Below are 57,954 nucleotides of genomic sequence, written 5' to 3' on the forward strand. Positions count from 1 at the left end.
ATGAGGAACCTGCAGCAGCGTTGGCTCTCAGCACCCCAAAAACCCACTCTCTATCCCCCCGCATACACACAACACATTCCCTGTCACACTCCACCCCCGCCATTTGAAAAGCACGTTGCAGTCACTTGCATGCTGGGATAGCTGCCCATAATGCACCGCTCCCAATGCCGCTGCAAATGTGGCCACGCCAGTGCGCTGTCCGCTGTCAATGTGGACAGACTGCAGCGCTTTCCCTACTGTGCTCTGCGAAGGTGGATTTAACTCTCAGCGCTCTACATCTGCAAATGTAGCCATGCCCTGAGTGTCTTTGAACCTTTTATTCCTGAGGAATTTGACACTTCTGTGATATTTGAAAGTAAGTCCCCAAGGTCTGCTAGAGGAAACAAAAGGCCTCTATTTGCCTGTTAGTTACTTTGATTTGTAACGATACCTTTGCACCTATCCTCCAAGGATCTCAGTGTTTTCAAACATGAGTGAATTGAGCCTCACAACTTCAGCAGGAGAGGTACATAATTTATTAGCCACATGTTTCATTAGCTAAACAGAAATAGAGAGAGGTTAAAATGACTTTCCCTCTTCCTTTAGTCCCTGAAATTTCAAAAAATGCCTTCAAACAATGGCCTTTGTGTTTACCAGCAAGGTGGTCAGTGTAATAACTGTACAATTCAAACTTTTCAGCAGGCAGCCAGAGAATGGAGCTTTCCCTGGCTCAGCTGATTTTGAAACCCAAACCTTGGCTTTCCCTCACTGGCTGAGCTCAGACTGTGTCTGATTTTTGGACCTTTGACCCTGCTGCAGCTGCCCTGTTGTCCCAACTAATCTGAAGCTGCTCTACAGTTTTCCCCCAGATCTTTGCTGTCTGCCTTTTTTTGTGGGGGGAGAGAAGTGGGGGTGGTGGAGATTCCTCTCTGTTCTTGAGGGGAAATAGCATCTAACAAAGTCTGCTCCAGTGCCAGAGGCCCCATCTTGGCCTGTAATTTAAAAAAAAAAAGATCCCTGAAGCAGATTTAAATGCCATTGGAAGCTACTTGAGCCAAGGTGGTTTTCTGATCACAGTTTAACTGGCCACTGTGTTGAAGGTTCCTTTGTCTATTCATTCATTTGCCCAAATGAAATCCATACATGTGAATGGTGAGTTTCAGACCAGATCTGGATGTGAACTCTGTGACTAGCTGCTCTCTTTATCATGAGCTGAATCTAGATCCTGGGTCCGAACCGGTCCAGGCAGCCGTCTGACTGTGTGTGCCAGCCATGTGGCCCCTAGGACATGCTGGAGGTCACAGCATAAATTATTGCAACTCCCAGCTGCTTCAGCTTAAAACGAGGGCCAGGCAAGTCCCTGGCTACCCTAAGGAGATGGGGAACGATTTGCCCCCACTCCATTACTGCACCAAATGCAGGACTAGAGCTACAGAGAACTTGGCCCGTTCTCACCACTGTTGGCCAAGGGATGGGCCTGTTCTGTCCCCTTCCTCTGGCCCTATGTGTGCGCAGCAAGTCGTTACAATTCCGAGAAGCAGAGCCGGAGTTCTGTTCCCGAAGCACAAACGTCACAGAGCAGCAGAACGTCAACATTTCTCAGTCTCGCCTGCAGTGTCCCTGGGGATGATTCTCTTCCATTTGTCACAATGCTGTGGGTGCGTCTACCACCGGTGCTGAGTCAGCACTCCCCACAGGAGCAGGGCAGAACAGAAGCAGCTAGAGAACTTTATCAGCTTTTGGGAAAACAAAAGGAGGAACATACATGGTGACCTTGATTCACCTCAGATAGCTGTCCACGTGGTTTCTTGCAACAGGTTCAGAGCTGGGCGTTTATTGGCGATAAACTTCGGAATTTCCACAGGACATCTTACACAGCTTTCTTGTTTGAAAAATTCTCTGAGTGGGGTTTGTCAGGTCAGTAGATGTTGTTATTAAAAAGTCACCAAGTATCCACAACTGCCACACAAGGCTATTTGAGAGAGTGCAGTATTTCCTATTGGATGGGTATATTGGACCAGGAAGAGAATCATCACTCCGCCAGATTCTAAACTCAGATACATGCACCAGCATAAATCTAGTGCAACTCTGTTGATTCCAGTGGTGCTATTCCAGACATAAACTTGTGCAAAAGAGATCTGAATCCGTCCCCCCCAATATATAATATCACACAAACACGCGCGCACACACATTCCTTGTGTGGCCACATCTGGAATATTGTGTTCACTTCTGGAGGGAATTCAGAGAAGAGCAACAAATATGATTAAGGGGAGTGGGAGGGATTGATGCAGGAGGAAAAAGATCAAGTGAGCTAAACATGCACATTGTGGCTAAGCAACAACGAAGCCATGATAGCAATCCATGGGTATTTGAAGGGCATCCAGTGGGAGAAGAGTTTATACAGCAGAAATGAGTGGGGAGAATATAGCGAGGCATAATGGAATGAACTGAAGAAAGGGAAAATGTAGGTTGAATAAGTAATTCAAATACTCATGAAGCTGCCTGCCAGCAAGGTCCATTAGGCTGTGGAGTAGTGTCCCAAGGGAAAGGGTTGGAACTCCCTTTGCTGGGGACAACTGAAGCTAGACAGGATAAGGCATTTATCAACATGAATCAGGGAACAATCCTTAATTGGCTGGGGGATGCACCAGGCCGTTCAACAGAGTCTTTTTTCCATTTCCAACTCTGATGATTCTATTAAATAAGTCTGGGAGCCTCCCCCAGCTCATGTGGGCTTTGGGGTGTAGTTATCTCTGTGATGACTTATATTTTGTGCTGCTCTGGCTCCAGTCATTGCTGACTCATTTCCTCCATCCTGAGTGTATATTGCTGGCTAATGAATTCCTATTTTGTGTCTTGTTTCAGGACCTTAGGTCAAGTGGCTTCTTGCTGACACACACTAGAAAGCTGCTTGTAGAGACCATCACACTTTCTGTAGCAGCAGAGAGCTGGTGGCATGTTTGCAATGTAGTCCGGTGTGGTGAACGAAGACTGGTGCTTTTGTGCTCGTCCAAGCTATTGCACTATTTGAAGGGGGCCTGCTGTTTGGTTAGCACAATTCTTCAGTAATCTCATTAGACATCAAAACGATCACCTCTGCCAGGCAGAGTAAGCTCTGCACTAGTCTGCTGTTGACTCAGCTGTGGGAACTGGAAACATTCCCTGTATTGTTGTCAGGGTCCCCCCCCCGTGAACTCTGGGGTACAGATGTGGGCACCCTCATGAAAGACTCCCTAAGCTTATATTGCACCAGCTTAGTTCAAAACTTCCCCAAGGCACAAATTCCTTTCCTTGTCCTTGGACGGTATTGCTGCCACCACCAAGTGATTTACACAAAAATTCAGGGAAGGGTGACTTGAAATCCCTATTCCCCCAAAATATCCCCCCAAGGCCTTCACCTCCTTTCCTGGGAAGGCTTGAGAATAACATACCAACTAATTGCCTTAGCAATGTGAGCACAGACCAGACCCTTTGTCTTCAGGACACTAAAATCAATCAGGTTCTTAAAAGAAGAACTTTATTATAAAGAAAGTAAAAGAATTAGAATTGCAAAATCAGGATGGAAGGTAACTTTACACGGTAATAAAAAGATTTAAAACACAGAGGATTTTCCTCTGGGCTCAGTTTCACAGTTACAAAAACAGGAATAAAACTACCTTTGTAGCATAGGTTATCTTTTGTTTTAACTTTTGAATTTTTCCTAACGCATTTTCTTGCAATTTCTGTTTTGGATGGATTATTCCAGGTATATTTTCAGGAGATGTTGTACCTGCTTGAAAAACAAACAAATCCTTCCCTCTCCACCCCATCCCCTGCCAGATTTGAAAGTATCTTCTTTCCTCATTGGTCCTTCTCGTCAGGTGCCAACTAGGTTATTTGAGCTATTTAACCCCTTACTGGTAAGATGATCCAGTACAGCTGCCAAGGAGGGATTTTATGCTACTGTGTACATAAAGGTTGTTACTCTTTCCTCTATATTTATGACAATTGTGCTTCATTCCCTGTAGCCGGTTTGGAACCATCCCCAAGATTGTGGCTTCTTTTCTATAACTATAGAGCTAAGTAGCCCACCTGGTGTCTCCACTTCAGCAAAGCACATGTGGTCCTTGCATCCACTGCCTCTTCGCTTTGTGTAGCAATTTTCTAAGCTTCCACCCTTCTGCAGTGTGGCTTGATGAGAAATTCACCTCCATGGCCATTTCACTGCTGTGGGCTTGCCCTAATTCCCTGGACAGATTCCCACCAAGAAGACTTTAAAAGAACTGAACTGCAGGCACTTCCCAGATAATCCATCTCAGGCTTTCACAAGTGCGTGTGTTACACTGCTCAGCTTTCAAAGGAGAACCTTTATTCTGGGAATCCCAACCTTTTTCTTTAAGACCGTCTTGCAGCCAGAGATCTCCTCCGTGCCTAGCTACAGTCCAGCTTTCACTTGTGGCAGCCTGCCGGCCACACAAGTCTCTAACGCCTGGTGCCCACACCCTGTTCTTAGAGAGGCAGCTCCCGTTTCTGTTGTAATATAATTCATATCACTATTACCAAAACAACAAATACAGTGATGAATAGGCACTCAAGATGATGACTAAATATAAACAATATGAGTCTGTCTAAAACATCTCTTCCAGGGTCCATGTGCATATGGGGTGGGGAACGTGGAGAGTGTTCGCTTGGGAGGGCAATGTAGACTCTCTGCAGTGAGAGTTGTTGCTGGACCTGGTAATTGAAGGCTCTCAGTCACGTGGGTGGACCTTGGCAGCCCCAGAACAGCACTTAAATTTTGGACAGTGCCTCATGCTGGTTTAAGCTAATGTCAGACATCTCTCTACTGTCATCCAAGTGTGGGCTGGCCTGTGTTACATCAAAGGTACTGACTGTGTAGCGATGAATGAGGCACTGTGTTGGTAGTGGAATGGTGAGTGCTGGAGATGCAGTGCTAACAGACACTCCCCGAGGAAAGTGGAGGAATGAGCTAAGATCTTTTCCAGTTATCTACATAGCCAGGGTTAGTCCATGGTTCTTTACAACACCTATGGAGACTGGAACCTACTGAACTAATACATTGGTATTTTATTTACATGCAGTGAATTTTGTTCAGTCTAAAGCAACTCCTTACTGGAGACAATGATGGGCTCTCTCTCTCCCATGGAAAGAGCCTTGGGGGTGTGGGGAGGAGAAGACACTCCCTCCACCCGCCAGATTGTCCTATAAAGGAGAAGCGCAGGCTTTGCCCACCATGGGATAAGGAGGGAATTCCATGGCCAGAACCTGCATAACCTCCAAGATCTGCTACGCAAAGTAGGTCATCAGCACTGCACTGGCTCTGGGCCACCTGACCTCACCTCAGCTCCTGGGCAGCACCGTCCTGCAGTGCCAGGGATGTGCCCATGGTATCTATCCATTGAGAGCGTTGTTGAAGGGAGAGGGAGTCTGGAAAATGGGGCAGGTGAGAGGCTGTACAAAAGTGAATACAGATTCCCTTCTGGGGGAACAACATAGCTCTCCACTAGCTTCATCCCTTCACTTCCCACCTGTCTCTCCTGCTTCAATCGCTGATATTAGAGAGAGCTCTCCACAGAGCCTGGATGTTGTTGCTGTGGAAGCAACGGACGCTTCCCCTTTCCCTAGAGATCAGGTGAGATGCAGGCACAATGGACACAAGCTGGGTTACTTAGCTCTGTTATAGAAAAGAAGACACAATCTTAGAGATTGTTTCAAACAATACCTGGATCTTGCCGGGGAATGAGGACCCTGCTAATGCTTGTAAATTGTGACCACAGTTTTGTTTCTTAGTTTCAGTGGGTCAGTTTCTGTCTGTTGCTCCTTCTCTCTTCTCTTTTACATCTAAGATTGATTAGCTTTTCCCTTGGAAAGAGAATCATTTTCTCAAAGCCTCTGGGGGCCACCAGTCTTTGGACTGCAACCCCTCCCCCCCCATCTCAGCCTTAAAATAATTGTTCACTTGAAATACTTCAAGCCCAACTCGCCTCACACTTCCAGGACTCTCTGCAGAGCTGTTGGAGATCTCTTGACAAAGATTTTGCCATTTCAGGGATGGGGAAGAAACATTCATTAACTCCTGCACTTGGCTTCCAGAAAGGTTGCAGCTTAATTGGTCAGACTGTCAGCTATAAATCAAGTACTGAAAGGGAAGGAGACACAGGAAAGGTTTTACAAGAGGATGCAAAGGCTTTTCTTTGGAGCATCCATCCAAATGAGTGCAGAAAACCGAAGGCAGGCAGGAAAGCTGAGACTCTGAGAGCATGGAGCTCTTCTTAGAACAATATTGTACCTTCCCTGGCTTGCCGGCGGCTCTCCAGTCTGGTCTCAGTTACTGGCTGGGCAGCAAGACGAACATTTTTGAAAGAAAAGAAAATCAGTAATTTTATCCAAAATTTTCCATGAGTTTTTTAAATAAAAATGATAACATGAGAATTGTTTGAGAAAATATTCATGTCGGTTGAGTGGAGGAAACCCCCACCGTTCCTCTGTGTTTTTTTCATCTATAAAGACAGCAGCATAAAATCCAGATGCCTTTTCATGGCGTAGATGCCACCCATAAAGCATTCCCAGGCAGATGTACCTTAAACACTAATGGGCCCAATTCTCCTTTGCACAGAAGCCCCTGACACAGTGCTGGCCGTGCAAAGGAGCCTTGAAGTGGGTCTGAGACTGCTGAGTTCAGAGTTTCTGGACTCACTGACATTCCCATTGGTGGAGCTTCAGCTGGTGCATTTGTGGGAAAAGGGAGAAGCGAAGTGATTTCCAGGAACATGCAGGTTTCCCTAGAGATCCCAGCTGGTTGTGCATTCTCATTGCTCTGATGCTTGAGTGCGCATTCCCACAGAACACAGGAACTGGGATTAGGGAAACCCCCTGCTTCCCCAGATGTGGCTGTCTCTTGCCAGGGTTCCATGACACCCCTCTTCCCACCCAAAGGTCAGGACTGGTCAGATTTCAGGGTTTGTGTCTGATTAGAAGCTGGGTGTGGTGAGTGATTCAGCAATAGATTTAAACAAAGTGAAAGGAGGCTGTGGATGGCCCAAGGGATAGGTAAGGGACAGGGTGGGTCTCTCTAGGTCTCTGGCTCAAATGCCAGCCAAGCTGCAGGTACTACACAGAATGGCACCTTCTTGGCGTGAGACTCCCATCACAGCCAGCTTCTTTGTTTGTGATTTCGGCAAAGGACTAAGTCGACCACGCAGCCTGACTGTTGCTTCACCCTAGACCAGGCTGTGGCGGGCCATTGTCAGGGGACAAGGAAAGGCAGATTGCCCTGCCAGTGACCTGTAGATAAATCAAGGCTGTCCCTGCCTAGCCCTGCCAATCAAGCACCTTTCACGAACACAGAGTTCACCAGGAACAAATAACCTCCCCACAAACGCTGTTCTCCAAGAAGGTTTTCTGCCAAAGTCTATTGTCAGACTAGTGCAGATGTCAGCTCATATATTTTGCCAACTGGCATATGCTAAACTGTGAACAATTAGCTTCTGGATGACATTGAGCAGGCAATGGCTGATTGGGCTGGGAGGCCTCTTTGCTACTCAAGTGTGTTGGAAATATTCATAACCCCCAACAAGGCAAAAACAACAGGCATTGTCCTTTGAAGGACACCGCAGCACCCTCACTGCCATTAGCCTGATCCATCGGGGAACAGGCCATTGAGAATGAAGGATAAGAGGGTTTACAAAACATTCCTAGGTAGAAATTGCACAGCACCTGTGCTTAGCGCCAGCCTCAGTGACTCTGACTATCCTCCTACTGAGGCTGGTATCACTAATACTGCCTACCTGATAGAGAAGCAGTACAGCACAGAGAGTGTCCTGCCCAGTGGCTGACATTCAGAGCCGTGATCAAGTGATACCTGTGCAGTCTGGTAGCCGGCAGGTCGATTGGTATTAGAGGGAGTCCAGGCAGCAGTCAGAGTTCTTGCAGCGGGTCGGTAGCCAGGAGATTCGGTCGAGGGGGCCAGGTTGGCAGAATAGGCAGGTGAGGTCAGGCCAGGTGGCAAGGCAGAATCAGGAGAGTCAGCAGTTCAGCAAGGCGGAGGCAGATGAGAGAGGTTACTGATTGCTTCTTAAATTGGGGAGGGTTGTGTGTCTTTCCCTCTCACATGCATTTTGTCAGTTCTGTTTAAATCGGTGGAGTGTTAGATATATTCTGTCTCTGAATCTTCACTCAGACATCCCTCCCACTTAAATACAGGCAATGAAAGCATGACACCAAGCCAGAGGCTTCCCTCTTGACCACAGGCTGATAGTGGTCTGATCTGAATCGGCTCATCTGTATTCACAATGTCCTGGTTCCAGAGGCTCCTCCAGACATCTGGTGTGCAGCCCTTTTTTGTTTCCTGGAGCATGTAGGTTTCCTCTGAGACACTCTTTGCTGCAACCAGGTCTCAGCACAGCCCCTTACCTGGCAAAGTTTGGATCATGCCAATCTGTGAGAACTGCACAGCAAAGGTGCATCCCTCAAAACCTAGAGATGGCAAACGCCTTCTGGAGCATCTGTTCCATTCCCTGCCAATCAGGTCATTGTGTAGCCAGAGCATGAGGGACTGCTGCAGTGGGGGAGACCAATGCTTCCCTGAAAGCCCCTTTTGCTGCCTTTGCCTTTCCTGATATCCAGTCTGACTTTTCTCACGTATCATCATCATCATCATCCATAATCGTTAGCCCTCTACCCTGACCAGCCCTAAGTAATTCTTCTCCTCCTTAATTTTGATGCTCTAGCTCTTCATGCATTTGCAGATAGTTCCTACTCATCTCTGAGCCAAACTGTTGTTCTTTCTGGCTTTCTGGGTGCTAACATTTAGAGATGAGCCAAAGTCATAAAGCTCTGATCCATTATTTTAATCTGCAAAATTCAGTGATGGGCGAGAGTTGGGGGCAGGGAGTGGTTTGCCTGCAAAATTTGGATGCAGATTCCAAACTTCCATCCCAACGTTTAGGGATGGTTAGAGACAGACACTTTGATCCATTCCAGATCATGATAAATAATACATTTGTATAGCCGCCTTTCAAAGGATTCCCAGGATATTGTACACAGTTAAAATCAATGAAAGATAAAGGGCTCCTTTTTCAAATTTTGTTTAGAAATTAAAAGAGACTCAGTTTGCCCAGGTAAGTAAGGGGAGAGGACAGAATATCCAAGGCTCTATCTCCCAAATTCTGCCAGATCCTGTATCAAGGGCACTTCAGTAAACAACACATCCAGACCTCCATATAACAACAGTGAACATAAGAAAATAGCAAAGCATAAAAGTCTTCTGGGGCGTTGTTGTTGTCCTTTTAAACAAGTAAAGCACTTTTAAAATCAGTATGAAATTTTATTTATGGCCACTAGAGAGATTTCATCTTCTGAATTATCTGATTGGATAAACTAGATCCCGATCGGGCCGGCACCTTCCCTAACAGCTGTTGTCTTTTAGCAGCCTGGCTGAGAAACCCAGAGAATTAATTAGAATAATCAATCCTAAAAATGACAAAAATATTGATTAGCATCTCTGTCTCCTCACTGTTGAGCAGTGCTCCGAGTCTAACAGGATTGCAAAGGTAATCAAAAGCAGCCCTGGCTATGGATAGAAGATGCTTATCAAATGACATGCTGTGAAAATGTAACATTCAGTGGTTTTATATCCAAAGGTGGCATCCTTCTAACACTGCTATACCATCACAATACTTTCAGCAATAATCATATTTTTCCTCTTTGAGGCACTTGGGGTTGGTGTGTAATTGTCCCAGGTCACTGGTTGGGGGCTTGAGCCAATTTTGTGTTGTGTTGTATGGTTGAAAAGGAACCCCTAAATACTGAACCCAGCCCTTGTTGCTACCAACTCTGATTGGCAGAAGGGTTACACAAGAAAGTCATTGTGTGCATTCCTAGAAAGAATAAATCACGCTTATTCCTTCCTTGGCCTTAGCACGGGTCAGGAACTGCTGTGCAACACAAGCCTTCAGTTGGTATTGGGGATTTAGCACATGGAGGTGGAGGTCAGTGGCTGCATCTTGAATTTAATGGCTTCGGAAATGCTCTTTTGTGGCCTCCTTCATTTTCCTTTGTCAGAAAGCTGTGCAGAGGACATGGCAGATGACTACGATGGTCTGGGAGACTGCCCCACCTAGTCTTCGCTAAGAGCCAGGGTACTGCTGCTAAGGTGTCCAGCTCCTTCAGAAAGACCCATAGGAAGAAAGTTTCCTCACTTCATGCACACCCACAACCACATTCCCCTTCCCAGGACACCCACGTGCCTAAGGAAGCAGAATTCTGGACAGATGCTGCTCCAGTGCTCGTCTGACTCCCATAAGAAACGGGGTCTAAGAAACCAGGGCAGTTTCTCTAAGTTTCCAAACGTATATGCTCCAGCTCAACCAGACATGATGGGCTTGATGCAGGAATCCCTGAATGAAATTATGTGGCCTGCGGTGGTTTGTGATGTTATTTTGGATCTCATTATGACTGATAAAGAGGATTTAATCACTAGACTGCAAGTTGGTGGTTGCCTAGGGACTAGTGATCATGACCTGATTACATTCAATCTGGAAAAAAAGAGGGCAGTCCCAACCAGTAATAAAAAGGTTTGGTGCTTCAAAGCAGTCAATGTCCCAAACCTGAGGAAAACTATGAAAGAAATTGATTAGGAGGAAAATTTTACATAAAAAAATGCAAATGAAAATAGGGAGTTGTTTAAGCAGAGTTTATTAGGAGTCCCAAAAGCCAGGATTCTACCTCAAGGAAGAAAATATTTGGCTAAAAACCTTCCTCGTCCAGTGGAGTAGTGAACGCAGCAATTAGAAATAAAAAAGCCACATATAACAGGTGGGGGCGGGAATGGATAGCTCATGATATAAATTAGAAGTTGTGAAGTATAGAAAATTGATAAAGGAAGCTAAAGATATTACAGAAAAATCAACATCTGGGAGAGCTAAGGACAATACTAAGGAGTTTATTAAAGTATATTAGGAACAAAAGAAATCCTAGCAATGATATAGGCCAATTACTAGAAGGAAATGGTAAAACAATTAATAGTGCAGAAAAGGTAGAAATAAATGTTCAATAAATATTTCTGTTCTGTATTTGGAAAGAAGCAGGGTGATATTTTTGTATCACATGATGAATGGAGTACTTTCCAGTCTATTAGTAACCAAGGAGTATGTTACACAACATGTACTAGGGATAAACATTTTTATATCAGCAGCCTGGATAACTTGCACACAAGAGTCAGAAAAGAGGTGGCTGAGACTATCTCTGTCTCACTGATTTTCATTTTTAATAAAACGTGGGATATCGGGGAAATTCCAGAAGACTGGAAGAGTGCTAATTTTGTCACAATGTTCAAAAAGGGCAAGCAGGATGACTGGCCAGTTAGCCTGACATCAATCCTGGGCAAAATAATAGAAAATCTGATATAGGATTCAATTAATAAAGAATTAAAGGAATATAATTAATGCCAGGCAGCAAGTGTTACAGAAAATAAGTCTTGTCCAACAAACCTGATTTCATTCTTTGATGAGGTTACAAGTTTGGTTGCTAAAGATAACTGTATGGATGTAATATACTTGGACTTTTGTAAGGAATTTGATTTAGTACTGCATGACATTCGGATTAAAAATTAGTGCTATACAATATCAATAAAGCGCCCATTAAATGGATTACAAATTGGCAAACTGACAGATCTCAAGTAGTTGTCAATGGGGAATCACCATCAAATGGGGGTATTTCTAGTGGGGTTCCGCAGGGATCAGTGCTGGTCCCAATGCTATTTGACATTTTCATCAGTTACCTGGAAGCAAATATAAAATCACTGCTGATAAAATTTGCGGATGACACAAAGATTCGCTGAGTGGTAGAAAATGATGAGGACAGGACTGTCAGACAGAGCAGTCCGGGTTACTTGGTATTCTGGGGCCATTTGAATAAAATATGTTTTAATACAGTCAAATGCACCGTTATACGTCTCGGGACGGGAGTGAAGAGCATCCCTACAGCCTGGGGGACTGTCCTGGAAAGCAGGGACTCTGAAAAGGATCTAGTGGTCACAGCACACCAGCAACTCACCAGGAGCTCCCAGAGTTACAGACTGCATGTGCAGTCTCTGTAACAGTGCATGCAAGTTATGGACATCCCTGCATGAGTTTTGTACACACAACTGTGGGTCCCACGTGCTTGAAAGTCTGTCCAGGAGCCAACTGAAATTTCCACCGTTGGATTAAGGAGAATAAATGGCTGTCCGCTGGGGATGGATTATGGGAACAGCCTCAGAGGAGTAGAATCTGACATTTCTTTTTTGGCCCACTTAGAGTATACTGAGCACAGCTGCTAGGAGAAGATGAATCAGGACTGGATTTTGGTGCTCACCTTGAATTTATTCCTCTAGCTTCTCCTGCAGGAGTAGTAGCACCCGAGAAGAATTTCTGTTCGTAGTTGGAACATACTCTGGGCGCTGTCTGACTGCAGGCTGGAATGTAGTTTCCTCTGCACTGCTCTACACTGAGAGCTCTGCATTTGGGGTTTATTATTGTTAATAAAATTAGCCTTGTTTTAACAGGGACAAAATATTGCAAAACAAGCTGCAGTAGCCCCATAGATGAGGAGGAAAAGGAGACAGTAATAACATGTGGGCAGGAGGGAAATTCCACTGGGAAGACAGGGGAGTTGGGAGGAGGAAGGAGGGATTTGGTGATAACTCTGTTGTGGTAACAATTTACACATCGAGGCCTGGCAGCTCTGGACAGGGGAAGATTCAGCAGTGAGGAACATCCTATAGTGAGATGCATGATCAGTGCAGCAGTTTGCTCCTGCAGAGGATCAGGGGATGACTGGTATGCCTGAGGGAATACTTGCGTTGCTAGAAGAGAAGTGACCAAAGTGTCTCCATTTACCCTAGGTTTTTCTTCTGTAGTTACTGAGTGTGAATAATACCAGGAGAACATTATTGTTAACTCGACCAGTACCCTTCACTTACCCAGCTGGATGCCTTTCATAGGAGGACCACAAAGCACTTCATGATTATTAACTGAGCCTCACAACCCCCCATGAGGTAGGTAAGTATTGTTATCCCCATTTTGCAGATGGGTAGAAGTTAGGCACAGAGGAGTGAAGTAACCTGCCTAAGGCCAATAAATGATTCAATGGCAGGGTAAGGAGTAGAGCCCAGTAGGTCTGATGCCCAGTCGTGTGCTCTAACCACTAGACAGCACATCCACTCCATGGCCAAAGTTGCCAGGACTGGAAAGACAAAGCCAACTTAGTTTCGAAAGAGCTGGTTTTACTCGGCATTTGTTTTTGAATGGCTATTTGTGTGGTGGTTTTCCAGATATATGATTCCCAGGGGCTTTCCCAAAGGCCCTGGCAGTCTAGGACTCACGAGTTCCATGGGCAAAAGGAGACTGGTTGTTGAAGGGTCTTGGGCCGAGTTCTGTGCCTCTGTATCTTCAGACGAAAAGCTGCCGTGCCTGGATATCTGGAAGTATTGGGCTGCTTCCGGCACCTTACCCCAGTGCTGCTGAGCACCTGTGCTGGGGGCTGAGCAAGGTGGATCACCCAGGGACTCGCTCGCACTGTCCTGAGGAAACTGGCCACTGTCTGGGCAGCAGGCTTGGGACGGAAGAGTCAGAGGTGGCTTCTGAGAGGGTGCCACTTGGAGGCTTTCTAAAGCCTCCTTGCTGGGATTCTGAGCCAGGGCTCCTCTCTGTTCAAGATCAGCTCCACATGCAGCACTCAGGGGAGACTCTTCAGCTGCTATCAAGCCTTGATAAGTACATCTGCCCTCCTGAACAGCCTTGCAGTCCAAGGATTCCTGCTGAGAACACCTGGGGTCCCTGGGATCTATGTCTAGGTCAGAGTCTGTGGACAGATGTGGTTTTAATTCTTTCTCACTCCTTGCTCTGCATCCTGATTCTTGAACTTGTGTCTTGCTTTCTGCTGATGCTTGGGCAGGGTTGGAAGCTGCTTTGCAAACATGAGAAACTTTACCTTGGACTTTGGGGCCTGATTTAGTAGCAGCTGAGCTGAAAGAATCTTCCTCCCCGCTACAGTCTGGCTCAACACTTTGGGCCTCCTTGAATTTTTCCAGTATCTCCTCAAGGATCTGCCTCGTTTCTTGACACTTCTGCCATGCCTTGTTCCATACCTCTAGTCCTCTGCAGCTGTGCATGGTGTAGGCTTGTACCTTCATCTCCTGGAACCTCTCTGCTGAAAACTCCACAGATAGCTTCTGTAATGATTTCTCTAGGCATTGTAGGGCCTCCCGACTTGCTGGCTGTCCCTCTCCAAGCTTCACACAAGCCACGTGAATTTTGCAGTCAAGGTTAAGCAATGTTATCTAGAAAACAGAGCAATAGTTTTTTGTTTTTCTTTGTCGCTCATCTAGTACCTGCTGTCTCTCTTCCCCCAGAATCCCGCTTGCTGCTGGTGCAAGAACCTTCTCTTATACCTTCAGCCAACTGCAACATCCTTCCCATGCTCTCCATCTAGTGAACTTTTCTCTCTCTCTCCAAACCTCATTTCCCACTTGTTTATTTATTCCTCTGTAACATCTCTCATCCCCTGTTCTGCTGCAACCCCTCCACACCGATTTCCTTCAGGAGTCCTACAGAAACTCCATCATAATCACCAGCCTTGAGTTTCTTCACTAGTTTGTCTCTACCAGTGTCAGGAGAGCACATCCTCTAGGGAGAGCCGAGGCTGGGGGGGCGCTCCATTTCCTTGCTATGCAATCAGCACTGGGGGTCTCAAACTATTTCACTGCTCATACATTTCACACTCTGCCCTACAGATTCCCATCTCCTGGCTGAGAGCAATGTTGTCTAGTTCCAGTTTGCTGCAGTGAAACTATATGGAACAGTTAGCTTAGCACAATCACCTTGTCATAGAACCTGCAGAGGTTGAGCAGAGTTTCCAGCTCAGCCTGCTGCCTCTCCAAGTTCGTGTAGAAATGCCTCAGTTTGGCCTGCACAGTACCTCTGGCTACCTCGAAGGCTTGTGCCTCTGGGAACATGGAGCCTTGGAACTCAGCAGCTTCCTTACACAACACAAGTCCATTGTTGTAGTGAGCCTAAAGGAGGATACAAGGAAAACTATATATTCCTAAACAGGCTCGGCTGTCTTTATCCTGGGGGCCTTGTTTGCTGAGGGCCAGGAGCTCTGCAGCTGGAAGATTTCAGCATCAAAGTCAGAGGAATGGTCTCCATTTGGGCACAAACCATGTCTGGGTGTGCAAGGAAGCAGAAGAGAATCATTCTGTCTTGGGAGGAAATAAGAGTGGACGGTCTCATTCTACACTCCCCATGCTTTGACATCATTTAATTCAGTGCATTGCATGGAGCTTCTTGTCTGGGTTGATTAAACAGAAGCCTCAGTCTCCACAGAACCCTCTCCTGGACTTCCCCAGAGCACTGGACCCCCCCTAGGAACAGAATGACTGTCCTCCGGAGCTGGAGGCTGGGAGAGGGATGAGGAGGCAGGAGTGTTAGGTGTCGGAGCCCATACATGGTCCAGAAGTATGAGGATTGTCTCACATTTGGGACTAGGGCTGTGCAACAGTGGGAACCTCCTTGCAAAAATTTGACCTGACAATTAAATGTTGATCATACCCGCCCTTTAGATGGGCCCATTATTGCTCAAACAAGCAAAAATGGCATTTTCTGCAGATCTGTAACAATATTGGGCCATTTGTAACGAAATTGCAATGAAATGTGAGAAGCTCTAAGTCTGGGGTTTTCGTGTTTCATTCTGAATATCTGGCAAAGAGCCCTAGCAAGGACCATGTTCCAGACACAGACAATATAGCTATAGCCAGGACACAGGTTACAGAAAAGCATCCGCAAACGTACTGTAGCCTGAATAAAGAATTCCTTAAACTGCTGGTAGGATCTCTCTGGGCTGTCTGGGCTCCATTCCTCAGTGCTCAGCTCGTGGAGGCGAGAATCTCCTTCATCAATCCAGCAAGTGAGCTATGAGAAGAAATAAATAGGGTTCCCATGAGATCTCAGTTATTTAACAGCTGCCACTTCCCTGGGAATTTCCCCTCCTTCCCTTGGATCATCCAGATTTCACAGAGTTTGTGAACATATTTTTCCCAGTAACCTAGTAATTAAAATCAGGGCTTCAAGAAAATCTTGTTGTTCTCCATGTTCCCTTGGTATCAGTAGCCCAGACTATGGGCAGAGAAGTTTATTTGCTTCACTCAACTCAGAGCTGAAGCAAAGAAATCTTTTGCTCTGTCACATAGTGACTGGGTCCTGGATTTGATGAATGAGATTCAGCAAATGTTGCCATGGTATCCAAGGTGCAAGCTGTCTTTTCCGGCAGCATGTCTTGGGGAGAACACTCACCTTGCTGAATTCTGCCTCAAATTCCTGGATCTTTTGGAGAAACTCCAGGCGCTCCAGGCAGCTGTTGGATTTTGTCACCAAAGTGTGAACTTCTTCTTCCACTTGGTTGTAGAGGCCCATGGCTGAGTCCATGCTGTTCCTTAAGAATAAAAAGGGTGATAAGTATATCTGGCCCGTCTCTGTTCACCTACAACATATCAGCCGCTGGTGTGCAAGAAGACCATCCACCCCTCCTAGAATTAGAGCTGAACGCACAATTCAGATTTTTCCCTTCTGATTCCTGGTAAAGAAACCAACAGAGGGAGTCCTCTGAGCAACACAATCCCTTTAATGGGCACATGGGAGCCCTAGCCTTTGTCCGTACGCTCCCTGGAGCTGGGTTCTAGTTATGACCCTGATGCACACTTTTGGGACTGAGAAAGACCATGTGCAAAGATTGCTCTGCTTATTAGCACAGTGGCACTGTAGGATGGCATATGCAGAGTGGAAGAGCAGCAGTTCTGTTCCTCCGCACCATAGGCCAGCTTGGGAGCCAGAGCGGAGGTCACAGAGGGGCTGTAACTTGTAGGTGATGCTTTGCCACAAGTTGAGCCATGCTGCAAATGTTTCCAATCCCATTAACACACCAGGGGACTCACTGGATTTGTACCTGTCCAGAAAACCTCATTGTATTGCTCTGTGTGGGACCAGTTTGTGCCCACAGACTGGCCAGCTCTGGGGCAAGGTACATGTTACTCTCCAGGTGTTTGGAGCCTGAATAGCTGCAGGTGTAATGTCAGGTGATTGCACATGTCCAGCAATCTCCCAGTTACACTGAGCAGGTTGGAGTTGGATGCTGGATACCAGAGGGATGGCGCTTGCTAACTCTGCTCTCTATCACCTTGGAAATATCCTCCACCCCACCTGACACTGTCACACCTTGTGCACGAAAGCGAGGCAGAGGAGCTCAGGCAAAGGAGTGGGGGAAGAGTGGAGTGAACTGAGGGAAAAGGAAACCGGCAGGTTTTGTGGCGGGCGGCTGACTGGAATCAATGTGATATTATTGGGAAGCAGTGCCATCTAGCAGCCACACTAGAAAATAAAATGAAGTAACATTGGATGACATCTGTTTATAGTTGCATCGAATTGAGCTCTGCAGGGGACACGAGCTCCTCTTCTTCCTAGTGACACGTGCACACGTTCTCCAGCAAAGCCCAGAGAGAAAATCCTCACCCTGCTCAAGCAAACAGTCCATGGCCACCTTCCAGACCTGGGCTGAAAGGGGCGGTGGAACCACTCTCTGGAGCTTGGGCCTGAAGGCTTAGTGGGAGCTGGCAGAGCTAGGCCTGGAGAAGCGGGTGGTGGGGGGAACACCTTGAAGGGCTGGCGAGAAGCCTGTGCTGGTGGGTAATGGGCTGCATTGTCCCCAGAGAATGGAAGAGGAGCAGGGGATCTGTAAGTGCAGCCAATGCCAAAGGCACAAGCATCCTGAAGCCAGAAGGGTGACAGCTCGGTGCACAGTGTCCCTCTTCTGGGGCAGGGATGGCTCCAGTCCTCCATACCTGATGTCCGGTGAGAAGCTAAGCCGGGATGCCTCCTTCCTCAGCCTGGCCAGCGTGGCCCCACCCTCTCTCTGCAAGCTGACCAGCTGCACATTGCTGAGCACTGCCTTCATCAGCTCCCTGTATCTCTCCGTGCGCTCGGCTGCCTCCTGCCCAAGGATCAGAGACACACACGCTTGTCACTGGGATTGCCCTGCCCTTTGCCCCATCATCCTCTGAATCAACAGCACCAAGTCGGTGGTCAGGGGCGAAGGTAAGAGAGGGGACAGAGCCTGAGGTCAGAAAAGGCCAAGGGCACTTGATTTTACCCTGGGACAAAATGGAGTTAAATGCCACGTGCCATGGCAAACACACATTGTCCTGCAAATAGAGCCCTGGAGGAGCTATCTGAGTCACCGACTGCCTAGATCAGTTGTGGAAGCGCCTTCACTGGAGGGTTTCAAAAGGAGGCTGGAGCCGTTTGTCTTGGAGGGTTTAGACACAAGTCCTGCATCATGGCAGGGGGTTAGACTAGATGACCCTTGAGGTTCCTTCTAACCCTACGGTTCTGTGGTCCCTTGGCCAGGGGATCCCAACGTGCATTCTGGGCATGAGACAGGAACAAAATCTATGCAGAGATCACCTCATCCACCACTGACTGCAGCCACCTTTGGGGTGCAACATGGCAGCTGTCTGTGTCCAATGGGACCTAAATAGGGGCTTCAGGCAGACACTTGGGAATGATATGGACTGGAATTTGACAGGGCACTAGAGTTGACGCTCCTCCTCTTGCAGACCTTCCCAGGGAATCTGCAGTGACCACAAGTAATCAGGGTATTGGTGTTAAGTCTTAGCCAATAAACAGCATCTTCAGCAGAACAGAGCATCACACCTTTCCAGGTCTCCAGTTCCAGTACAGATTCACTGTGACTGCTGCATGCAGTTCCTTGCAGGTCTCCTGTCCGAGCAGTGACACAGCCTGGCCTGACGCAGCTTGTGGGCTGTGCCAGCAGAACAGCACAAGTCTGGCTTAAAAATTGTTTTGCAATATAATAATTGCCTCTGTGCTCTTAAATACTGATTATGTAGCAAGCAAAGGCTGGGGGAGAGATTCACTGCTGCTTTTGATCAAATGCACCTAGAGAGTTCCTCTGGCTCTCCCAGTAGGCAGGAATTGCCCAGGGCTGGATTGCCATTGGGTAGCAGGAGATGATGGGCCTCTGTGCCATGGCAGCACAGTGCATATACTGATGTTTGGGGGGATAACTGCACCCAGAGCTGGTTGCAGGCTGTCCTATTTGGAACTCGGCACCATGGCTGTTACCTGCATATCCTCTGGGAAGTTGCCCTTCTCCAGTTCCTGGATGGAGCTCTGCAGTAGCTTGGAGGCTTGCTTGAGATCAGCCACAAAGGGATGCAGCTTCTGCAGGGAAGGAAACACAAGTGGGTTGGCCTGTCCTGGGCCAGGAAGGCTGGTGGATGGATGGCAAAATAGGCTTAGGGTAGAGAAGGGGAAAAGGTTTAGACTGGATGGATGTATAAACAGCTGGACAGTAGTTTAATGGCTGATAGGGAAACAATCAGGTGGAAATATGGATGAATAGCAGTGCAGCCAATAAGCAGGGTGGGAAGGTTAATTGCAGAGAGACATCGTAGATAATAAATTTCTAAGCAGAACTGAGGTAGCTATTGATATTTAGCTAAAGTTCTGGGCCTTCTTGTTCATTTTTTGAACTTGTGTGTAATACACGTGAAAACCGCTGCTTGCTTCAGGGCATCCCATGGGAATTCTCTCTCTCTCTCTCACACACACACACACACACACACACACACACACACACACAAACAATTTTTGTGATACATTGAAACATGGATGTACTTATTGTGCTGCAACCAGTTGGCATAACCTGCAACCAAATTCACTCTCCCCGCAGTCGGGTGTTATGCTGTTATTGCAGTACCAGTAGCCTGTGCATTCTTGTACATTGTCTTCCTGCATTACCAAGGTACCAGAGATTTGCCAGTGATCTTCACTTTCAGTTTTATGCCCCATGAGAATCAAGTCCCTTGCTGAGGGACAAGGGCTGCAGCAAACACAAGGAGAAAGCTATAGGCCATGATAATAGACACCTGGAAGAACTGAACCCACTCGCCGTGGCTGTAAGGGAAAGTACCATCCAAGTCTGGCGTCAGCTGGGTGCTGTCGACATATCGGCCCAGAGCTCTGAGGGAAGTCAGCACCTCCACCTGCAGGAGGGAGGGACACCGCTTGTAAATATTATGGTGAGCTCTTACAGGGGCATGTAAGCAGTGATGAGCTGCCAGAAGCTCAAGAACCGGTTCCTTCACTCGCTCCGAGTCTTCGGCGGCACTGAAGGACCTGCTGCCGAAATGCCACCGAAGACCTGGAGCGAGTGAAGGACGCGCTGCCGAAGTGCTGCTGAAGGCTCGGAGTGCCGCCGGGTCAGTAAAAATTCACATCGGAGCCTCCCCAGCCGAGAGCTCAGGCGGGATGGACAGGACGGTCCCACGGGCCACATCCTCTCCGTCCTGCCTGAGCTTCCCCACCCCTTTAACAACCGGTTCTAAACCGGCTTCAAAATTTAACAACCGGTTCGCGCGAAGCGGCTCCAGCTCACCACTGCATGTGAGAGTGATGGGTAAGAGTTTGGTTTGGCAAGGCTTCCCCAAGGGGATCCTGAAGCCTTTGTTCATGAAAATCCCTCTCTCCTTCTCCAAATGATCCCTGCTGCCTGAATCTGCAAAATGTGGCTGGAAGAGTCAGAAGGAGAGGCTGCTGGTTGAGATTCCCAGCTGTCCGCTCCTGCCTGGCTATGCTGTAAATCCTGAATCCCACATGCAATATGCTGGCTCAGTGCGTGCAGCTGTGTCTCCCTCTAGCGAGCAGAACTGCCTGCTAGTTACTGACAGCAAATGAGTCAGTTCCTCTGTTGGCTCAAGAGGTAGAGGGGCTTGTTTCATCCGCATGCAAGACCTTGGGGTCTGTGTGCAGCTGCGGTTTCTTACACTCAGTCTTTATTCAGGCAAACGCCCGCTGAGTACAGACCTCAGGGTGTTGCCCACTGGGGACTCGACCCAAAGCCCATTGAAGCGGCTTCAACAGGCTTTGCATGGGGCCTGGTAAGAAAAGGTGTTGGCCCTGGCATTTTAGCAGTTCTGGTTGCTTCCCGAGACCCTGACCCCAGCGCTGGCTCAGAAGAAGTCACTATCTCTAGCTGGAGCTCCCTGAGGCTCTGTGGTTTTCGAATGCACAGCAGAACGCTGGCATTTTACTAAATCTGCCAGGACAGCCAAGCTGGGTAATCGAACTCATTAATATTTCACATTATATTAATTAAACAGAGCAGCATTAAAAGAACAATAAACTCTTTCAAGTTCTGAGTTATTATGCTAATGCCCGTGTCCAGCATGTGGAAGTAATTGGGAAAGTACTCGGCTTCCCCTGGGTGACTGCAGTCCATTACTGCCGTCAGACAATGCGAGGGTGGCAAGAATTACCTGCCTGGGAGACAAACAATAGGATAAAGGCCCCACAGACAGAGAGAAGGGCACCTCTCCCTGCTCCTCATCCGAGACAGGGTCCAGGTATTTCATAACTAGGGAGAGGACTGTGCACATGGGCAGGCTCTACTGATGATGTCATGGGAATAGTGGAACCTGAGCTCTAGCAACACGACCAAGGCAGACACACAGACAGAGAGAATCCATCTAGTCACTGCTCTTGCTGGCACAGATGGAGCCCTGGTGAGCTAGGCCAAGGTGGAGATGAGGTGGGGGAGCACATCAGTCCAGCTCCATCCCCCTGTTTGCAGAGACGAGGGAGGAAAGAAAGGGACCATCCATCAATACCTTGCAGGAGAAGGTGCAAATAGTATAGAGACGAGGCCAGGGAGCAGCTGCAGAAGACGCTGCTCCAGCCCTCACCTGCATTCCAGGTAACTTCTCCAGGTGTGCAGCCACCTCCTTCTCTGCCAACAGCAACACACCATGGATGGAGGCAGGTGAAGATCTCTGCAGGGGAGGGCAGAGTAAATGTCACTCCTTGCAATACGCAGGACATCCTCTGCTTACTCTGCATGCAATGAGAATTGTCGTGGCAACTTTGAGACCCCACAACCAGGAAAGTGCTAGAGTGTAGCAGCACAGCATTGATCTCGCAGACGGCTGGGGCCAGATGCACTGACGGTCCCCGGGAGATCGGTAACTGGGACTGTGGAGGAGGAGCTTGGGCAGGTGTCCCAGGGAGAGCAGGGGCTACGCAGTGTTTCCTAGATAAATATATTCCACTCCAACAGAGGGCAACTGAGACCTGCCTGAATAAATGATCTTGGGGATGCTTAGGGCAAAGAGTGTGGATGAGATCAAAATCTTGGCCTCAGAGCATTGTAAACAAAGGGACTGTCAAAGGATCAGCTCTAGGCCAGCAGGGACCTGCTCACAGGTCTTCACCCAACGCAATACGCTCCAGAGGAAATTCAAGAGGTGCTTTAGGGACAACACTGCCGAGCTTTACTGATTAGCAGGACAGAAGATCTCGCACACCCAAGCCTGTGTGCCGACTGTGCTTACCTGGGCCCCCTTATCCCTCTAAGCTCACTACTGAACAGAGACCAGCGTGTACCTGGACTGATCTGAATGCTGTGTGCAGGATCGGGGAGGGAGGCAGTCTCCTGGCATCCACCACAATGGTCAGCCCTCTGTCCCTTGCTTCCCTCCTAGAGAACGAAATAAACCACAGTGAGCTCTGACTGGAGGAAGAAAACGGCATTAATTAAGAGTGGCAGACCCTCAGCAGCTGATTTGGGGTTTCCCCATCCGCGCTGGAGAGGAAATGCCCCCCCTTTTCTGAAGGCACCGTCCTGGGGTCTGTGTGCTTGCACTGCAGTGGGGATTGAATCTTCCAGCTCGGGCAGACAGACTCGTGCTAGCAGAGCTCGCGCTAGAGCACCAACAATAGCAATGCGGGCAGTGGAGGCAGCAGCCTGGGCGCTCAGCCCATCTCAGAGCCATCAGAGCCTGAGCTTCAGCCCACACCGGAACCTCTGTATTTCTGGTTTTACTGCGCTCACTTGAGCCCGCTGGCATGAGTCTGTCTGCCAGGCTGGGAGCTCGTTTGTCACTTCCGGCCTCAGTGCGGACGTGCGCCTGCTGATGTCTGGTGAGGGAAACTCTAAGGGCCTCTTTTCCCCTGAGAGCTTCTGTCCCACTTCCTTCTCCTCCACACTTCAAGTTGGCACCTCTGTCCTCGCCCTCCCAGCCATGCAATAAGTCAGCACCCGTGTGAGAGCCCAGACTGAGGCCAAAAGGTAACGTGATTTCTTCAAAGCTGCAGCACTACTTTAAACCAACCAACAGGAGGTGCTGTGGCCCATCTCCCTACCCTTCTTCATTCCAGACCAAAGCTGAGGGAGATACCTGCTGGATTTAATGGTACTGAACCCTTGAATACATGGCTTGGATTACCCCAGGCCTTCTCCTGCATGGAGACAGTGAACAGTTCATCACTTCACACCTACCCCTCTAGGGGTTATTCTACCATCAGTAGCGTAGGTGGCTTTGGGAGTGGTGGGGGTATGCATGTTTTTCTCGCAAACAGGGAAGGACTGAAGCAATCCGAAGACCCCAGAAGCAGAGCCTGATTTACCAGTTAAGTCAAGGTTTCAGTGGACTGTAGAACTCTAATTTTCTCTTCTGTGAAGAGTAGGTGGCCTTGCCTATGGCTGGCCCTGGTTTCTAGCCTTGATTACTTCACTCTCATGCACAATGGCTAATGACATTGACAAAGAGGCACGTAGTGTGTACATTATCCTCTGAATTAGTTACATATTTCAGTGACTCTTCCTGGGATTGTCTCTCAGGCTGAAACCCTGGGACATGAACATAAACTGTTCCCTTTCCTCCGGAAGATCTTCTGGGCTTTTGGCCCTGGCCAGCCTTCTCCCCCATGGCAAGAGCCCCACCTCTGCTCCTTCTCTGCCTGCTCCCCTCAGAAATGCCTGCACACCCCCAACATCAGACATCCTATTTATCTTCACATCGAACAGCTGCCATAGGATTTTGAAGGATGGGTGGAAAGAACGTCTGAACTACCAATGCAATGTCCAACGTGCTCCAGTAGGGGACAGTGGAACACATTCCAGCACGTGGCGGGTGGAATCCATGCAGCTACACACAGAGGGTTAAAAGCCCCAAACCACCACAGTGAGCAGTTCCAGAAATAATGCCTTTCACAATAATTGACTGGGCTCCCGGAGAGTTGCCAGCAGCCTAGAGCCATCTGACTCCCTTTTGCCAGGCAGCAGGATGGGGACACAAAGCAGGCAAAGGAGAGAGTATAGATGTCCAGCTCCCAGGCAGAACCCGTCCCCCTAAACTCCATATTCCCCAAATTCCATTAACCCGTGTTTACCCTCGACTATGCTGCTGCCTGAAAGGAATTGGAATGGGGTATGCAAGCCTCCATATATGGCAGGAAGGAGTTAATGGGCTGCTGGAGGCCTAGTCAGCCAAACTGAGATACTTGGAACAGAAGTCTGGCTTCCAGGGAAAAAGGCAGAGCCCTGCTCAGTTGCAGGGAGCAGGCAGAGAGAGAGCCGAGGTTGGAGAAGGCTGGTCAGGGCCCCGGGCCTAGCAGATCTTCCCGAGGAAAAGGAAGAATTTAAATTCATGTTGTTTCCTCCTTGTTTTGGAATTGGAGTGCCCTGCAAGGGGTAGAACTGTAAGAGACCTGCTGCAACCCAGAAGGTGTTGGAGGCTGGGCAGAGCAGTGGAAGACTGCTGGGAAACTGAGGCTGAGTGGCTGCTGCACCGGGCAATGCTGCATGGAGGTGCTCTGCTAGGGTCATGCTATAACATGGATGTTGTGGGAAGGGTGCTGTGTTCTCCCCTTACCTGGGGATGGAGCAGAGGTAAAGGAGGAGCTGGGCTACCTCTCTGGTGGAGCACCAGGTGGCTTCCCATGCTCTGCTGCTTGTGGTCACCTGGATCAGGGCCCTGCCAAGCTTATCTGTGCTCCCTGCAGCCAGGAAAAATCAAACATTGCGTTACCAGTTCACAGTATTGCCAAGCCCCTGTGTTCAGGAGACCCCCAAAGACATCAGATTGACTTAAAAATGATGAGATTGTTCAAAAAACAAAGATTGGGCTCTTTTATTTGTCTTCTCTTTTTGAGCCTTTAAGAGTCACATTTTCAAGCTGTTTTCTCTCTGCAACCATGAAGGCTAGAGACATGCTTTTTCTTAAAAACAAAACAAAGAAAAAAAAAAGCAGCATTTCAACCTATTCCATGATTCCAGGAATTGAGGCTTCAAGGAAAACACCAAGTATCAGGAGACTGGGCAATGTTATGTTTGCTGTGGAGTGGGAGACCACAGACAATCCAAATGTCATCCACTGCATGCTCCCTTGAACTGCTCTGTCCCATGGCCGCATGGCTTCCCTGAAAGCCCTTAGGGACTGCTGCTTGCATGGTATAGCACCTCCAGTATGTCTCCTGGGGGACTTCATGGAACAGCTACAGCAAATACTATTGGCCTAAACTCCCGCATGACCTCACTTTCTCCTTGATGACTGCTAACGCCTCAGGTTCCCACCTGCTCTGAGTAACTGGGGTGGAGGCTCTTGTCAGAGGGTCTGGAGTCTGGAGGAATGAGTGCAGTGTCGGGATCTCTAATTCTGGCTCTGGGGGGCTTTCATCTGTGTCTCAGAGTTCACAGGAGAACTCAGGGGAGAATGTTTCCCTGCCTTCCTGGGGGGGCTGTGCGTACTCGTAAGTTAATGGCTGTGCTGTGCCTTAAGAAGAAAAGAACTGGTTGGGAAAAGTCTGGGTTTTCCCTACAGCATTTTTTATTTCTGTCAAAAATGTTCAGGTTTTCATTGTAAATCCCCCCACACACACTCTCCCCCTCCAAATATTCAGTTAAAAATTAGTTCTCAGCCACTTCAAAAAAAATTTCAGCTGACCCGGCAAATAATTTTAGTTTTATTGAAATGAACAGCTGAAATTTGTGCCATTTTGATGCTTTTCATTTTGCAACAAACCCCCTAAAAAACATAGGCCATTGGACATTCCCTGCAGAAATTTTCATTTTGACCACAAAAGCTTTCATTGAAAAAAACATTTTGAATGAAGAAATGTGAGTAGGTCTAATCATGATCCTATCACTGAGTTCAGTACCTGGCAAACAAGCTATGCCCGAGTGCAAGAGCTCAACGCAGAGATCCTGCCATTGGGGTGGCCGTTGAGGGCTGGACTCTGCAGACAGCGGTTCCTGGGCAGGAGAGCTCAGGGTTGCGGCACAAAGACCATTCTTACAGTTGGTGTCTTGGAGAGAGTTGATGTCGAAGAGAGACGCATCCATCTGATCGGTACCTGGCCAGGAAAACAAATCAAAGATGTGGCAGACTTTTTAGTTGAAAGGAGGCAAAGCTGCACAACTTACTACCATGATTGCTTTATACCAGTATTGTACAACCCTTTATTGGCTATTACCTTTCCCAGCCAGCTTAGCTCTGTTCATCCTGGGAGAGTAAATAGCCGACATCCTTTTCCGAGGCCCTTCATATTGGCTGGTACCAGACAAACTGTCCCCTGGGGATGCTGGTTGTCGTTGGCCTTTGAAGAAGGAGAATTTATGGCTGGCAGGGGGAGACTGTGACCGAGGGAGGTTTCTCATTGCACCAGCAGGAGACTTGAGAAGCTTTAAGTATCCCTGTTTTGTCACCTCCTCGGCTTTCGTTTCCTGAGTCGCTACCTTCTGAAGACAGCCAGAGAGGAGTCTGGGAGCGGCTGCCTGGCCTGGCCTCTGTCTGGGGTGAGCTGGACTCTCTGGAGCTGGGCTTGCTGAAGGGAACTCCGGTTTGGGCACATCAGACTCCTCCAATATGGCTGCCATCAGCCCAGAGCCAAAGCTCACAGGGTTCTGAAGGGCGGCCACGTAGGACTCACGGTATCGACACCTCGGCCCGTGGAATTTTGGGTCTCTGTTCAGTTTTCTCCTCAGACACGGTGTGCAGGGACCCTCCTCTGAGCTCTGCCCTTTCCCACAGGTCCATTTTTCTGCTTCTGACTCTCTGTTCACCCTTGGAAGACGTGATTTACGCTCTGACGGCACCTTTATTTCTCTAGAAGGTCTAGGTTGCTCAGCAGATGGTTCTGACTTGGCCAGAAGATCCAGCTTCATTTCTTCAGAAAACTCCAGCAGGTCAACGTAGTCACCATCCAGATCCTGGCTGATGATATCGCACAGGCTTGGCACAACAAACACACTGGGCTTCTTCCACGATCCTGCTTGATCCACCTTAATGAGTCCTGGATACTTGCCCTGGCTGGCCCTCCAGGGAACATCTTTGCCGTCTTGGACATTACCCATGCTGCTACCATGTGGCACCTGAGCATCAGTCATGCAAAAAGACATTGTGCAGCTCTGTGATGCTGGCTCTACAATCCCTTTAGAGCTGCCCAGGTCCAGTGCATGTGCTGGAAGGGACACTCCGACCTGGGTGGGACTTGGTGCTGCTTTGGGTTTGCTGATGAATTCTGGCGTGGCTATCTTACTCCAAGGCACAGGGGCAATTCCCTTTTCTGTGGCTACCAGGCACGTGTGCAGAGGTGCTCTCTCCAGGTCTCGGTTGATTTCCTCCAGCCACTCCTTGGTGAATAGCAGCGTATAGGAGGATTCAGGAACTGTTCTTTCTTCCACAGTGCGCAAGTCCTGAGAGAGGCACTTTACAGTGATGCAGGCAGATTGCTCTCCGCAGGGCTCTGCTTGGAGGTAGAAGTCTCCTGGGCGTAGTAAGAGGGGGTTGAGTGGTGCAAGGTGAATGACCACTTTCTCGTGAAGACACAAGGGCCAGCCTTCATGGAGAAAGATGCACTTAAAGTAAGGTGCCTAAGAGAAGAAAAAACCACTATGTTAATGAAATGGTATCTGACCAGCTTATTGTGGCCTAGTGGATGGAGTGCCGGACAGGGACTCAGGAGACGGCTCTCCCACAGGCTTGCCAGGTGATCTTGGGCAAGCCACTCCCCTCCCCTGGCCTCAGTTTCCCTATCTGTAAAGTGGGGATAATGAGCCTGTTCTCCTTTGTAAAGTGCTTTGATAAGAGCTGTGTAAGAGCTCAGGATTATTAGGATTATATGGCCTTTGTTCCACTGTATGCGAGAACCTTGCAACCCGTACTGGACAATTTGTCCCAGTCCCGGTGTGCGGCTGGGCCAAGCCATTATTCCCGTTTGGGGTGGGGATAATGATGTACAGACCAAGTCTGCAGTGCCACAAGATGCCTCACAATGATTAATAAACCCAGCAACCTGAGGGGCTTGGGGAAGTGTCACCATCCCATTTTATAGATGAGAAAATGAGACCCCGATAAGGTGATTTGCTGCCCCACAGAGAGAATCCAGGCGTCCTGTTCTGTTCCTTGCTTCACTGCCAGACTGCATTGCCCCTAGGTGGGATCACACAGCTTTTAGCATCTACACGGAAAGCTTAGAATCATAGAATCATAGAATCATAGAATATCAGGGTTGGAAGGGACCCCAGAAGGTCATCTAGTCCAACCCCCTGCTCAAAGCAGGACCAAGTCCCAGTTAAATCATCCCAGCCAGGGCTTTGTCGAGCCTGATCTTAAAAACCTCTAAGGAAGGAGATTCTACCACCTCCCTAGGTAACGCATTCCAGTGTTTCACCACCCTCTTAGTGAAAAAGTTTTTCCTAATATCCAATCTAAACCTCCCCCATTGCAACTTGAGACCATTACTCCTCGTTCTGTCATCTGCTACCATTGAGAACAGTCTAGAGCCATCCTCTTTGAAACCCCCTTTCAGGTAGTTGAAAGCAGCTATCAAATCCCCCCTCATTCTTCTCTTCTGCAGACTAAACAATCCCAGCTCCCTCAGCCTCTCCTCAGTTTGCTTCAGTGGGGGCAGCCTGCCTGCCCCACGCACCCACGGCAGGCCTGGGGCTGAGAGCCGGGCTCTGGGGAAGCTTGGGGGAGGTGGAGGCTGGAGTTGTTATCCATGGACTCACACAGGCCGCCTGCCGCACATGCTCAAAGAGGCGCTTGGCAGGAATCAGGAAATCAAGGAGGCAGCACCACCCGTCACCATGGTAGTTGCTGTCTAGCAGGCGGAAGAGCTGGCTGAGGACAGTTGGGGCTGTGACTTCAAATGGCGGGTAGAGGGCTAGCAGGGCATTCTGCACCGCAGCATCCAGAGACCTGGGATCCTGCCAGGGAAATGCATCATCCATTAGACAGATCAACACTAGCAATGGGCCAGCTTCCACCCCCATTGGGGACCTGTCCCACCTCCCCCAGTTTAATATACCCCATCCATCACTTGCTTTCCCAGCCTTCTCCCAGAGCCTCCAGACCGGCCCTCCAGCTTGGTGGGAGTGTGGAAGTGTCTGTAAAGGAAGAACACTGATTTAAATACACCAGCGTGGCTGGCAGAGCCACGTGCAACAGACGTATTTCCTTGGGAGTAACCGTGCTTTTCTGGGACGCAGTGTACATTAGTTGTGACACTGCTGAAATGAGGAACGGTCTAAAGGTTTGAGCCAACTGGGGAGATGCCACTAGCAACACAAGGACTGTCTTTTGAACAGACCTGTTAAGGGGCTTTTGATTTAAAGGGTCACCAGTATGCCTAGGTTTATACTAGTTTGATTTGTGGTGGGCCTGAGTTTCCAAGTGCAGGCTCCAAATTCTAAACTCCTCAGATTCAGGAGTATTCACACCTGGTGATCTCTCAGCCCATTATAGGGAGATTAGATCCGGTCCCAACTTCCTCCTAGTTCAGAGCTGTTCAGAGCTAAGCTCTTTCCCAGACACTGGCAGGTGTTTTAGAAATACAATTGCGTGGAGGGCTGACAATGCATGAGGCCAGGCACCTTGATCGCTCTGGTTCAGCCTCATCCCTACATTTCACTGATTCCCAACCAATCACTGGAGAATCTGTTAGGAAATATCCTACATATTCTACAGCCCCATTCCTTGCAAAACAAAACCTGCCAGACTAAAACAAGAGCTACCATTTGTGTAAGGCCCATTCAATGATATTTCCAATTTGCTGACCTGACTCTGCAGAAGCAGTTAATTAAACAAACCCTCTTTCCCAGGCTGTGCTAATCTGACCGACATAACTGGTGCACAAAGGGAAGCAATCATGATGAGTTCATGTTAAATTTCAGCTGTAATGGGATGGGGGGAAATAAAAATTGTTGTCAAATAGAAAAACCACATAACTAGTAGGGACAGACATTGGCTTTTCAAGCCTTTAGGATGGGCTTTCAAGCCATTCATGGAGAGTAAATACTAATGCAGCTATAATAGCCTGAGATAGCACTCCCAGCGCTAGTATTTGTGAAGGAAGTGGACAGGTGGACAAATAAAGATTTGACTGGATTTGCATATACAGAGGCCCATAGACACACACAAATGGAGGTTTCTGAGCATGCAAGCCAATGTTTCTGCAAAATCTGGGCTGATGGAAGCTGGTGGAAGAATTAACCCCAATGTACACTTTAACTAGGATGTGTTGAGTTTTTATAGATCTGTAAAATCTCCTGATCTGTCTCTGTTCAATCCCTAGATAACACAGAGAGTGTGTTTATCTCCTGCTGTCAAGCTTGACCTGCTACAGATCTGAGCTTCTTGACCTGGTAGGAAGGTCAGTCTCCAAATTTAACTCTACTTGATATGAAGGAATTCCAAAGCTCTGAGCACACTGTCAAGCCGAGAGGAGCTTTAGTTAGCAACCACCCATTGATCCAGCCAAGAGCTGTATCAGCAATGGCTTTCTGGTACTTGAACGAGCCCAGCCACTTGCCCCGCAGGGTCTGTAGCTGTCACACGGGGACTGAAGGGGTGAGACTGTCACACACATGTCGACATGGGGACACTGGGGGAAGTTAAGTGGAATCATCCCAAGGTGTGAATTTAGAGTGCACTAGTTAAAGCACATTAAACCCCTGTGTGGATATGCTGCTTCAGAAGTAAAGTTGCCTTTGTTCAGCTTAGCTTAATTAGGTTTAATGGGTTTTAGCTAATGCACTTTAACGGCACACCTTTTAGCTAATTCTGAGGAGCTTTCCTGAGTGTCCCCAGATAGACACACCCTGCCATTAAATTCTCACTTCTCAGTGAGGCAGATTTCAGCCTGGTTGCAGAGCTCTCTGTTTACCATTTTAAAGTGAAGGCTGTGTCAGACTTGCCAGCCTTAGGCCTGTAAAAATAAGTTCAACATAGTTGTGGTGTTCAGGGGTGTGAAAAATTCACACCCTCTAAGCACCGTGGTCAAGCCAAGCTCGCCCTGGTGTACACGTGGCTTGCTCGATGGACAAATTATTCTGTCAGCCTGGCTACCGCAATGTGGGGAGGTGGAGTCCCTACAGCTGTGGAAAAACTCCTTCCGTCAATGCAGTAAGCATCTACTACGCTAAGGCCGCACAGCATGGTGCAGGGCTGCGAAGCAAGCTTGTGTCAATCTGCTTCTGCCCTGACCTGCAGGGACCTCCTCTAGAGAGGATGGGGGAGGCAAGGAGCTATGTCCATGTGAGCCCATACAGTGCTGGCCCCCTCACCTCCGCTGAGATCTGGCGTCTCCTGCAAACAGACACTTGCACAATACTGGGTTTTCTCCCCCAGTCAGATTTGTCGCAAGGGGTCTAGTTGGGTGGCTTTGGGGCATGGGGATCCTACTCTTTTGTAGACTGTCTTACAAGTCAGCTTCATCTCTCCGTTCTGTCCTGCTGTCTGGGTACCAGGACACTTCAAACCCCTGTCTGCTGGTTCTCATGCCCTTCCTTGGTCTGTTGACTGGGACAGTGAACGGAGCAGCTGGTGCTGTTACTCCCAAATCTCAAAGGAGAGCTCGGTAATTTAGCCACCTCCCACCAGCTGGTGAGGTACTGAATTCACTGGGTGTCCTGTTGTTGTAATAAACAGAGATGAAGAAGTCCAAATCCCCTCCCCAATCCCCCAATGAACCAGGGTTCAGATTAATGCTGTAATTTGTAAAGCAGCAGGGCCCTCTTAAACCAGAGTTAAAGAAAATTGTCAACTGAATTTGGGGCCCCCATGTAGAGACAGAGAGAGAGAGAGAAGAGGAGAGTGGGATTTTACAAATCCTAATGACCCAACTTTATTCTTGGTGTAATCCCACCAAGGTCAATTCCACCAGGGATGATTTGACCTAAGATGACAAAACGACTTAATGAAATGTTACCAAAAAACCTCCCATCAGTAAATGAGACTGATTTGACTGTGAATAGAGAGCAGCAGCCGCGTGCAAATGCGAGGCAAAAAGGGACACTAACTAGGGAGTGATTAGGAACCAAAGGGAACTGACCAGTCGACTTTCTTCGACCAATTTAAGTGAGGTGCAAAAAGAAAACAAAAGTCACTAAGAGCATAAAGAGACTGAGATTTTATAAGTTATTTCCATTTCAATAACCTAAAGTGTAGTTAAAATGGAGACAATGATGTTTCCCCAAAATCCCCATCTGTTTTTATAAAGCTGTCTGTCTGGATCTCTGGGAAGGGTTAGATCTTCACAATAAATAGAGTTTTGGCACAGTAAGGTTGTTCATTTAACTCTCAAGTCACCAAGCATACCACTCGCTCTCCCTCACACAGAGGTTTGAGAGCACTAACCAGCAGCCAATAACAATTCCACTCCCGCTGCTGCAGCTCTTACATCAGGGGAGTTTAGCTTGAGCAAGGACTACAGGATCCAAATTTTAAAGGTGGGTCAAAGCATCAGGGAAGGCAAGAGACAAGGTCTGTACAGCACATCCCAGCCGCTCAAGGCGGCACAGTGTGCCACTAACAATAATGCAGCTCTTGAGAGCCCTAGCATAGGGACCGACGGAGTAAGGAATATCATCCCTGAATAGCAAAGGGAGAAGGAGTGAAGTTATTAACACACAGTTTCTGGCTCTATTTCCCTGCAGCCATAACAAGGGAGTGCAGGGAGGTTTAAACCACAATGTTTTACAGCCCCACACGCTTCCATCCAAACAGCTGCTAGTGATCTTTGTACCCTTCTTTCTACTTGGTGCCAAACGTCTGCTCAGTCTGCTGGAGACACGGTCACTGCGTGAGAAGGGAATTCTCCCAGGCACAAATGGTTTTAGAAGTGAGCTCTGTCGTCAATCTGTCCCCCCATTCCCACTCGGCAAGGAGCAGCGTTACACCTGAGCGTTAGCATTTCGGGGCTGGCAGCCGCGCCCAGTGTGGCGCAAAGCACACAGGAAGACAGGGCCTTGGAAAGGACGCCACCCACCATGCACTGAGAGCGTTAAAGCAGCAGGCTACTGCTAGAACTTTGCTGCAGGGCCAGGTGTGCGGTCTGTGTTGGCAGCAGAGGACAGAGGAGAGAAGCAGACAGGGAAAGCTAGTGGGAAAAGTCATTAGAAAGGTACAAAAGCAGAAGGCATTACCATGGTTTGCTAGGAAGTGGCAGGGAGGCTGGCGGGAGCAAGGAGGTAACTGTCCCTTCTCCCTGGATGCTAGAAGTTTTCCTAGTGCATCTAGTTGCCCTGCCACTCTCTCCAGTCCATGCAAGCAGCTCTTTTTTCTTCTGGCGGATCCTCAATTAAATCCAGGTGCCCTAGAAAAGTTGCAGTGAAGCCAGACAAGGGGCAGAGGTGGCTCTGCCTGCGTCAGGCCAGCCTCTGCCTCCGTACCTCCATCCCGTTCCCGACCAGAGTAAGGCAGAGAGGATCCCTCCCACCCAGCCACCCACCTCTCATCTCTTGTATAAAAGAGCAAGCCCTGCTTGTGAAGGGGAGGGGGAGGGAGTGGAAAGGGGGAAGGAGGGAGGGGGCTGTCTGGGAAAGACGTCTTAAACTCAGTCTAGCTCACGGCTGTGCTGCTTCATCTGCAAAACATTCACAGAGCAAGCCAGGCCCCAGGAACAGCAGCTCCCATTGTGCACATAGACAGGCTTTTCTCATGCCCACACAGCACAAGAACTGGGGTGCGAGCAAAACTGGCAGGGGAAGCATCTTAGAACCAAGTGGCCAAATCCATCCTTGGTGCATGCCCGTAGAATTCAGTGCAGTTCCCACCAGGGTGAATCTGGCCCATGATGCCTGCCAAGATGAACACAAGACGCCCACACAGGCTTGTTTTTCTAACTGTTCTATTTCCCTCTGAAGTGGTTTTTTTCTCTGTCTCTTCCTGAAAGGGGTGTGCCAGCCAGTGCCTTGAAATCTCCCCTCCTGCCTGTGTGAAATAGCTTTGCTTAACTGGCCACTCATTTCCTTTGTAATGTGGCAAAATCCACTTCCGGGCTCAGGGCTGTCCAAGCTGTGACTCAGATGATAGGGAAGGAAAGCAAGAGTGAAGCAAGGCAATTAAAGGAGACACTCCTGCATACAGGCAGGACACTACCCTGTCTCTGCCCTGCACATTGTCCAGGTCTCCGTCTCTAACTGAGCATTTTCAGAAGAAAAGTTTTTTTGGGAAAAATACATCATAAAACTGTACTAGGAGAAAACCACTGCAGAATCCTAATACAGAATGCTGCTGCAGCTCTGCAATGAGCTGGGTTATAGAGAAATCTGTCTGTCTGTCCATTCTTAGCACTTTCCAGCCACTGATCACAAAGAAGGTGAGTGTCATTATCCCCATTTACTGGTGGGGAAATCCAGGCACAGAGACTTGCCCTAGATTACATGGTGAGTCAGTGGCTGGAATAGAGACCAGGTCTCCTGATTCCCATCCCAGTCCTATTGTCTCTCCATTGGACCATGCTGCCTGTCTGTCTTATCAATCGTCTGTCATGTATATCTGTACAAGAGATGGACTGGCTACAGACCTTACTTGTACACACCAGAGGTGTTCATCATAAGATCCTTCACTGCTCTCCCAGGGCTAGCGGAGGTGAGCTCACAGAAGATATTTTACACACTGTCACCTAGTGGCTGACTAGTGTCACCCAGTGTCCATCACATCTCCCCCTTCAAGTTCGACAATCCTACCCTTTACAGTATTTCACTATCAGGCTGTCATCGAAGTTCAGTATGGATCCGTTTGTGAAGTGTCTCTGAATTGTCCCAGTTTTCTAATTCCACAGTCTGAACCCATAACAACTGGCTCATCTGACTGTCCATTAATTGCAGTGACTGGCTGTGATTGGTTTGGAATCTGTCAGGCGTCGGCGTCTTGTTCTGCATCTGCTGTCTGTTGAGTTTGCTCTGTTGATTGTTCTCTCTGAGGAACAAACTGTAGATGTCAACGGCTTCTGGTGAACTCTCCACTGTCAGTCGCTTATCATATACCATCTGAGCACTGAATTCTTTTTCTTTATGACAGCTGGAGTTGTCCATCTTTTTTCTCCATGTATGTGGTCACCAGGTTCTAGAACTGGCCATTCTCTGACTGAGTGATGTCTATTATATAAGAGTCCATAAGCTCTTTTAAGCCTTTTTAATGGATTGGGCTACTCTCTTCATATCTGGTCATTATGGACATAGGTTCTTTTCCAAAGTTGGAACAGTAGTTCTGAGTTGTCTTCCCCACAGGAGTTGTGCTGGACAGTATCCAGTAGCTGCTATTGATCATGCTCTGTAACTCAGGAGAGCAAGAAGTGGATCTTCCTGCTGTAGAATTTTCCTGGCTGTCTATACAGCTCTCTCAGCCTCTCCATTTGCTTGTGGGTGATGTGGGCTGCTAGTAATATGATCAAAATCCTATTTCATTTAGAGTGATTTAAATTCTGTTGCAGTGAATTGTGGTCCATTGTCCATCACTATTGGTTCTGGAATATCAAAGTGAGCAATGGTGCACTTCAGTTTCTTGGTAACACAGCCACATATTACATCTTTCAGGTACATTACTTCTATATGCCTGGAAAAACAGTCCACAATCACCAGGTAATGATGCCCTCTGAAAGTGCATATAGCTGCAGCTAGTCTCTTCCACCTCTGGTAGAGGTGTTTTACACTGTATGGCTCAGCATTGTCTTATAAGTTGATTTGTACTGGATCTCCTGTCAAAAGTCCAATATAATCAAAAACTCTGTTGAATTCTTCCTGCTTTCTCACTAGCCCAATCATGGCTGCCATTCTGCAGCTGAGAAGTCTGTTGGTCTGTGATCCTTTGGTCATATACACTCTGAATGCAAAGCTTTTGTCTTTGTAAGTTGTTTCAGTGGTGAACTGGCCCATGCAGTTCAGAAAACCTGCAGGGCTAGTCAGAGCGGAGTCAGGTGACTTCAACCCTGGGAGGGGTTGAAGGTGATTGTAAGCCCCTTCTGAGAGGACTGTGATGTCAACTCCTGAGTCAGTTTTAAAATCAATAGTCTTGCCATAAATATTCAGTTTCACTCTCCCGGGGAGGCTGTGTGGCATCATAAGCGATAGATTCCAGAAACAACAGCTCTTGATTGTCTAGAATATGTGTCAACTCCTGACTGCTTTGGTGCAGCAAACAGCTGCAAAATGTCCATATTTCGTGCATGTATTACACTGTGCATCTCCGGCTAGACATGCATCATCTCTTGGGATATGACTTTTTCCATACCTTGTGCATGTAGGCTGGAATTTGTCCCTCTTAGCCTGGGAGTTCTTTCTCCTTGCCTCTGGGGTCTCATGGTAAGTACTTTTAACACTCCTGCTGCATCTGTTAACAGCATCTAGGCTCGTTTTTTGGTTTTCAAGTTTGACAAGTTGCTCTTAGTTTTGCTGTCTCACTAGCACAGACTGCTTTGCTTTCTGTAATATGTGGCTAGGGTTAAATCTCTCATCAATTTTAGCTGGTCTGAAAAGTTTTTATCTGTTAACCCAATAACCAGCCTGTCTCAGATATTTTCATGTTTTGCATTCCCAAAATCACAGTTTTCAGCCAATGTACGCAGAGCTCCTATAAAACACTCAACATTTTCCCCTGTTCTTGAATTCTCTGGTGGAAACATGCTCTTTCATAAACCACATTTCTCTGAGGTATAAAGTATGCAACTTTCCAGTAGTCTTTGTGATTGTATTCAGTAAAGTCAAAGGATTTAAAGATATGCTCTGCCTTCTTCCCCATACTATGTAAATTAAAGAAGATACCTGTATATCTCCAGTTTCTTTGTGGAGTTTGTTTGCAATTCAGAATCTTGCAAAACACAGTCATGTGACCCTCCCCAGCAGTATGCTTCCACTCTGTCCATTGGGAAGGTTTGTCAAAGCTCAAGTTCCCAGGGCCATCAAAGAGTGGCATGTTGATGAGATCCTGCAACCTTTGTCACTGTTCCTTCTGTCTGCAGCCTTTGTCGGCCTTTTGTGTCTGTCCTTAATTTACTCCTGATACCATGTCATGTATTTCTGTACCAGAGATGGACTGGTCACTGAGCTTACTTATACACACTAGATGGTTTTGTCATAAGATCCTTTAATGTTCTGCCAAGCAGGGCCGTCCCTAAGGGGTGCGGAGCCTGGGGCGGAGGTCACATCACTTCCTGGACCGACTGCGGCGGGGACAGTTAGAAGAGGCTGGGGGAGGTCAAACAGCCAGGTGTGGTCCAGCCCACACTCCGCCCCCCACCCCAGGCCCCACTTCGGCAGCACCACTGGGCTAGAGGGGGCTGGGGCTACGCTGCCCACCTCCCCAGGACTGGGGAGTCTGCAGCGGCGTTGCTCTCCCTCGGGTGGAAGGGGCTGCCCATGCGGTGACGGCCAGTCATGTCGGCCTGCTGGGCCCACCAAATCACGGGGCCTGGAGCGGTCGCCCCAATTTTCCATCCCCTAGGGACGGCTCTGCTGCCAGGTATGGCTGAGTTCGCTCAAATAAGGTATTTTACATAAAGTGCGACCTAGTGGATGAACAACATAATACAGTTTTGCATTCCATTATATCTTCTAAGGCAGGGGTGGGCAAACTTTTTGGGCCGAGGGCTACATCTGGGTGCGAAAATTGTATGCAGGGCTGGAGCAGGGGGTTGGGGTGCAGGAGGGAGTGCAGGGTGTGGGAGTGGGTGCGGTGTGCAGGAACGGGCTCAGGGCAAGGGATTGGGGCAGAGGAGAGATGTAGGATGTATGAAGGGGCTCAGGGCGCCATGCGCTGCCCTTGCCATGCCTCCAGGTACCTGCGGTTCCCCGTTCCTGGCCAACGGGAGTTGCAGGGAGCGGTGCCTGGAGATAAGGGCAATGCACGGAGCCCTCTGTCCCCCTCCCACTCCCCCGGGCCCCAGGGACGTGGTGCCGGCCACTTCTGAGAGCGGCGCGGGGCCTGCGGCACCACGGGGGGCAATCCTGTGGGCCGTAGTTTGTCCACCCCTGTTCTAAGGCCAGACTTTCAAAGCTATTTGCCTAAAGATGCAGATAGGCCCTTTTGGAAATCCCATTAAGAGACTAAGTGTCTAGCGCCCTACATCTTAGGTGCCTAGCTATCTTTTAAAAATTGGCCTCTGGTCTCATTCAGCAACCTCATTCCCAGAAGTGTCTCAGGCTCTTTAACAAAGAAAAATAATGATTTCAAAGCTTAAACCATGATCTAAATGTCTAGAATTAAAAACCAAAAGCTGCAGAAGTGTCATGTTCCAAAGTGGAATAGACTCAGCCACTGCAGTGTTGCCAGTTCTTGCAATTTTACAGCTAGTCTCACCATATTTGGAATTTTCCTTAAAGCACCAGCTCCTGGAGTCAGCTGACTATGTGAGACTTTCAGCCTTCATTTTAAAAAAGTAAGTTTCTAGCCCTCATGAACATAAGAACATCAGAACAGCCATACTGGGTCAGAGCAAAGGTCCATCTAACCCAGTGTCCTGTCTGCCGACAGTGGCCAGTGCCAGGTGCCCCAGAGGGAATGAACAGAACAGGTAATCATCAAGTGATCCATCCCCTGTCCTCCATTCCCAGCTTCTGGCAAACAGAGGCTCGGGACACTATCTCTGCCCATCCTGGCTAATAGCCTTTGATAGACCTATCCTCCAGGAACTTATCTAGTTCCTTTTTGAAGAACTAGATAAATGGTCGCAGAGTAAAGCTGGAGAATGTGACCCATGTGTGTCCTAAAGGCTCAGAAACCCAAAAGCAAATGGAAAGAACCTCACATGTATGATTTTTTAAAAAAACTCTTATGATTTCTGAGTCCTCCCTTATGCCTTTTGAATCTGTGGGGCTGGCAGCATTGTAATTGTGGGGCTGGAGATCAAGAGTACAAGCGTGATGCTGACAGCGAGTGTCCAGGCAGCTCTGGGAAAGGGGCTCTAGCGCCAGAGCTCCGGGGATCCTGGAACAGCTGGCTGAGGGGGAGGCAGTTGCAATAACAAACTTTTGTCCAGGGATTAGGCCGGGGATGGACAGAACGCTACAGAAACAAACGGGTGGGAGGAGGGGTAAGGCTGCTCCGCTGGCAAGGGAAGCCTTTTGCAGGGACCGTGGCTTGCTGCGTTCCCCATTCACTTGCCAGTTGGTTAGCAGCTAGAGCCCCTTCTCCACAGCTGCAGCATGATCGTTCAGTGTCTGAGACCCCAGGGCTTCTGGTGCAGTGAGGTTGCCAGCTCCCTTCTCCAAGAGCTGCCTGGATGAGCCATCGGTCCCACTGGATTGGGCTGCATCAGGCTGCTGGATGGGTGCTAAAGGCAACGGGTGATGTGCAGCAATGCAGAGCTGGGCTTTCAAAACGCCTGGCCCAGGAGCATCTGAGCCCTGTGGCCCTGGCTAGGGCAGCTCCCTCCCCAGCAGCCGTTTCTCCCTGAACTGGTTAGTTTCTGTCTCTCCTTTCATCCTCTCCTGCTCGGGGTGAAGTCAGCCGCAGCTTCCCCTGAGCTGCAGTGTGGAGTTTGTCTCGTCAGGGGAGGAAATGAGGGTGGCTTCCCTGCAGAGTAAGCCTGGTGTTGCTCCTATTCCCTGTTCACACCCCAAACTCCTGTCACCTAAGCTTCGTGGTGCTTTCAGCCTGGCTGGGGCTGGGGTTCGAGCCCAGGCTCTGCTTTCACTCAGGCTGGTTTGCAGTGAGGACGCAGGTGAAAGCTCTTGGGTGCTGATGCTGCCATCCCACAATTCCCCCCAGGTGCCCAGGATAGACACATTATCCCACAATTCACTGGGAAAGAATCATAAAGTGGCTCAGCTTATCTCCCGGAGCCCTAGAGACATACACGCGGGCAGACTGACGTATGCAGTATCCACCGCTGCCCACTGGGGAGAGGAGAAACCCCAGATCTCAGTGGCTGGGTGTTGATCCCAGAGGTATTGGCTCTGCAGAATGGCACATCCCAGGAGAGCTGGGGTCACCAGCTGCACGGTGAGTCCAGTGTGAGGAGCACAGGTGCAGCTCCCCAAGGGGCTGCGCAAAACCTCGAGGGGGGATCGAGAGTAGTTACAGTCTTGCACATTGGAATAAGAGGGTCAAACCAGGGGCAGCCCAGGGCAGGAGGGGGCAAAGTGGTCAGCATGAAAGAACTCCCTGGTGAGACCAGGAGCAGCAGGTAGGAGTCCGCCGTAGCTCCCGGAGCCTGCCCAGCCACTCCAGTGCCGCAGCCAGGCTTTGGGCTGAGTGAGCCCCTGGCATGGGCCACTGGCATTGCCCGATTGGCAGTAAGTCTGCAGGTAAGAAGTGAGCAGACGCAGGAGGGAGTGATAGCAAAGCATGGTTCCCTTTCATACAGGCCACTACCAGCTTGGGCCATCTCCCCCCTGAACCCCCAGTGATGGAGTGGAAAGGAGGGATACTCTGCGGAAATCAGATGAGATCCAGCTGGAGACAGGCAGAGCGTCCCAGGAGCATCCAGAGTTTGCCTGCAGGGAGGGCATGGGGTGAGGGTCTCTGTGTGGGTCTCTCTGTTTCTCCCTCACTTTTATCTCACCCTCCCCCCCTTCTCTGTCTGGCTTTGCCCGAGCAGCTGTTGAGGGCCTGTATGTGGCTTTTCTCTCTGTGCTCCTCGCAGGCACAGAGCCGCCATTCAGGGCGAACGGGACGGTTGGAGCCCTCCCGCCAGGGTCTCCCTGAGGTCGTCATTCCTGCATTTTTATTTTTATTTCCGCAAAATCGTCCTTCCCAGCTCTGGGTTGTTATTGTCTCCTGAGTGGGGCCTGGGCATCCTGTCACTGAGTGGAAAGGAGTGTGTGTGTATGGGGCGGGGGGGGGGGGCAGCGCAGGGGCCATGTGCCACGTGGTAACAGAGTATTTTTCGGGGCATTATGTCACCACCGTGGTGTGTCTAGAATACGTCATTCGCTGCCGTGTGCTTGACCAGTGGGGAGCAGGCGTAAGACTCAGACATCGCAGCACTGCGGCCAAGGACTGGGGCGGGGGTGAGCTGGGTGGGGTGGATGTGAACCAACCCTAGAGCCAAGAGCCATGTTCCAGTCCCAGAGCTACAGCTTCTGCCTTTCTCTGTGTTGGACCCGAACTGTGAGACTCCTGAGCCCAGCCTTCCTGTAGCCGCATTGCATGATCCTTGTGGAATCTTCTGGGGTAGGCTGCAGCCCCAGCTCCTGCCCTGCCTGCGTATCTGGGCCCTGCTCCATCAGATCCACGGGACATAAGGCCAGAAGGGGCAGTTCTGATTGTGACACTGTATGGAATATGTGGGACACTTTGTGATACTGTTGATACCAATGTTATAAATTGCAAGGAATCTGACCCGATATGCCGTTTGAGGTATCTGCGAAAATGTTATAAATTGCCAAGTATGACTAGCTTGTTTATATGTTTGTATCACCTGTGTATTGTGAGTTATAGATATGTAGGGTATGTGTGTATTTCCATACTTGTGCTGTGTTTCTGGGTGACACCCCCAGACAGATTGGCATCCGCACTAGGCCTGCTTGATGGCCCATCAAGGGGCATCAGCTGTTCAATGAACCCACTGAAAAGAGCCAGGGGATACACCTTGTGACTCAGCAAGGCATGCTGGTGGACAGAAGGCAAAGGCCTTTCAATGCCATGTGCTGTGAAGCTTGTGTTTGGGACACAGGAAGTACAAACACATGGCAAAAGGAATATAAAGGGCAGCTGCATCATCTCCATTTTGTCTTCATTCCTGCTTCTTATCTCTGGAGTAACTTTTCTACAAACAGAGCTCTGAACAAAGGATTGAAAATGACCCATCCAAGCTGTGGATGTGTTCCAGAGGGACTTTCAAGCCAGCAAGCTCATCAGTACTGCTAAGAACCTGACATATGGACTCTGAGGTCTGTGTGTATGTGACTGCTTTACCATTTCACAGCTCTCTTCTTGTTCTTTTTTCTTTATAATAAACTGGCAGCGTGGTATTTTGGGTAAGATCCAACCTAATATTGATCTGGCAATGTGACTGGCCCTTTGGGGTTCAGAAGAACATTTTGTAGAGTGAGAAGAGTTTTTAAATAACTCCTCACCTTACTGCACCGAGCTGCTGACGGGGAGCCAGAGAACTGGAATGCAATAAGGGGGCTGTGTGATTTCTTTTCTAACGCCTTGATAACCAGCGTGGGGGATCAGGAGCACAGTTTGTGACTGGTTGGGGAGTTTAACTTCAGTATTACCCATCAGCCTTGGGAGTACCTGCTCTCCCTTTTGCAGCCTGCCCTGACCTTGGCATTTCCAGTGAGGGCTACTCCAGCCCCTTGGGTCACACTGAAATCTAGTCCGACCTCCTGCAGCGTACAGGCTCTTGACTCACACCCGACAGAGCTGCACCTGACTACATTCGGAGTAGGTGCTACTAAATCATCTCTAATGGGCCCAAAGCCGTTCCTTTGGTTATTGGCCCCAGAAATGTGCATCCTTAACTCTTGCCAGAAGCCAGGAACTCTGCCACTGATTTACCACGTAGCCTCAGCCAAGTCACGTTGCCTGGCTGTCTGTCTGTTTCCTCTTCTGTGAAATGACACACACTGGCCTGCCACACTCGGGCACAGTGAGGATTAATTGGCTGATGTGTGGCAGATGCCCCCTAACCCGGCCCTGAGAGGATGCCCTCTCCCTAGAGATGCCAGACACATGCAGGGGGAGCTGCAGCCTGGCAGAGCTCCCCAGAGGATGAGCCCAGCATTCTGGGACTATCCCTGCAGTTTGTGTAAGAGATGCAAACCTGCCCTGCCTCCAGTGCATGCTTTGTCCCAGCTGCTCTTTATTTATCATATCCCCAAGTGGTTCCTGATCTCTTGGAGTTCTGATGACCTGGCCAGCTGTTCTCGTCTCACTCTGTAACATCATCCCAACCCAGGGACATCCCCACCAGCTTCCAGGAACAGGCTGAACCCTGGTCATGCTAAGGAGACAGACTGATCCTGCAGCTGGGAAAACAATAGCAGAAAAGGACCCCAAGCCCCCCACCCCATCCTGCTAAGACTGTGTATTTTTAGACATCACCTGAATGGAGCTCAGTGGCTGTACTGGCAGCGACAGCTGATGGTGGCACTGGGGCTGGTAAATCAAACTTGGAAACAGCAGAGAGATAGAGCAAAATCAAGAGCAATGCGGCTACATTCTGACCCCGGGAGATTTTTTACTCCTGGGGGAATTTTGCACCACTGCGCATGCACAGAATTTATGTCCCCCGCAAATTTCTTTGCTTCCCTGCAGAAAAATGACTTTCTGATGGGGAAGCAAAGGGAAGCCACAAGAGTGGTCATGCGACCCTCCCCAGAAGTATGTTTCGGGTGCACAGGGCATCTGGTAGAGAGGTAAATCACTGTGGAGCAGGAGGCGGAACTGGGGAAGACCCTATGCTGGGCTCAGCTTCTAGACCAGGCTGGACTGGGGAGGACGGGACTTCCTCTTCCCTGGCATGGCATCCAGAGCTGGGTCAGACCCACCCCCAGATTTCTCTCCCTGCTGCAGGAAGCTCTGCAACCTCCCCACACCCTGCTTCCTGCACCCATCACTCCTCAGATGCAAGGGAAGGGATACTTGTACAGAGAACTGCTCCCCCATCCACCAACCCCCATGCATCCAGACCCTCTCGTACCCAGACCCTCCCGGCAAGCCTCACCCCCCAACACTCAGAACCCCCTCAATGAGCCACACTGCTCCTGCACCTGGACAACCCCGACAAGCCACCCACACCTAGATCCCCACCCCACCGAGCCCCAACCAGTTGAACCTGGATCCCCACCCCAATGAGCCCCACTCCCCTAGCATCTGGACCCCTCACTGATCCTCCCACACCCAAACCCCTCCCCCCACTGAGCCCCAAGCACCTTCACCTGGACCCCCCTGCAGAGCCCCATTTCCATTGCACCCAGAACACCCCAACAAGCCCCTGTGCATCCAGATCTCCATCGCATTCGGATCCCCCACTGAGCTGCCTGCACCCAGATTGCCGCACACAGAACCCTCTCAACCCACACCTGGTGCCCCCCACACACTAAGCCCCTCCACACTTGGATCTGCCTTGCTGAGCCTGCCTGCCCACACCTGATGCACATGGCATGGAGGGGCAGGGCCCTGGGGTGTTTCTGGGGCAGGACCTGTCCTTGCACTGGATCCAAGTTTGGTGCAGCCTCACTGCTGAGGCCGTGTCCGGGGAAGGGTGGGAGCTGCACAGTGATCTCCCACCTCTGTGTAACCAGTGGCCTGTGCTCCCCAATGCCACACTGGAGCCTCCACATTTATTTGAAAAATAAAATTTGCAGAATTTTAAAACGTGCAGGATTTAAATTTTTTTGGCACAGAATTTTTAATTTTTTGGCACAGAATGTCCTCAGGAGTAGATTTTTAACCAGGGGCCCAAACAGAAGGAGGTATGAGAAGAAGCTGGGCTGCTTCCCCCAGCTGTCGGGGTGCCCTGAGGACACCCGAGCGCTCTGAGCCTTGAGCCCAGGCCAGGGGAGCAGTTGCTGGGATGGATGTGGAGGCAGACCTATCCCCCAGATACTCTTCCCCAGTTCTTCTGGCTATTGGCCTGGGGAATGTAGGTCCCTCAGTCCTGCTGGAGGCCGGGGGACTGTCCCAGAGCTGCCACGTGGGCACAGCAGTTCTTTCCTCTCTTTAAATTCAGCCCCAAATGGCCTCTCCTGGGGTGGGGAGCATGAATGCAGCCTGCTCGGGGGGGTTCCCAATCAGTCAGCATCCTGCTCTCCAGGTAATGGGCAAGGCGTCTCAGTCCAGCTCATGCAGAGGCAGCTTGGCCCAGAAGTTGAATGCACCAGTCTTTCGTCTGCATCCAGCTGTGGTCACACAGGTGCTAGGCATTTGGGGGGCTCCATCTCATCTTGCACTTAGGAACCCCCCCCACCTACATGTGTCACCTCTCTGCATGGGGGACGGTGCCAGCCTGGGAAACACCAGCAAGGGGATGTGGCTGGGCGGGACACGCAGCATAGCAGAGGGGTGTGAGAGGGCAGCACTGGACCAATGCGGGGCCCAGAGGGGAGGACAGAGGTGGCAAGAAGATGCTTGCTGGCACTCTACCTCCCTTTAGCCAGTGGTCTCAGCACCCCTGGGATCCCTGTAACGCCCGCCAGGTGACCTTGGAAGAACGTGGTGGATCGATTCAGAGACTGGGAGGTGACACCCAGGACAATCTGGGCCATTTCCAGGGTCCTTTGTTAGATCAGCCTCTGTTATCAAGGGCTTTCTGCCTTATCTTTGCTAGGAGGTGCTTTGTGAGGCTCTCCTGAACTCCCACTCTGCTTCCCTGAGTCCAGCTGCCTTGTCAGGAGACAGGCCAAGACCTTTCCCTGGGATTTCTTTGTAGTGTGTCAGGGGGAGGGATAAGACATGGAAATCCCACCTCTAAATTGGCTGTGCCCTGACTGGAGGGACCAGATTAGCAGGCTCAGCGCATTGGGGGCTGAACCCTTTGGAAAGGTTCAGCTCTGGGTCTGTGAGCGTCCCAGCGAGGAACTTGTATGTGTCTGTGGCTGGGAGTATAAGAATAGTGTTATCCCTCTGCGAGTACCCCGGGAAAGGGTACCCCATCTCCCTGGAGGTTGGCAAGTATCCCTACGTTTGGAGTGACCTCCGTTGTCCCAGGGTTCCCTGTGAGATCTTTGCCCTGGCCGGCAGGGCCAGACAGACACTGTTTTATTCCTAGCTGCAGGCTTTTCTTATTCCCAGCTCCCTGTGAACCTGGCCCAGGTTTGCGGTTGCTCTGCGAGCCCGGTCCAGTTATTGATTGCACAGCACGAATCTGCCAGTTTGGAGATTAGCCGCGCAGCAGCAGATCTCATCCCCCCGACATCAACACACACAGCACAATCTGGGGGAATTCCCAGTCCTGGGTGGGTTGTCAGGGAGACCAGGCTTCAGTTTGCATCACCCCCTCACTCCTGACTTGCTTGGCTTGGCCTCAGTTAACGGCCTCAGACCAGGCCAGGGCCCAAGTGACTGAGAAAGCTACTTTCTATCACAGTTACCAGAGTCCCCAGTGTCTGAGTTGCGTCATCCCAGGGACTTCAGTGCCCAGTCAGCAGCTGGCTGCATCCCCCAGGGCAAAGAGGCGGGTGTTCCAGGAAAGCTCTCTTTGTCCTATTTTGAGAGGGAGCAGGAAGGAGGTTGAACCCCAGAAAGTGAACTGACCCAGGCTGTACTGTCGCCCTGAGCCTCTGACAGTGGCCTGGAGAATGAGCAAATAAAACACATAGAGCGTGATTCCCACGCAGAGAGAACAGGCAAATGCTCAGACCCCAGACTGTACAACAGAACATGCGTGGATTGCAGCGCCGCACCAGCAATGTGATTGCACCTTGCCAAGTCCACAGAGGAGAGTCGTAGCTGACATAGACCCATAGGGTTAGAAGGGACCACAAGGGTCAGCTAGTCTGACCCCAGCCAAGATGCAGGTTTGGTGGGTCTGACCATCCAACACAGATGGCTCCCGCCTCCCTTTGGAAACCTCCCGTGAAGGAGCCTTCACGACCTCCCCAAGCATCGTTCCATTGTCCCACTGTTCTTGCAGCGGGGAAGTTTTTCCTGAGATTTAATCTCAATTTGCCATGTGTAGTTTGATCCCATCGCCTCTTGGCCTGACCTGTGTGGCCAGAGAGAACGGCTTTTCTCCAGCTTCTCTATGGCAGCCTTTCAGGTATCTGAGGACCGCTATCATGTTCCCTTAATCTTCTTTTTTCCAAACTAAACATACCCAGTTACTTCAGCCTTTGCTCCTATGGCTTTGATTCCATCCCTTTGATCATCTTTGTCGCTCACCTCTGGATCCTTTCCAGTTTCTATACAGCCTTTCTATACACTGGTGACCAAAATTGGACACAGGACTCCGGTTAAGGCCTAACCAGTGCCGAGTTGAGTGGTACTGTCACCTCCTGTGAGTTGTATGCTTTCCTCTGTTCATGCCTGGGTGTGGATTAGAGCAAAAAGAAACCAAAAGTTGGGCTGGTCTAATCAGAGGACGGGCAAGGAAATAGGTTCCCGCTGCACCAGGCTGGCTGCAGTAATAATGCAGAGATCTGCCCGGCTGGGAACGGAGGCACTTTGTTGGCCCTGTTGGAGTCTGTGCCATGGGGGGCCACACGTACCCAGGAACCCCAGCAGGGGAAAGGTCTGAAAAAAGCCTGTTGTGAAAGCTTGGAAACGCTAGAGTGGTGTATGCTTCGAGCTGCCTGGACTCCCAGGTTCTAGTCCTAGGTCTGTTCTCTGTGTGAGCCTGGGTAAGCTGCTGAATTCCTACATGCCTCAGTTTCCCTGTATATAGCTCAGGGGACAGCAATACTCACCTTCCTCTCAGGGGTCGGAAGCTTAATTCATTGTCAGTAAAGGGCTTGGCCTTATCACCTTGCAGAGTGTTAGTGCCCATGTCTGAGCGCGCTGGGGCCAGGCAGTGGACGACTTCCCTGCAGCACAGCCAAGTGCTCACGAGGAATAAGGGAAGTGGAAGCCCATTGAGGCTGGGCTGCTCTCTGCAGGTCTCACACCCGCTAGGCCATTTTCTGGGGGTGGCACAAGGCCAGTCGCCGTTGTGTCGGCAGGGGAGTGAAGGGGGAGTTGCTCAGAAGGACTTTGCTGTGTTCCCGTGTTTGCGCAGGGTTGTTATCATGCTAGCAGTGAACAGACAGATACTTGGCAGGTTACAATCTGCTCTGGGTTGGGGCAGCCATTGCCGTCATAAGCAGAGGGAGAAGACGTGGTGGTGCATGGGAGAGATCACTATCTACTGGTGAAACCATACCCAGGCTTTTCACCCCAGGGATTGTTAGCAAAATGTTTTTCTTGCACGAGTCAGTGTCCTCGCTAGCACTTAGATCTGTGTAAGGACCACAGTCTTCTGCCCTAGGTGCTAGTGATGTCACCAGCTGTTGTGTGACAAACACAGGGATGTGGAAAGGTTCACAGTTCACCTTTAGAAAGCTCTTGAGTGCCAGTGGAAAATTGTCTATTTATACTTCCTCTATTTCTCTCCCCACTTTTCTGCATGAAGCAGGATCTCTGGTTCTTACGTGCTCCACTTCTGCATGTTTATTAAATTGTTACCAAACTGAACTCAAATGTCTGCAGTGCCACAAACTAAGGCCTTCAGTGGCATTTTGGAGAATTGCTCAATCTATAGCAAATTGTGGATCGGACCGAGAAATTACACCATGCAACAGCGCTCTCGCACCTCCTGGGACGGGGAGTGGGGGGGCAGTGGGTTATAGGAGTCATGACCTTCGGCTCTGAATTAACAGGCCTTGTCCACTTGAGCTACAAGAGAGAGGATCCCCCTTCCCCTCCCCAGGGTGACTTGTTGGCAGGGGCTTCGGAGAGCTGCTTGTTAGACATGTCACATGACATGTGGCTGATGAATGAAGTTTTATAGTTTGAGAGGCTTTGGGGTTCTCCTCGCTGGGGATCCCAAACCATCCCAGTGGGGTTTGCCCCCCTTTGAAGCACAGCTCTGTGCTGGCTCATCTGCCAGCTGCTCTAAAAGGAAACAGTTAACAGCTGCCTTTTTTGGTGGGTCTTTCATTGTGTTTCCTGCTGTTGTCTGCCAATCGCTGCTGACCCCAGGACTTCACAGTCAGACAGCAGGGATAAAACTCAAGTCCTTCTGCTCCAAAAGTGCAGGTGTCTCTCATGTCAAGCAAAGGAGAATCCCCTCTAGCTGCAGCAGGATGAAGGCCAGTGGCAGGGCAGCTCTCGCATTGTATCCAGCGTGCAGTAGTGATACCCACATTTGCACATCTTACTGGAGGTGCAGTTGGCCAAGTAGGCATGTAATTGGCTCTTTGCACCTTCAGTTACCACAACTGCACCCTGAAATACAATAATTCTGTATGCAAATTGTGCACGTTTGCACACATGTTCCTTGGGCACCCAACTGCATGGGCCTTTTTCTCAAAAGGTAGGAAAAATAGACTCTGGCTGAGGTTTCTGGCCTCTCAGGCACAAACCCTCAGAGTGCCAGACCCCCGCAGGAAGTGCACCCCATTTCTCAGGGCAGCACCACCAAAACATGCTAGTGAGCTGGATAATGCCGTTCATGCACTGTGTGTTTTGAGGGGCAATGGTAAATCAGCAGGTAGCTGGTCTCCAGCATGCACATACAAAATAGAGGCCGTTGGTCATTTAGAGCCACCAACTTTTGCGCAATTGGTTTGCTGTATGTCTTCCTTTGTTTGCAGTCGTAAGCTCAGGGGAGCTGCCTCTGGTCCCTGTTTGCTCCATGGGATTCACAGAATGTAGCAATGCACGTGTAGCAGTGCCCTCAGATTTCCTGTGCTCTGCCTGGAGCTCATCCCAAAAGGGGAACTGAAAGTTTCTGAAAAGATTTCTTCTTCCTTCGGTTGTGACTGTCAGTTCTGCGGAGGGGCAGGGCTGCTCAGGCCCCTGGAAATGTGCTTTGGCACAAAGCAAACCATGGCTGCTTCTGAAATGGGCGTAGAATCTTCCTATCTGCTGGACTTCAATGGCAGGGCCAAAGCACTGTGGTCTGCAGAAGGAGAGGAGCTGCCTCCAGGGCATAATTTAGGAGGACAGGGGGCTGAGGCAAACCCCCTGCTCTGAGCGCACCTCCGAGTCTGGGATCTTTGCAGCTTGGGTCTGCAGCTGGTTTCAAGGCTTCAGGCCCCACCTTTCCCAAGCGCGGCTGCTCTTGGACAGGGCTGGAATTCAGCCGTCAGGATTGAGAAGGGGCAGAGCAACTCTCATGCAGTCTTGCCCCCCATGCGAGGGGTAATAATTGTGCCCATTCTTGTTCCACCCCGTCTGAGCCCTCTCTGTTCCTATGTGATCACTTGTCCTTGCTGCAGGTGGGCTCTGCGGGACATGAGAACTGTGCATCCCTTTTTCTTTTACACCGTGCTGAGGTCATGTCCGGAGGCTGGTCTGAGGCTGATGTTGTACTTGGTGCCATTAAAGGGCCTGCATTGTGTTACTAGTGACTAAAACAAAGGGCATGGGAGGAGCTGAAGGTGGTTCCAGATGGTGGGCTGTTCAGAGCCCCAGGGCTGAGCGGGGATTGTGTTACTGCTGGCCCTACATACCCTCTCATGCTAACCAGCCTCTTTTCCACCCACCAGCTCTTCCGTGGAGGCTGGAAGCTGGAGAGATGCGTCTTGTTTGCAGCATGCTGTTATCACATGTTCTAGCTCGGTCTGGCTGCGCAGTGGACAAGGTGGTGCCACTGAAACGGGGCCGGAACCAGGGGTGAAGGTGAGCCGGTAGGGGCCAGTACGGTGTACCGGTAAGAACCCACTCCGGCCCATCCCCAGCCCACCCCTTTTGCCTCCCTTGTCGGCAGCCCTGCTGGTAGGGTCCGTGCCGGCAGGGCCGCTGATGAGGTGGGGCGTGGGGCACAGCGACATTAAAGGGCTGCCGCAGCAAAGTCAACGCTTTAACGTCGCTGCCCCTTCCCCGCATCAGCTGGTAGGATCTGTACCCGCACGGCCACCATCGGGCCTGGGGCGGGAGCAAAGGGAGCAACTGTCCTGGGGCCAGCGATTTAAAAGGGCCCGGGGCTCCGGATGCCGCTGCCAGTACCACAGCAGCGGCGTCTGGGGCCCCGGGCCCTTTATATCAATGGGAGCCCCAGATGGCACAGGCCACACAGCATGGAAGGGCTGGCTGGGGGATGCTGACCCCCCAGCCCCGCCCCTTCCGCCCGAGGGCCCCCCCTGCCCCGTACCAGTAAGTGTCCTCAGTTACTTTCAACCCTGGCCGGAACCCATTGTGACGGGTTCCCTCTGGGGTGCCACTTGGAACTGAGGTACCACTGAGCCCGCCTGACCCACCAGCCTGGGCTCCCCTCATGCTGTATTGCTGAGGCAAGACAGCCAAGCTTCAGACTGCACTTTACCAGCACACATATAGTTAGGGACACTCCCAGCTGCAGCTTTACACACCGAGGCTGAGATCAGATCTGCATGGGAAGACTCAGCCAAGGAATTGCCCAGTACTCAAGTGCACACCCCTCTCTAGAGGGTAGACCCAAAATTATACCATCTTGCACTGAACAGAGAATTGTACATCACAAGCTCATGAAATTCACCCTCTCCTTCAATATGGAGAGAGAGATGCAACGGCTTTTTGTCCCCCAGTTATGAATTCCACACACTGGGTTTTAGACAAAACAAAAACAAGCTTATTAACTACAAAAGATAGATTTTAAGGGATAGCAAACAGATCAAAGCAGATTACCCAGCAAATAAAACAAAACACAATCTAAGATTAATATACTAAAGAAACTAGTTACAAGTAGCAAATTCTCACCCTAAATGTTGTTGTTCTAGGCAGATTGCAGAGATTCTTGAAGGCAAGCTGCACTTGCCTACAGCTTAAAACTTCAGATATTTGAATCACAGACTAGACCAGGCGTGCTCACAAAAAAAATGCTGATGGCTGCTCTGACAATTTTTCCTAAAATATTTAATTAACTTTAGGAAAATCAAATAAATATGCAAATATCCATGTCCAAATCATTGTAATTTATTTATGTAGGGTTTTTTGCAGACTCAGTAGTAAAAATAATGTACAGTTGTCTCTATTCCTTATTGGATCTAAACAGAATAGAAACACAAATAAGGTGCTTTACACATTCTCATATTCTTATCTTTTTTCTTATTGTTTCTTTTGCCTTTTTTTTAATTGTTTTTCTTTTTTTAAGACTTGCTAGCTAGTAAGTCTGTTGTGAAAAGTGATATTAAGAAACGTACAAATATCACTTTTCACAGCAAACTTACCCAGGCCCAGCAGCCCAGGGACAAATTAAGCCCTGGTTGGGGAAGTAGTTATGGAGGCAGCGGGGCGATGGGGCACTGGGGGTGATTGGAGAGGTTGAGCCCGGGGCCAGAGCCCATCACCATACAGCCAGGAATGGAGCCCAAAACCCCTTGCCCAGGGAATGGAGCCCAAAGCCCCAGAGGTGGAGCCTGCCACCCACCACCCTAGGGCTGAAGTTGAACCCCACCATCCCGGGAAGGTTGGGAACACATACCAGCTGCCTGCTCATCCAGCTTTTCTGTCTCCAGAGGTGGCCAGGACCCAACCACTGCTGACAGCCCGAGGGGAGGGGCCACTGCTTTGTCCCTCCCCCCATCACCACCCAGGAGGCTGTTTGCTGTTGACCCTACAGCCATAACTCAAAGGCTGTTTGCAGTGTCCCCAGGAAGACTTCTCAGTGGGTGATTAGCATTTTCAAAGACCTATTGTTCTCCCTAATGGCCCTTCCCAGCCAGACACCTAGACTGATTGCATTCCCCAGGTGTAAATATATTTGTAATCGATGCATAGACAATATTCCTAACTTCAGATACCAAAATGATATGTTCATACAAATAGGATAATCATATTCAGTAAATCAATAACCTTTCCAATGATACCTCACGTGCCTTATCTCATGTAAAATACATCACAATTATGCCATAATCATATCATACAAATATCTGTATGAAGAAAGGTTTCAGAGTAGCAGTCGTGTTAGTCTGTATTCGCAAAAAGAAAAGGAGGACTTGTGGCACCTTAGAGACTAACAAATTTATTAGAGCATAAGCTTTCGTGAGCTACAGCTCACTTCATCTGATGCATATGGTGGAAAATACAGAGGGGAGATTTATATACACACACAGAGAACATGAAACAATGGGTTTATTATACACACTGTAAGGAGAAAGAAAAGGAGTACTTGTGGCACCTTAGAGACTAACAAATTAAGGAGAGTGATCACTTAAGATAAGCCATCACCAGCAGCCGGGGGGGGAGGGGGAAGGAGGAAAACCTTTCATGGTGACAAGCAAGGTAGGCTATTTCCAGCAGTTAACAAGAATATCTGAGGAACAGTGGGGGGTGGGGTGGGGTGGGGGGGAGAAATAACATGGGGAAATAGTTTTACTTTGTGTAATGACTCATCCATTCCCAGTCTCTATTCAAGCCTAAATTAATTGTATCCAGTTTGCAAATTAATTCCAATTCAGCAGTCTCTCGTTGGAGACTCTTTTTGAAGCTTTTTTGTTGAAGGATAGCCACTCTCAGGTCTGTAATCGAGTGACCAGAGAGATTGAAGTGTTCTCCAACTGGTTTTTGAATGTTATAATTCTTGATGTCGAATCATGGAGGTCAACGAATGGCTACGCAGGTGGTGTCGGAGAGAAGGCTTTGGATTCTTTGACCATGGGATGGTGTTCCATGAAGGAGGAGTGCTGGGCAGAGACGGGCTCCATCTTACGAAGAGAGGGAAGAACATCTTTGCCAGCAGGCTGGCTAACCTAGTGAGGAGGGCTTTAAACTAGGTTCACCGGGGGAAGGAGACCAAAGCCCTGAGGTAAGTGGGAAAGCGGGATACCGGGAGGAAGCACAGGCAGGAAGGTCTGTGAGGGGAGGGCTCCTGCCTCATACTGGGAATGAGGGGCGATCAACAGGTTATCTCAAGTGCTTATATACAAATGCACAAAGCCTTGGAAACAAGCAGGGAGAACTGGAGGTCCTGGTGATGTCAAGGAATTATGACGTGATTGGAATAACAGAGACTTGGTGGGATAACTCACATGACTGGAGTACAGTCATGGATGGTTATAAACTGTTCAGGAAGGACAGGCAGGGCAGAAAAGGTGGGGGAGTAGCACTGTATGTAAGGGAGCAGTATGACTGCTCAGAGCTCCGGTACGAAACTGTGGAAAAACCTGAGTGTCTCTGGATTAAGTTTAGAAGTGTGTGCAACAAGAGTGATGTCATGGTGGGAGTCTGCTATAGACCACCGGACCAGGGGGATGAGGTGGATGAGGCTTTCTTCCGGCAACTCACGGAAGCTACTAGATCGCATGCCCTGATTCTCATGGGTGACTTTAATTTTCCTGATATCTGCTGGGAGAGCAATACAGCGGTGCATAGACAATCCAGGAAGTTTTTGGAAAGCGTAGGGGACAATTTCCTGGTGCAAGTGCTAGGGGAGCCAACTAGGGGGAGCGCTTTTCTTGACCTGCTGCTCACAAACCGGGTAGAATTAGTGGGGGAAGCAAAAGTGGATGGGAATCTGGGAGGCAGTGACCATGAGTTGGTTGAGTTCAGGATCCTGACGCAGGGAAGAAAGGTAAGCAGCAGGATACGGACCCTGGACTTCAGGAAAGCAGACTTTGACTCCCTCAGGGAACAGATGGCCAGGATCCCCTGGGGGACTAACATGAAAGGGAAGGGAGTCCAGGAGAGCTGGCTGTATTTCAAGGAATCCCTGTTGAGGTTACAGGGACAAACCATCCCGATGACTCGAAAGAATAGTAAATATGGCAGGCGACCAGCTTGGCTTAATGGTGAAATCCTAGCGGATCTTAAACATAAAAAAGAAGCTTACAAGAAGTGGAAGCTTGGACATATGACCAGGGAAGAGTATAAAAATATTGCTCGGGCATGTAGGAAAGATATCAGGAGGGCCAAATCGCACCTGGAGCTGCAGCTAGCAAGAGATGTCAAGAGTAACAAGAAGGGTTTCTTCAGGTATGTTGGCAACAAGAAGAAAGCCAAGGAAAGTGTGGGCCCCTTACTGAATGAGGGAGGCAAGCTAGTGACAGAGGATGTGGAAAAAGCTAATGTACTCAATGCTTTTTTTGCCTCTGTTTTCACTAACAAGGTCAGCTCCCAGACTGCTGTGCTGGGCAACACAAAATGGGGAAGAGATGGCCAGCCCTCTGTAGAGATAGAGGTGGTTAGGGACTATTTAGAAAAGCTGGACGTGCACAAGTCCATGGGGCCGGACGAATTGCATCCGAGAGTGCTGAAGGAATTGGCGGCTGTGATTGCAGAGCCCTTGGCCATTATCTTTGAAAACTCGTGGCGAACGGGGGAAGTCCCGGATGACTGGAAAAAGGCTAATGTAGTGCCCATCTTTAAAAAAGGGAAGAAGGAGGATCCTGGGAACTACAGGCCGGTCAGCCTAACCTCAGTCCCTGGAAAAATCATGGAGCAGGTCCTCAAAGAATCAATCCTGAAGCACTTAGAGGAGAGGAAAGTGATCAGGAACAGTCAGCATGGATTCACCAAGGGAAGGTCATGCCTGACTAATCTAATCGCCTTTTATGATGAGATTACTGGTTCTGTGGATGAAGGGAAAGCAGTGGATGTATTGTTTCTTGACTTTAGCAAAGCTTTTGACACGGTCTCCCACAGCATTCTTGTCAGCAAGTTAAGGAAGTATGGGCTGGATGAATGCACTATAAGGTGGGTAGAAAGCTGGCTAGATTGTCGGGCTCAACGGGTAGTGATCAATGGCTCCATGTCTAGTTGGCAGCCGGTGTCAAGTGGAGTGCCCCAGGGGTCGGTCCTGGGGCCCGTTTTGTTCAATATCTTCATAAATGATCTGGAGGATGGTGTGGATTGCACTCTCAGCAAATTTGCGGATGATACCAAACTGGGAGGAGTGGTAGATACGCTGGAGGGGAGGGATAGGATACAGAAGGACCTAGACAAATTGGAGGATTGGGCCAAAAGAAATCTAATGAGGTTCAATAAGGATAAATGCAGGGTCCTGCACTTAGGATGGAAGAATCCAATGCACCGCTACAGACTAGGGACCGAATGGCTCGGCAGCAGTTCTGCGGAAAAGGACCTAGGGGTGACAGTGGACGAGAAGCTGGATATGAGTCAGCAGTGTGCCCTTGTTGCCAAGAAGGCCAATGGCATTTTGGGTTGTATAAGTAGGGGCATAGCGAGCAGATCGAGGGACGTGATCGTTCCCCTCTATTCGACACTGGTGAGGCCTCATCTGGAGTACTGTGTCCAGTTTTGGGCCCCACACTACAGGAAGGATGTGGATAAATTGGAAAGAGTACAACGAAGGGCAACGAAAATGATTAGGGGTCTAGAGCACATGACTTATGAGGAGAGGCTGAGGGAGCTGGGATTGTTTAGTCTGCAGAAGAGAAGAATGAGGGGGGATTTGATAGCTGCTTTCAACTACCTGAAAGGGGGTTTCAAAGAGGATGGCTCTAGACTGTTCTCAATGGTAGCAGATGACAGAACGAGGAGTAATGGTCTCAAGTTGCAATGGGGAAGGTTTAGATTGGATATTAGGAAAAACTTTTTCACTAAGAGGGTGGTGAAACACTGGAATGCGTTACCTAGGGAGGTGGTAGAATCTCCTTCCTTAGAGGTTTTTAAGGTCAGGCTTGACAAAGCCCTAGCTGGGATGATTTAACTGGGACTTGGTCCTGCTTTGAGCAGGGGGTTGGACTAGATGACCTTCTGGGGTCCCTTCCAACCCTGATATTCTATGATTCTATGATTCTATGATTCTATGATGTCTGATTTGTGTCCATTCATTCTTTCTCGTAAAAAAGAAACTTCTGCTCAAGAAACTCCCTGAAAAAGCACAAGAACAAATCCGCACAGACACACCCCTGGAACCCTGACCTGGGGTATTCTATCTGCTACCCAAGATCCATAAACCTGGAAATCCTGGACGCCCCATCATCTCAGGCATTGGCACCCTGACAGCAGGATTGTCTGGCTATGTAGACTCCCTCCTCAGGCCCTACGTTACCAGCACTCCCAGCTATCTTCAAGACACCACTGACTTCCTGAGGAAACTACAATCCATTGGTGATCTTCCTAAAAACACCATCCTGGCCACTATGGATGTAGAAGCCTCTACACCAACACTCCACACAAAGATGGGCTACAAGCCGTCAGGAACAGTATCCCCAATACCGTCACGGCTAACCTGGTGGCTGAACTTTGTGACTTTGTCCTCACCCATAACTATTTCACATTTGGGGACAATGTATACCTTCAAATCAGCGGCACTGCGATGGGTACCCGCATGGCCCCACAGTATGCCAACATTTTTATGGCTGACTTAGAACAACGCTTCCTCAGCTCTCGTCCCCTAATGCCCCTACTCTACTTGCGCTACATTGATGACATCTTCATCATCTGGACCCATGGAAAAGAAGCCCTTGAGGAATTCCACCATGATTTCAACAATTTCCATCCCACCATCAACCTCAGCCTGGACCAGTCCACACAAGAGATCCACTTCCTGGACACTACGGTGCTAATAAGCGATGGTCACATAAACACCACCCTATATCGGAAACCTACTGACCGCTATTCCTACCTACATGCCTCCAGCTTTCACCCAGATCATACCACTCGATCCATTGTCTACAGCCAAGCGCTACGATATAACCGCATTTGCTCCAACCCCTCAGACAGAGACAAACACCTACAAGATCTCTATCATGCATTCCTACAACTACAATACCCACCTGCTGAAGTGAAGAAACAGATTGACAGAGCCAGAAGAGTACCCAGAAGTCACCTACTACAGGACAGGCCCAACAAAGAAAATAACAGAACGCCACTAGCCATCACCTTCAGCCCCCAACTAAAACCTCTCCAACGCATCATCCAGGATCTACAACCTATCCTGAAGGACGACCCATCACTCTCACAGATCTTGGGAGACAGGCCAGTCCTTGCTTACAGACAGCCCCCCAATCTGAAGCAAATACTCACCAGCAACCACACACCACACAACAGAACCACTAACCCAGGAACCTATCCTTGCAACAAAGCCCGTTGCCAACTCTGTCCACATATCTATTCAGGGGACACCATCATAGGGCCTAATCACATCAGCAACACTATCAGAGGCTCGTTCACCTGCGCATCTACCAATGTGATATATGCCATCATGTGCCAGCAATGCCCCCCTGCCATGTACATTAGTCAAACTGGACAGTCTCTACGTAAAAGAATAAATGGACACAAATCAGATGTCAAGAATTATAACATTCAAAAACCAGTCAGAGAACACT

At 49.4% G+C, this 57,954-nt stretch overlaps 1 protein-coding gene across 1 annotated transcript; it reads right to left on the minus strand.

Moving 5' to 3' along the window:
- Positions 1-10,596: 10,596 nt before the first annotated feature.
- KIAA1755 (KIAA1755 ortholog) lies at positions 10,597-33,632 on the minus strand. Its single transcript, XM_038369332.2, has 14 exons — positions 33,298-33,632; positions 28,882-29,079; positions 26,343-27,741; positions 26,028-26,222; positions 24,743-24,866; positions 22,473-22,566; positions 21,776-21,862; positions 19,961-20,077; positions 19,155-19,253; positions 17,852-18,000; positions 16,311-16,449; positions 15,810-15,929; positions 14,840-15,031; positions 10,597-14,299 (listed from the first exon to the last, which is right to left on the minus strand). The coding sequence occupies exons 1-14, from the start codon at positions 33,298-33,300 to the stop codon at positions 13,244-13,246; spliced, it is 3,972 nt and encodes a 1,323-aa protein (XP_038225260.1). The 5' UTR covers positions 33,301-33,632; the 3' UTR covers positions 10,597-13,243.
- Between the last annotated feature and the right edge of the window lie 24,322 nt (positions 33,633-57,954).

This window comes from Dermochelys coriacea, chromosome 13, assembly GCF_009764565.3.
Source record: "Dermochelys coriacea isolate rDerCor1 chromosome 13, rDerCor1.pri.v4, whole genome shotgun sequence".
Taxonomy (NCBI): domain Eukaryota; kingdom Metazoa; phylum Chordata; order Testudines; family Dermochelyidae; genus Dermochelys; species Dermochelys coriacea.

What these genes read in the sequence shown, in the direction of transcription:
- KIAA1755 (XM_038369332.2), bottom strand. An exon ending in TTGAGGCAGAATTCAGCAAG is followed by an intron (nt 15,930 to 16,310) that starts GTGAGTGTTCTC and finishes TTCTTCTCATAG; the next exon opens with CTCACTTGCTGGATTGATGA. An exon ending in AATTCTTTATTCAGGCTACA is followed by an intron (nt 15,032 to 15,809) that starts GTACGTTTGCGG and finishes ATCCTCCTTTAG; the next exon opens with GCTCACTACAACAATGGACT.